Source organism: Myotis lucifugus, unplaced genomic scaffold (assembly GCF_000147115.1).
Source record: "Myotis lucifugus unplaced genomic scaffold, Myoluc2.0 scaffold_68, whole genome shotgun sequence".
In the NCBI taxonomy this organism is placed as follows: domain Eukaryota; kingdom Metazoa; phylum Chordata; class Mammalia; order Chiroptera; family Vespertilionidae; genus Myotis; species Myotis lucifugus.
In genome coordinates this window covers 706669-777554 of record NW_005871116.1, presented here as the reverse complement: position 1 = coordinate 777554, position 70886 = coordinate 706669, and the positions used below count along the sequence as shown (strand labels likewise).

Here is a 70886-nt window from a genome sequence, read left to right as displayed (position 1 = left end):
CCCGGGAGCAGCAGGCTGGGAGGCGGGCCCTGAGACATGTGGCTGCCGCAGGTGCTGGGGGGAATGGAGGGCACCTGGGGACAGACACCTGAGAAACGCCTTCAAACAAACGGCGGTTTCCCCCCAGGACTTGGGTGTATAGCTCTCCCCTAACATCCAGCTCTCAAGGCCAACGCTGCCTGTTTTCCTCAAAGGGACCAACAGAGGGCGCTGTCACCCAACAAAAACTACATTCAAGTGCTTCTATATAAATGGTTTTCCAATTGCTTAAGGCGCCCCTCCGCCCCCATTCAGTCTATGAAAATTCATCTTTTTGAACAATCCACGTCTGATTTTATTTTTTAGCTTCATGCTCAGCTGCGATGGAGATGTGTGTTTGTTTTTTACAGCAGGATCTGTGCTGAACACGTGCGGTGTGGATGAGGTAAGTGGAAAGCATACGATGACAGTGGGGCAGCGTGGTTTGACTGCACACAGAATGCACGTGGCTCTGGTGTTGGGGAGGTGACAGAGGCAACATTTCAAGGGTGCAAGGGAATCGGAGCAATGGAGGGAGCAGAGCAGTGAGGGCTGTCCGTCCTACGAAACAGAGGGAGTATACACACACACGCACACACACGCACGCACACACAGACATGCACACACGCATACTAGTACATACACGCACACACGCACGCACATACCCCCCCCACACACGTGCACACACATACACACACCCAAACACACGCGCGTGTGTGTGCGTGCACACTCATACACACCTGCACACACACCCGCGCACACATACACATGCACACACATACACACACGCGCGCACACACTCACGTGTGATTTTTCATTTGGACAAAATGGGCGGGGACTTTGGCTCACCACTGCTTTCCCGGGGTTTGCCACGAAGTAGGCACCTATAAATATCTCCAAATCGTAACGGACACATTTAATATCAAACTTTGTAGAGGCGTTCATTCCACGAGAGGTTCCGTTTATGCAGCACTAAATAATATTTAACTGTTTTAATTGCGTTTTTAAAATAAACAGCTCCCTGAGTTGGCGCTCTGTTTGAGGATCACATAAATGCAGGGGTAAGTCAATAATTCATCGGCCCAGCACTGCCACTTCCCTCAGCTCTCCTGAAAGGCCCATTCATTCTCCGGACCCGCTTCCTTCCTCCTGGGTGTCTGGGAGACTGGTTAGCAGGAGACCGAGAGGGCCAGCATTTCCCTCCTCCGATGGGGTGGGGCCATGCAGGGCAAGGGTCCCGCCTTCTGGGGAAGGGGGTGAGGCTGGCTCAGTCCCCTCCTCTGATTAGTCCTTGCCCTCCCGGGCCCTCTCCTTCCAGGGCAGGCCCACGGAGGTGGCCGGGTGACCTCCTCTGCCGGGAGCCCATCGCCCCCTTTGGTTCCAAGCTCAGAACTCCAGAAGTGACCTTGGCCACCCTGCGTAGCCGCCTGGACTTGGTTTCCCCATCGGGGACCTGAGATCCAGTTCTGGGAACTCTGCCCCCTCCCATCGCCAGCTTGCTCTGCTCCTGAGACCCACACGCCAGGGGGGCAGGGCCAGGGGACAGCCGTCCTGAGGGGGGGCAGTGGCGCTCAGCACAGGGCCTCACCCGCAGGGGCATCACCCAGGCACTGGGCAGAAGTACAGATCCTCGGACCCTGCCTAGGCTTTGGGAGCCCCAAGTGGTGGGGCAGGGGGCCTGCAGGCTGCGATGTTGGAGCCCAGGTCTGCCGCCTGCTATGCTGAACCCAGCATCATGCCCTGTGTAGGGGGAAGGCAGAGCCCAGAGAAGGGAGCTCTTAGAGCTTGGGGCACCGGAGGCCAGAGGAGTGTGGTCAGGGCAGGGTGGGAGGGCGGGAGAGAAAAGCCTGCGGGATTCCCGGGCAGGGATGAAGCCGGGACGATGGGGCAGGTGACAGGGTGGGACGGCAGCTGGTGGCAGCAAGTGCAAGCTCTCACCAGGCTTTTATACCCAGCTCTGTTGTTTGTGACCCTGGGCACGTGGTTAAAACTCGTAGCAGTTTAGTGGCAGGCACTGCCGGCCTCGGCCGCATGCCCTCCCGCTCCTCCCCCCACCAATGGCTGCTCTTGCCCCTTGGTGAATAAACCTGCTGTGGGTTCTACACGGTTCTAGACTGTCCTCGCAGGAATAGACTGTACTTATCCCACGGTGAGCAGCACCGCTGATCAGCACCCTCTCCTGGTCTCCTGTCCCTAACGCCCCTCGTCCGCTTTCTGAGGTCACCTTCCAGCTACACAACTCGCCTCGAGCCCTCAGCTGAGGGTCTTCCTTCAAGCTTTTCCAAGACTGTACCTTCTAGGGTTGACATGAGGGTGAAGGAGTCAGTGCCGAGAGCTGGGCTGGGCCCACAGTAAGAGTGCCACGGATTGACGCTGCTACTGGCGCCCGAGCACCGAGTGTGGAGGCAGGACCCTGGATTCCAGCCTCGTTTGTAGCCAACCAGTGGCGGTGGAGCCTCTGACTCACACCTCCGAGGGGACCCGAAGGACTCAATCCAAAGTTCCCGTTTCCAAATCTAAGCTCTTTGGATTCTTGTATGGCCCTTGGAAGGGGGAGAGAGCTGTCCTTAACAGATGAAGGAACATGATGTTGAATTTCACTTTGGTGTCCTGGGACTAAATTCATACCCGAAATATTAACAACGCGCATGGAGTCTGAAGCTGGTGAAACTTACAAAACCCTCTCTAAGAAGAAGAATACTGGCTATGAATGCACAATTAAGTATGGAAGTAATTATTTATTCAGATGAGAGCAGAACTAACAAATTACAACATTTAAAAAACTGACCATATTGGATTCCTGTGGCTGCCACAAACTTAGTGACTGAAAGCAGCAGAAATGTATGTTCTCACAGTTCTGGAGGCCAGAAGTCTGAAATCAGGTGTCAGCAGGGCCGCACCCCGCCAGGGGCCTCGGGAAAATCCTTTCCTGTGGCTTCCCAGCATGCCTTGGTGCTCCTTGGCCTGTGGCCGCATCACTCCAGTCTCTGCCTCGTGGTCACATTGCCTCCTCCTGTTCTGTTTGTCTCCCCGTGTGTCTCTTATACGGATATTTGTCATTGATTAACTCAGGAGAACCTCATCCCCAAATCCTTAACTTTTTCCTACCATGTATGTAAGTATGACCTCATTTTAACTGACATCTTAATGATGTCTGCCAAGACCCTATTTCTACATAAGGTCACATTTGTCTGTCTTTTTCAGGGACACAATTCAGGTGCAGTTATAATTGTTCATGACACATGATTCAGTATACACCAGGAGAGCCTTCGTTTTGAACTATGAGTCAATGAGAATTGAATCCTCCACTTACCGTGTTACCCATCGGGTGACTGCAACCATTCTCTGCGGTCTGACTTCCGGCTCTGGGTATATATTAGGATTGTGATGATTTTCAGGAAGGACGGGCATGTAAAATAAAATTTAGAAACCCCAAATAAACCCCGCCCCTCTGAGAAGGACCAAAGAAGAAGGCTGTGATGTCGAAATGAATGTCTCAGGTGGACTCATGCTGCCTCTGGATGGAGGACAAAGAGTGGGTCCTTTATTCTTTTTTTAAAAAAACATATTTTTTATTGATTTCAGAGAGAAAGGGAGAGGGAGAGAGAGACAGAAACATCAATGATGAGAGAGTATCATTGATCGATTGGCTGCCTCCTGCACACCCCACCCTGGGGATCAAGCCCACAACCCCGGGCATGTGCCCTGATCAGGAATCAAACCTTGACCTCCTGGTTCATAGGTGGATGCTCAACCACAGCTATGCCGGCTGGGCCTTGAAGATGTGAACCAGGGTCAGGATCTATCATCTTCCTGACTTGCCGTCCGGGTCTCAGTCTAGGAGTCCTCAGACCCCCCATCGCTCCTGCTTTACTTTCACTCCCTTTTCTGTGTTTAGGGTCCGGGAACAGACAGGGACTGTTCCACGCTCTGCCCTGCACCCTCCCAGCTGCCAGGATGGGACCTGGCAGAGGCCTGGCCTCGGATCCCAGATGCCTCCTGGCCGCGGGCACTCCAGCTGCCTGGTGATTTCATCTGCATGGCTATTCAGGAGCAAATGGCCCCGCTCCACGGAAAGTCTTTCCTTTCTGACAAGCGCCAGGATGGGCCTTTTTCTCTTCCGTACTCGGCGGGGAGAAATGAACCTTGCAGATGTTCCTGAAATTCCGGGAGAGTTAGATTCGCAGAGGAGATGAGCGCGAGCGCCTTGGCTTCCCTGCTGGGTGAGCCGTTGCCATGTGGCCTGTGGTCCCGGCGGAGGGAGCAGCTGGGAAACGCATTTGGGAACTGACTTCACGGCTGTGGTCAGAGTTAGAAAGTCCATTTCTACAGCGCCTTCCCTCCCAACTGCGAGGGGGGCTCCCCCACACAAGGGCCCGAGGTAAGAGCATCTCAGTGTCCTAATAAAGTCTGGGGGCTTGGCCTCCAGCTCTGGTGGGGGTGGTGGGCAGTGGCAGTTCATGGGTGCTCCCTGGACAAAGAAATCTGTGGAAGTCACTGAGGGACGAAGAAGGCAGGACACTAGCCCTTAAGGACTCGACTAGGGGGATCGAGACAAATAAAAGTTAGACACAATGGGTCCATGATGACTCTGGGGCTAGCCATCGCCTCGATAGCAGAGGCGATAGAGGCTGGGATTGTGCATTTTGTGGCCGACCTGTTTTACCAAACTGGGGTCAAAGGAACTGTCAGACCAGCCAATCAGCAGCCACCTGTACCCAGGGCAGCGAGGACACGTCAGCCCCGGCTCCAGCTCCCGCCTGTGAGTCCCTGGACAATAAGAGTCCAGAGTGCTCTCTGGTGACGCAGGTGATTCTGCCCTTCCAGGTACGAGCCAGGGGAGGGCGCACCTCCTCAGAGGGAGACTCTGGCCTGCTTGTCTTGTCTGTTCTCATGAAAGAAAAATCAGAGCTGGACAGTAAAGTGGCCAGAAGAGATTATATTCAGGAAAACTGCCACAGGGGAGAGAGTCCTCAGGATAGAGTAGAGCTCAATTCTGAAAAGAAGTGGACTTCATGGCCAGGAAGCAGGGTGGGGGCACTGGATGGGAGATTCCGAACAAGGAAACTCAGGGGTCAGGGGGTCCTCACTGCACTGACCTGAGGCTTCTTGCTGAAGGTGATCAGACCTCCCCTGATTGGGTACGAGGGGGACCGGACAGGGGAGGTGCGGACTCTGAGGAAACGGACTTCGCAGCATTCTAGCCAAAGTTGGACAACGTTGGGACAAACATGGAAGTAGGCCGACGCGAGCAGAGGGCTCAGGTTTGCTAACTAACCTTGGGTCAAGGAGAGCCTCTTTGTCAGTCTGCTGTTTCAATTGCCTTCAGCCCAAAATAAGCCTTATGCCCCGGGGCGCACTGGGGGTGGCATATTCAGATCCCTTCATGCTGTCCTCGCAGCCGGCCTCACAGGGGGGGTCACAGGAAGGCTAGCGCTCGAGCTGGGCAACAGACACACTTTAAATAATGTCACGGCCACAGAGGCGTTCGATTGTCATCCTCGCCAGCACTCCTACTTATACAGACAAAAGTCCACCACGATTTAAAGAATTCAATAAAAAGATGTATAGGAAGTGACTAAGACATGGCCCCATTTATCTTTAAAATGTACATGCATATGCACATATAAAGATACTTGCAACAAATTACACATTTGAAAATGATTAATACCTCTCTCCCCACCCAAGTGTAAACTGTTTGAGTTCAAGGGATAGTGTCAGCTGCAGCCTGGAGAAGGGAATGGTGAACAAAAGTGAACAAAAGAAGAATTTCCAGCAACCAAAGGTATTATATTCCGTCTCGGCTGTACGTGGCTTTCTCAAAAAAACTGACCTCTCTTTCAATCTGGATAATGTAATGCTTTGGAAATGTTTTTAATCTTGTTATTTATAAGTGACCAACGCCGCAGCTGCTGTGCTGGGAAATCCATCGCTGGGTTCCCATGGAGACCAGTCTTTCTTCGGACGGCTCCCAGCTGATGAGTGAGTGTGGCAGGGACACAGGCAGGCCAGATGCTGGGATGGGGGACTTTGGTTTGAGGACTCCCCATCGGCCTTGCCAAATTTCCCTAGAACTAAACAGCAGTTTCGAACTCTCCCACCCAACCTTCCTTTCCCCCTGCGCTCCTTTTGAAAGCAGAGAGGTCCTCTGTCGGCTTCCAGGGTGAACTAAAAGAGAAGAATCAGTGGGTAGAAATGGAAACAACTGCCAGGCATGTGCACGCAGCAGAGCCTGGGGAGTCCCCTGAGCCTCCTTGGCCCCAGAGCAGCACAGAACCCCCAAGTGCTTTCTATGTCCCTAAGGGTGCTCGCCAGCTACAGCCTCCAGGGTGGACTTTCTCCCAAGAACTTAGTTGCCATCCACCTTGGAAAAAGGATGGGGAAAGACAGCCACCTGAAACTGAAATTTTTCCGGCATGAAAGATGCAATTATTAAGAAAACTAGAAGCCCAGCACACGAAATTGCACAGCCCCGCCCACCCGTGCTGGTCTTTGGTTGTTACGGCATCACGGCGTTACGGTCACGGGCCTTTTATTAATATAGATAACCAAATATGTCTTGTACTGGCAATACTGCGTCCAGTTCCAAGGGGAATGGCAGCTCAAGGTACAGATTTAGTTTAGGTTTGGAACAGCTTTAAAAAGGGAGGTTTCACAGATTCGTGTTGTGACTTTAATGTGATACTGCAGACACACGTATGCTTATCGTATAAGTCCTTTTTTCACTGAACATGTAACACGAAATATTATGAGCATTTTTCTGTGTCAGTAAAAATGCATCCCATTTTTAATGGTCATGTAGTAGTCTGGTGAATGGCTGCACCATCATTTACTCAACACTCCTGCTCCTTACTGGCTGTCAGCCGGGACCTCTCTTAGCTGGGGGCCGCCTCAGCCCCGCAGGTCTGCCTGCGTGCCTTGGTACATGGCCCCCTCCAGCTTCAGACCAGCCACAGCTTGTTAGTACTGCTCACATTTGGAATGTTTCCTACGTCCCCTCCTGCTGCCAGGTGACAGAAAAGTTAATTTTAGGTCAAGTGTCTTAAACAGGATTGCAGTTTGCTTGTTTTCTATAAATGAAGTTCAGAATTAAACAAGAGCTGGTACATTAGCTCCACCATAGTCACGGACCCAGCTTCTTCTTATTTAAGTGCTTCATTTTCCTTCATCTCCTGGGACAAAGTAACTGCTTGAGCTCCAGCGGTGACATCCACATTCTAATCAGCCAGGAAGAGAAAATGAAGACCTCAAACATAAGACTCCCTCTTACATCCCATGGGCCAAACGTTGGTCATAAGGCTACCCCTAGCTACAAGGGAACCTGGGAATGTAATCTATATCTAAGTAGGGGTTATGACCTGTACGTGTTCTTATGACTAAGGAAGTAGAAGTAGGGGAGAATGGGTACTGGGGGGAGGGGACTAGCAGGCAGCCATAGATCTCAGCCTAAACCTATTTTCTGGTTCCCGTCTGAGTCTGCATGGCAAGGACTTTGGTGATTCCAACAGGGGGCTTTGGAAGTCTACTTTCTGGAACTTAGTCCATTGCCTAAGGCTAAGCCTTTGAACTGGGCCACGTCCTAGAGAAAGGGAAAAGCAGAGCCAGCTTGCCGGTGACATTTCCATCTCCTCCTTGCTCCAGCATGCGCTGCGAGCCTGCCCAGCCTCTCTTACCAACCCACCATTTGTCTTCCTTAGGCTTTTGTGTGGGTTGAAAGCTAGCGTATTCTGATGAGGGTGACATTTCTCTGAGCCCCTGGGGTGTGTGAAGGTGTGCAGAATATCTGCCCAATGACCCATGGAAACAAGGTGTGGCTAAGTACAGAGACTTCGGTAGGAAAGCAGTTAAGCAGGTCTTCACCTTGCTCCTTGCCCCTTCCTTTCTCTCTCTCTCTCTCTCTCTCTCTCTCTTTCTCTCTCCCCACCCCAAATCAGCACCTTTCACCTGTTGGTGACAGAACCAGAATTCAGGAAGGACTCATGGATGGCCCTTACATCACTTCAGGGAAAGCGGGAAAAGGTAAAGGGGTACTAACAACCCTCTGCCCTCTGCCCAGAGCCCACAGCAGCCGCCACACGCCTCTGTCTCATCCTCCTCTTCTCAGACAGCCCAGCCCTCAGGGCTCTAATGAGGACAGAGAGGAGTCCCTGGGCTCTAGGAAGAAAAATCTGCCTCACCTCTCAGGTCCCATCCGCCCTTGACCTGAGCCAACACTCACCCACATTCCAGTGCCCGGGTGGAGGCGACCTCGAGCCTCCCTCCACACACTCCAGCCTTCCTGGGCCCTGGTGTTTTCAATGATTCCCCATGACCTGCTCCTCATCTAACTCAAAACCACCTGGGTAGGTGTTTAAAATGCACTTTCCAGGGCACCACCCCATATCTTCCTGAAGTCAGCATGAAGCCACCCACCATGTGGGGACCAGATCCCCCAGGCCAGGCTCAGCTGACCCCAGTCTTGTGTCCCCTCAAAACAGTTACAGCCTTCACCCTCGTCAATAGCACTCCCCATGGTGGGCCATCTCAGAGCTCCTTGTACCTTAAACATACACCTAATCCTAACCCTAACCCTAGAACTAACCCTACCCTAGCCCTAAACCTAGCCCTAGCCATAATGCTAACCCTAACCCTTATGCTAGCCTTAAACCTAACCCTAAACCTATAATAATGCTAACCCTAACCCTTATGCTAGCCTTAACCCTAACCCTAAACCTATAATAATGCTAACCCTAACCCTTATGCTAGCCTTAACCCTAACCCTAACCCTAGCCCTAACTCTAACCCTAGCCCTAGCCCTAACCCTAACCCTAACCCTAGCCCTAACCATAGCCCTAACACTAGCCCTAACCCTAACCCTAACCCTAGCCCTAACCCTAACCCTAACCCTAACCCTAACCCTAACCCTAGCCCTAGCCCTAACCTTGTGCCTAACCTTAGACCTAACCCTAACCCTAACCCTGTGCCCTAACCCTAACCCTGTGCCAAAGGAATCTCATGTGATCTCCAGTGTTCTCATGCTGTGAGAGTGTCTGGAAACTCACAGACATGCTCTGGAGCAGACTGAACCCTCTGAGAGGCCAGGTCAGGGTGATCCTCTTCATTCTCATTAAAAACTCTCATTATTGCATGTTCTCAGTCACCTTTCTCTTCTGCTTGACTCAGGTTCACACATTCATCCTTAGTCATTGAATTAGGGTCCTCTAGAGAAACAGAACTGATATGGGGTGGGGGAGAGAGATATCAAGAAATTGGCTCATGTAATTATGGTTGTCAGTCTAGAGACTCAGGGAAGACTCAATGTTGAGGTTCAAGTCCAAAGGCTGTCTGCTGGTAGAATTGGGGGAGGTCAGACTTTGTTTCACTAAGGCCTTCAACGGACTGGGTGAGGCCATAACCCTAGCCCTAACTCTAACCCTAACCCTAGCCCTAGCCCTAACCCTAACCCTAACCCTAACCCTAACCACGACCCTAACCCTAGCCACCCACATTATTGAGAGCAACCTGCTTTACTCAAAGTCCATTGATGTTAATGTTAATCTGATTTTTTTAAAAAACAAAACCCACACAGATACATCCAGAATGTTTGACCTTGTATCTGGGCACCATGTCCCAGGCAAACTGATACATAAATTAACCATTCACATGGCCCAGATGTTTGAAAATTATTGTAGATGATTCCTAGAGTTTCTTTTAAGCAAAAAGTCAGTGATTCTAGGGCTCTTGACATGAAGGCTGACTGCTTTTCAAAGTGTGGTCTTTGGACCACTGCTTGTCACAGGTCAACCAAGTGGTCAGGAGATGGTGTGGCAGTTTCAGAAAAAAATAAGTTGATGTACATAAATGTAACAAATTTTGATATGCGAGATAAAATATTATTCCAGGAACACCACAGCATTTTAATAAGTGTTATACTTTTTAAGGGATCCCAAGGCTTATATTGGTCAGTTGGGCTCATATTCAGTTAAGGATATGGTTGAAGTCAGCTGATGGGCATTAATAAGTTATTTCTTGTGCTTGTTAAACTTGCATTTTTTTGTTGTTACTTTTTTGTATGCCATACATCCCAGTTCATAAAATGCATTTAACTCTACGGACTGGTTCATTAGAACATAAAAGTCATGATAAAAATTAATAAGTAAAGTTCTACAACCCAGAATGATGTAAAAAATAACAAAAGGTGAACTCCAGTGCAACTATTGGATTTAATGTGTGTGTTTTGGGACAGGTAAAACCGGTGAAAAATATGTACAAGCAACTGTAAGAGAAAGTGCAAAGAGGATGTACCATGATCAATACCTGAAATTACACTTTACCGATTCTGTATTAGTTCAGTCTGCTCTTTCCCATGAGTTGTCTGCTGTGAAACCATCAAATAATGGTTTGGAACTCATCAAAGCCTTGCATAACCTTCAATCAATGCAGAGGACCCTTCCTGGGAGACTAATTAAACTTTCTAGAACAAGTGTGAAATCATGCATTTCCGGGGAAAATGGATGGGCGGTGCTCCTAAATTGAAGAGCGGTCCCTGAAATTCTAGTGACAATGGCCAGGTTAAGTGATACACCCAGAACTGTAAGCACTTGAACAGAATGGCCAGGGTGGATGCCAGGAAGCAATGGACTCCATTACCCCAGGCCCGAGCAGCTGTCCCCCAGCTGCTGCTGTTTCAAACTGAAGGCAGATGTGTGCAGAGTTCCCTGTGTATGTTGGAAAACATGAGAATTTTGTGGGTACAGCTGCCAGAACATCGCAACTCTCCCCGGAGCTCCGGCCTACTGGTAAAGCCCCCATGGACTTAGAAAACAGATTGCAGACTGCCCAGCAGCAGCAGGAGTGGAAATCCATGTCAGTGATTGGTCTGAAGGCTTCTGCTCCCTTCTGTGAATTGAAATATCCTATGCTTTTATCAGGTGAGTCTGATTATGCTGACAATCTACACCTCCCTTCAGGAAGACTGCTGACCCCAGAATAGACACCTGGATGGCTAAGAACTGAGATGCAGAAATACATTTTCCTTATTTTTCACTCCTCTACTAGGGGCCCTGCCTTTCCCAGCTACACTGTCTCTGCATTGAGGGGAATACATGAGGTTTGCATCCATTTGCACCTATTTCAGAGGGCACTTCCCCAGGGAATAGGAACAAGCCAGGGAGAGAGGATGGGAGCCGCTCACCATGGCTCCTCGCTCCCTGGAGGGCCTGCTCAGAGGGCCGTGTGGGGAAGCCAGGTGCTCACGGCCACGCACAGTGAAGGCGAGCTGAGACTCAAAGCCAGGTCCTCCCTGACGGGGCCTGGTGCTCTCTCCGCTGTCACTCTACCTGGTCAGGGAGGTCCTAACGGAGGTGGTGGGTTGGAGTTTGCTTGGAAGCCTGAGTGAGATCTAGCCAAGCAAAGACCATTAATGGATTTTCCTTCAGTGCCCGAGCACTGAGGAGCGGCATTCGCTGCAGTAGATACATAATGAATCATTCATTGCGAAGCATGCAGATCACTGGTCGGGAAGTCAGCAGAGCTACTGGTGTGTTTTAGCTCTGGCGCCGCCACCAGCTAGCTGTGTTCCCTTGGGCGGGCTCCTTCTCCTTCCTGGGCCATTCTTTGCCCAAACCTAACAGGGCAAAGGACGAGGTTAAATGGACTGCAGCAGGCTCTGCTTTTCTTAAAATCCTGGGGTGCTCTTGTTGCTCATGGGACCTCTGACACGCATCCCAGCCAGGTGCCTGAAATCTGGCTGATGTTGCACCCAAATCAATCCCAAATGGGGCCGGCCAAGGATGCGGCCACGGAGCAGGAGCCTCTGGCTGGATTAGTGGGAAGGCGCGAAAATGCGGCAAAGGGCCCTGAAAGACAGCAGCGTGTCACACCAACTGCCGGGAGCCAACGGGCCGAGTGAAGTCATGAGGCGACGCGGCTGGCGGGACTGCAGGTTTGGAATTCAATGCCGTTCGGGCCCGGCCCAGTTTAAGTCTGGGAATCAAGAAATGCATTCGGGACGCCAAGCCCCGCTCTGCTCCCTCTGTGGTTCGGGTGGAGTGTCTGGGATGGGCATGACTCATGTGGAAACATTCTGCTCTCTCATGCCTCCAGGAGCTCCTGGCTCAGCCTGTGGCAACCACGAAAGCAGGCGGGACAGGGCTGCCCTCTTCTTTGCTGAAACAAATGATTAATTTTCAAGGTGGATGAAAAGTTTCATCGGCGTTATTCATAAATCTGCAGAGCTGTATTCCTTCAGGAATTTCTTCTGTTTCTGCAATCTAGCCTTATTTTCTCAAATGCATCTCCGGGAAGTAAAAGAAATTAATGAAATATTTTTTTAAAAATCACCCAAGGCTCCTAGACTACTCACTGAACACCAACCCGTTGTAGTACCTGCAGCTGAATTCAATGGAGGGAATAGTTTTCCCAGCACTTAAAGAGAGAAACTGATTGTTTTCACTGAGCTGAAACCTCTTAATGGGTTTAATGATTCAAATGCTATTTTAATTGCTTAATCGCTAGCAGGAAGCATAATAAAGTTTATAGTGACCTGATGTTTTTTTTTCCTAAGGATTTTCTCCAGTTCCACTATGGTTTGTTTTTTTTTTTTTTTTCTATCCCTGCACTACAGTAGGTAGTGAGTGCCATATGCTGTGCTGGGAAGAGTAAACCATCTCTTTTCATTTTCTCAACCACCATGTGAAACAGGTATCATTAGTTTCATTGCCCTCTGTCTGAAGAAAGAAATTATTAGGAAAAACGGAGATGAACTGCATAAAGTTTATAAAAGGAGGATTCAGACAGACTCACCTGGATGATGTAACTCTGGTGCTTCCCCAGGAACTTGAGTACCTGCTCCCAGTGGCAGGAACACGCCCAGGGAGCAGTTGGTGCATCACGTTGGAAAGCCATGCAGTCGTCCCTCAGCCCCGCCCCAGCCTTTAAAGCTCTGCCTGGTGATGCTGGGACTGGGACTCTGCAAACTGCTGTTCTCCTTTGTCAACCAGGTGGGGGTGCTGGGAGGCGGGAGGATCCTGGAAGACACTGGTCATTCCTTCTGCTTGCTGTGTTTGTGTCAGCTGAGCAATGGCCTTTAACTAGTTGGTTCCAGGCCAGCATCTTTCTATCAGCCTCAATGCACCCTGGCCAAGGTGCCAGCATCAGTTGGGCAGTGACCTGTCCTTGGTCATCTGAATCCCAGCTCTGCAGGGTCCCTCCTTCCAGCTTCTAAACTCTAATAACACCGGCCTCTCCCCTTCCAACTCCCAGCTCGCTTCCTGCAGTTACTATCTCTGTGCTCAACCCATTCCTTAGATTAAATTCTCTCAGCTGAAACCACCTGGCGTGGTTTCTGTTTCTACTCTGACTACTGACACAAAGGCTTAATGATACCAGCCATTAATCCTCTATTACCCAACAAATTCTGTTACACACACACACACACACACACACACACACACACACACTTTCCTGTTTATCACACATCTCTCTGGTTAGAATTGTCTTCTCAAGTAGAGCTACAGGGAGAACTTGCTGTTCAGTAAACATACACTTACAGTTTTCATTTCGATGCTGTGTTCATTCCTCAGTCCCTGACGGCCTTCTTTGGGCCATGGAGACAGATGGACCCCTTCCAGGGACACTGGCACCTGTTTCCTGCTCTTGCCCAATGAGGGTCAGACCCGAAACTGTGTCATTCCACCACATCCATGGCGCCCTCATTCTCCGACCATCCTCCTCTGGTGTTCTGCGTCCAGTTCTGCCTCATATTGGTGCCCAGCATGAAAACAATTTTCTTTAAATGGCAACAGCTAATACTGAACGACAAGGTCCCCTTTCTGAAAACACGTGTTCCTTTCTTTTCTTTCTTCTCCAAATAAAACTCACCCAGAAGGATCTGAGAAAGCCTTCGACATCAGGACATAAATGCCCAATACGGCTACCCTACCTCACCTCAGGGAGCATTTTTATTTTATTTGCATTTTAAGAAACCTCTAACTTGTTTAGATCAAGGGGATCGAGCCTTGATTTTAGAATCTCACCGCGCTGAGCACAGGGAGGACTTTTCAGTGGGGAGGGGCGGAGAGAGGTGGGTCTCACACCCCACTACCGAGCCTCCTGCTCCGCTCCCTTTACGTTGGCGCTGAGATAAAGACACGTTCAGCCTCACACAGTCCTTCACTGTCCCCTGCCAGACCACAGCTGATCTCTTCTCTGCCAAAGCCCAGCGAGCGCCCCGGGGAGACCACAGGGCACCTCCACACCTCAGAACAGCTGTCTTTGTAAGGAGGGCCAAGCAAACATTTGCCTCCGGCTGGCAGCCGGTTCCCAGAGCTGACTGCACACGTATTCACGCGCCCTGCTGCGCGTGGAGCTGGCAGGGCCAACATCCTGCTGGACTTTGGGGGCCGCTGAACAAGCAAGAGTCCCCCCACATCTTAGCAGACGGGTGTCCCCGGGCATCCTCTGTGAGCTTTCACAGACAGGCCGTGTGCTAGTGAGACTCCGATCCTAGATGTCTTCCATACTCAGCCCACAGGCGAGAAGTTATGCCCAATCCTAACTCACTCCTTTGAACGAGGGGCATTGCCAGCGCGGGTACAGGATGACAACCCCAAGGAGGATTTAACCAGGAGCCGCGGTTAAAATGCAGGCAATGGGGAGGCGCTGAGGGGATGGAAAGGGCCTGTGCCAGAGGCTGGGGTCTTGCCTGGGGCCATGCTACAAGCCATTCCTGAACGTGAACAACTGGCTAAATCTTCTCGGACTGCTGTCCCCTTGGCTGGAGTTTTTCAGGTTTCCCTACATGCTCTGTACGGTCTGCTGGGGCTGCCCTACCAGCGGCACAAATCAGGTGGCTTAACTACAGGAATGTATCGTCTCACAGCTCTGGAGGCTGGACGTCTGAGGTCTGGGTGTCTGCAGAGCTGGCTCCTTCTGAAGATTTGGGGGGTGGGGGGAAGGTGAGAAGGGAGAGGGGGGAGAGGGGAGACTGTACCATGTCTGTTCATGGCTTCTGGTGGTTTGCTGACAGCTTTGGTGATCCTTGACTGGTGCACGCATCACCCCGATCTCTGCCTTCGTCTTCACATGGCGTTCTCCCCGTGTGCGTGTCTCTCTCTGTGTTTAAATGTTTCCTCTTTGTAACAACACAGTTGTATCTGGTTAGGGACCATCCTAATGATCTCATCTTAACATGCTCATCTGCAAGGACTTTATTTCCAAATAAAGTCATCCTCATGGGGGCTGGGGGTTAGGCCTTCAACATCTCTTTGGGGGTGATACATTTCAACTCGTAACTCTCTGACCTCAGATTCCTGCGGGCAGGCCCCGTGAGCCATGAGCTGGCCTCCTGTCTGCGGGCAGCCTGCCGTGGGTCTCCCCCTGCTTCTCTGGAGGGAGGCAGGGGAGCAGATGGAGCAAATCCTGATGACCCCTTCCAGCTGTGTGACGCCAGGCAAGTCACGTTCCCTCTCTGAGCCTCTGTTTCCGCATCTGGGGGTGAGAGGTTTACTGAGAAAAGTAATGAGCTGAATGAAGCAAAGAAGTACTGGGCTGGCACATGGTAAGTGCTGAAAAAATTATAGCTGTTATGTATTCTCCTTGAGTCAAAGAGAGAACGGGCCAGTGTCTTCTGACCCTGGCTGCACATTCGAGTCTTCTCGGTGAGTTTTGTAAACGCTCTTGGTGCCCAGGCCCCACGAGATTTTCTGACTCAATTGGTCTGGGACGGGGCCCAGGCACGGATATATTTAGAAGTTCCCTGGTTGATTTTATTATGCGGCCAAGATTGAGAACCACTAGAATAGATGAAAGGATTGAAAACACCCATGGAAAGTCTCAATGCAGTTGAAAGTCAGAAGAGGTTGACTTGTAGCCACTTGGCCAGAGGGTTGATCCAGGCTGGGGAGCTGCCAGGGACGCTTAGAAAACTGGCGAGTGGGTGACCTGGATTCAGAGCCATTCCTCGCCTCGTGGTCTCCCTGGTGAGGAGCGTCCCCCTGGGACATGCTCAGGACCTTTCCTCCCACCGCTACCTTCCACCACCCGTCTGTCCGCAGGGCCCCGGGACTAGCCTTCCTGCCTCAGCTCCAGGTCTGTCAAACAGTCCCCAGTTAGAGTTAGTGTCAGATCACAGCCTGATGTGCTGCCCTCCCAGGGGCATTTGCCTGGCGCTCAGCACAGAAGCAGAGATCCTCCGGGGCAGAGATTGTGGACAACACGGGGTAGACTTGTAGAATGGGGCTGGCTGAGCGTCTCACACCCCACCACATGGGAACTGCCTGCTTTGGATGAGCATGGCTCCCAAGCCCTGCAGTTGTCAACTGGAGAGCTTCTATGTTACAGCATAACTCTCACTCCTCCCATCCCCAGCACCAGGTCCTTCCCATGCCTGGACGTGGGCATGGGGGCAGCTGTCTGGCAGGTGCAGGGGGATAAAGCTCTCAGGCCCCTCTGCTAAGTGAGGAGGCAGCTGGAGAGGAGGGCAGCCCCCCCCCCGCCTCGCTCTCTCCAGCTGCTCCGTTACTTCAGCTTCATGGTCAGGCCCGGCCTCGCTGAGCTGTGGCCTTCTAACGGGGCCCCTTGTCCGCTTGGCATCAGACACTTGCACTCATCCACCTCCTGCCGGTCCCGGCGTCTCTCACTCCTGCTGGACTCCAGTCCTCCAGTGACTTCTTACTATGTGAGCGAATGAGGAATAGTAAGTGACATATGTAAATAGAAGCCACCTTAAATGCAAAATCTATATAACTTAATTTATTATCGCAAAGAGGTGAGGCATGTCCATTGGCTCTTCAGCAGAATTAATAAAAGCGTAGCGAGCAGAACAAAGGACACGAGGACCCCCTCCATCCTGATCTGCTCCGAGTCCTGCGTTTGGCTCAGCGCCGTCCATGTGTTTGATTTCAACCAACAACAGGTCAGAAGGAAGAGTAGCCAGAGACGCTATTCTCTTAGTGCAAAGGAGAATGTTCTGGTTCCATCCGACCATAGCAACTTGGTGACCTTGGACTTAACTCTGGCTTTTGGAGACTCGGGAAATGTGTTTGCCGGATGCTTGTAATTCAGGGAAAGAGCATTTGCTGGACGGGGGAGCGCAGTTGCTCACCCCAGAGACTCCGTCTGAGTCCAGCCTGGTGTTGAGGACCCCGCGGCCTTCTGCTCCTGGTGTCGGGGAGGGGAAATGAGTTCCTCTAAGCCGACCACTGGGGTGCAGGTGGCGGGGGGAATGGTGACTTTTCCGAGCGAGGGCAGGAGCTTTCTGGATCGCCCAGGCGGGTTCCCACTGCCTCTCAGACAGACTGGATGCCGTTAAGCCCGGATTTCCTGGCAGGCCCGCCGGAGGCTTTTCCAAAAGGCATCTCAGCCCGCGGGGCACAGCCTTTCCCTGTCTCATCTCGACAGGGAGCCCCTGGACACACGCCCCCTGTTTCCAGCTGGTCGCACATGCTTTTTTTTCACGCTGCAACCAGAAAGCCGGGCCAAGGTGTGACATTTACGAACCCCAGCAACTGGGAGCTGTGCGCGCACGCCGTGCTGCCTGTGATGTGGGGAGTGATGAATGGGCCGTTCTGCTTCCCCTCTGGCATGCCTGCAGCCTATTTACTACCCGGCCAAGTATAAAACCGCGGGCCGGCTGTGCTCGGTCTCCAGCCCGGCGTCCCCCGAGGAGACCACGCGCCGGAGCCCGGCCATCCGTCTTCCCCAGGAGGCTCCCGGCTTGCTGAGAACCATGGTCCGTGGGCACCTGCTGGCTCTGTTTGTCCTCCCTTTTTGCCTGTGTCAAGATGAATACATGGAGGTGAGCGGCAGAGCTAATAACGTGGTGGCCAGAATAGTGCAGAGCCACCAGCAGACCGTCCGTGGTGGCTCCAGGAGGGAGACAGTGAGAGAGCGGAGCCACCCGAGAGCGGGGACGGTGGCTAATAACGCGTCTGCAGACCTAAAGCCCCCGAGGCCAGATGAGCTCCCGCACCCCGAGGTAGATGGCCTAGCCCCGATCACCCCGTTCTGGGGCCAGGTACTCAGCATTCTCTTCTAAGGCTTTCCTGGGAGGGGCTGTCCTGGCTGTGGCTTCAGCTGCGATTCTGAAGGGGGGTGCTTCTGAGACATCTGCTGAGCTGCTGGTGGGTGTCTTTCTGGGGTGCTCTGTGCTCGAGGGGGGCTGTGGGTCTCTTAGAAAGCCAGCAGGAGTGGGTGTGCTGGGACAGAGAGACTGCTTGGTGCCCCGCCAAATAGGACACTGGGGGCCGCCAGCTCCCTGCTCTGCTGTGACTTGGTGTCCCCCTTCCCTGGGTGTGGAAAGAGGAGGCTGACCATGCGGTAGCCACATGGCTGTCCCCGCTCATTCGCCGATCATAAGGGAGTTGGGCTTTCTGAATCCGTGCCCAGCAGGGAGAAGCTGCCTGGCGGTTTTCCCTTTGCTTTGAGAGTTTACTGCGGCCTTTTATGCCGGGCGTGTGGTCTGCTTGCTAGCTTTCTAGGTCGCTAAGTTTCTATGTTCAGTCTGTTTCAAAAAGGACCAAAGAGTTAAAATAAACCAAGAGTTAAATCAACAAAAAGGCTATATATTTAAAATGTAAACCTCATTGTATGAGTGAATGCCTGATAATCACAGAGGATGGGGTTAATTTCTCAGAGTAAGAGCTCGGCAATAAGGGAACGTCTTTAACTCTTTTTTTATTGAATCTTTATTGCTGAGTATTACAGGCAACCCCCTTTTCTCCCTCCAATGGCCCCCTCCACCGGGTTCTCGTCCCACCCCAGGCCTTCACCACTCTATTGTCTGTGTCCATAGGTAATGAATGCATCTGTGCATAAAAATTCTTTGGTTAATCTCGTCCCATCCCTCCTCTCCCCCTTCCCTCTGAGATTCGTCAGTCTGTTCCATGTTTCCATACCTCTGGTTCTATTTTATTCATCAGTTTATTTTGTTCATTAGATTCATCTTTAACCCTTTTAGGGTAGTATGGGAGTGAGCTAAATTTGCAGTGTAGTGAATGGCAAATTGGTGGGACTCAATTTATTTTAAACATTAAGGACAGCAAGATTTTAACATTAAGGACAACAGACTTTAAAATGTCTATTTAAAACTATTTAACATATTTTTAACTGAAGTATAATCTATAAAAATAAAAGCATAATATGATAATTAGACCGGACATCCTTCCAGACGAAGCCAGGGCTGCGAGGAAAGCCCAGGTCCCAGGTGCCAGAGGGAAGCCGGTGCCAGCAGTCGGGGGAAGGAAAGCCTACTCTTGCACGAATTTTGTGCATCGGGCCTCTAGTGGATATATAACATTGTATTTGTTTTAGGTGAACAGCATAGGGAGATTTTTATTTACTTTCTAAGCACCAAGCTTGCTGAAATCAGATGAGGGGGCAAGGAGAGTTACTTTGAATTCTGTGATCTTTGAACAAATAGGTTTCACTACAAGAATTGACTGCTTTGATGCATTTAAATGGACCCCGAAAAGGGACATGCAGTTGCAATCTGACCCCCTCCTACCACAGGTGGAGAAGTTTGGGTTGAGACTCCTTATCTGATCAGGGACCAAGTTCACACACAGAACCACCCGTAGATCTAGGACTAACCTGGGACCTCTAACCACACGATTCCGTGGGGCCGTTTCAAGGAAAAATTGCGTCTTTAAGGAGCCGCAGAAGAAATGATGACCTTTAAATACAACCTCTTTTTAAAGGCGTTTTAGAGGTTGTCTCTTGTCTGACAGTCTTTTGGCTGCAGGGTGAGCGATGCTCAGCTGTGTTTTCCATTGCGGGGAAGATATTTTCCCTTTGTCCAAGCCTTGACCTGGACTTTCTATTTCAGTCGATGGGATCTTTGCTGGATCCTTCCTGGCTCTGGCAGGGTGAGCCCCGGCAGCAGTAGAAAGCAGATGTAGACTGTCATCCATCATTATTTCTTGGTAACCGATACCCAGCAGGCCACTGAAGTCCAAATTAATTTCTACCCAGCCCACCTTCTATCCCCCTGGGCATGTAGCAGGCTGAAATCACATCAGTCACTTTCTGCCTGTTTTTGAAATCAGGGGCTTTCACACTCCCCTGCCTCTCCAATAGATTTCCAAACAAACCACTAACAGGAGATACTGAGGTGATCTAGTCATTGATATTCTAGACGTTTTCAAAGCAACTCTTCTGCCCATGGATATGGAGACCCACCTGAATTTAGGATTGTCCTGTGTTCTTCTTTTAATTTTTCTGTCTCCTCATTCATTCTTTCACCAGTCATTTCCCGTGCCTCTACTGTGTGCCAAGCTTTAGAATGTGCATAAACATGTCTGAGGTCCCACTTCTGATCACTTCTGAAGCATCCTAGTGGCGATAAATGAATAGATAATTAAATACCATGTGGCCAACTCAATGCACAAGAGACAGTTGGGGGAAAAGTGTCAGAGTGGTGGGCACTGAGCTGGATCTCAGAGATGAAACAAAAGGATGGCTGTCCACGGGCAAAGCGGGAGGAAGACCTGGGACGGTTTCAGAGCCAGGCTGGAGGATGCTGTTGGCCAGTTGAGGAGCTTAGATCATACTTTGCCAGAAAAGTTTGTTTTTGTGTTCATAGCAGGGCAGTAAGGGGTCAGGTTTGGGCTCTAGGAAATGACTGTGCCCAAAGGGTCCATGGATGGGAGTGTGCAGAGATGAGGGTGAGCAGACCTGGACTCTTTCCCTGGCATTTTCTTCTCTGCAGCTCTTCCCCATTCACCTGTATCAGTCTCCCCTTCTCATTCTAGACATCGCTCCCTCTCCCTCTCTCTCTTCCTACTTCCCCTCTCCTTCTTTCTCGCTCCTCTTACTTGGGTTAAAGAGGAAGCTATGGACTCCCTTTCCTAGAAGTTACTTACTGTTGGTTGAGTTGACTTCTGAAGAGCTGCTCTGGGGCCTCCATCTTCAAAATGGACAGAACTTGTCTTAGGGACACCTTCCTCCCCTACTGCCCATTTGCATGTCCTTGGTGTTCACATTGGACCTAATTTTGGGGAAAGGATTGATAAACTTAAGAGGGTGATAGACAGTAACTACCTAATTCGCCCTTACCTATGAGGAAACATCTTAATTAACATGTTCTGTCCACCTTATTCTACAAGTCCATCAAAAGACTCATGATCATTGTTCCATTTGACTGAGCTTTGAAAGCCAGCCAGAGGGAGGGACATGTGAAATGTTGCAGGAGGGCTCTTCGAATGGTGCCCAAGAGGTAGTGACCGGAAGTCCCTCCCTGTTTTGGTGGCGGCTCTTTGCTCTCAAAGCACCCCAAGCAGCGTAGGCATGCACCCCAGTTTAGTTAGCTCTGGTACTGAACAACCCCATCTCCTGGACTTAACTTCTCTTGCCTAGATACTAGACTTTAAAAACAAAATCTTTCTAAGTCATTATTTCAGGTTTTGAAAAATACTTTAGTATCTTTGTTTGCATCTTAGAGCTGGAAAAAAAACCCTCATGACCATCTTACTCAATCTTCTAATGTAGCAGAGAGGAAAAATGATGTCTGGGGGATAGTGACTCCCCGGAAGTCACACAGAACTGAGATGGGGCTTCCAGGCTCCAGTCCACTCGCCTTTCCGACCTTCCCTTTCTGACATTCTCAGTATTTCAATTCTATTCATAAACAAATTGTTCCACTTCAGGATTTTACCTCCTTCCACTCCCTTCTTCTCCAAAATCCATTATTGGCACTGGATTTCTTGGAGCTCAAAGAGCCGTATTTTCCCATTAGCAAGATCATACCAGGAAATGAAGGAATACTTTCTCCTCAGAGTGCATCTCTGGGTTGGAAGGTGGGCGGTGCTCTGGTGTCTGACTTTCCAAGTGTCTGACAGCCCTGGTCTCAGACCAATTACTTTTGCTGATTCTCTTTTTCGCCACCAGTTTTACAACAGGTTTTCATGGATTCTCATACCTGTCCATAGTTGGGTCTGGTCGACTGAAAAGTAGACTGAGAGTTAGTTCCAAATGGTAGCGCCTGGTCACTCAAGACTTGGGCTCTGAGCTGTTGTGGGGAATGCCTGGGCTACACACACTGTTCTGCATCGGCCAGGAGTAGCTTGGTGGAAACCTTTAGGAAAAGGAATGAGAGAGTAAGAGAAAAGTCCAAGCCCATTTTTTAAAAAATATTTTTTATTGATTTCAGACAAGAAGGGAAAGGGAGAGAGAGACAGAAACATCAGTGATGAGAGGGAATCATCGATTGGCTGCCTCCTGCATGCCCCACACTGGGGATGGAGCCTGCAATCCAGCATGTGCCCTGACCGTGACCTCCTGGTTCATAGGTCAATGCTCAACCACCTTGCCACACCGGGCTGGCATCCAAGCCCATTTTTTATTAAAAAAAAAAAAGTGAAGTCTAAATGTACAGCATTGTGAAGACTTTATCCACTTTTCTGCTTGAATTTCTAATTATAAAATGTGAATTTTACATTTTTTCCCTCCTCCTGTCTCCCCCTCTTTATCTCCCTCTCTCTTCTTTTGAAATTCCTCTTTTTTTTTTATATAATGAATCCCTTAGCAACAATATGCTGTTTTCAAGAAACCACCGAATTACAATTGGTGTCTAGGAAAGTTTCCACAAGTATTTGTATGACATAATTAAAAGGCAAGTTTCCAGTTTAGATGAGACTCCAGTTTTATAAGCAACTCAAACTCTTTTGCCGATCAACTTCCCCTAGATCTCTAGCTCCTTGCAGTGAAAACACACATTTTAGAATTTTATCTTTAAATAAATAGGCATTTAACTCAGTGTCACATTTGAACACATTTAGTATTCATTAAGAACTCATTAAATATTTGTTCAAGCAATGTGATAATCATTTTAAAGTTCGAAGTGGAATACAAAACAGAACATCATGTTAAATACTTACTAAGAGGAAGTTAAAGTTGTTTCAACAAGACTCAATCTAGCTGCATCCGAGGCTCCTGGGAAAAAGGGGCGTTTCTGGAGTTTCCTCGTTTGCTGTCATGAGTAGCAGCGAAAAAGTACTTCTAGGGATACTGCCCAACACCCCACCCTCAACCGCCCTCACACTCCTTTCCAAAGAGTGTGTTCCTCTATTGATTCTCTTGGTTCCTTTACCCTTTGATCTTTGGTTCATCTTAGCTACCCCTGACTCCTTTGCCATTGACATCCCCTCCCCACCCTGTCTTTTCTGATGTTGTTGTGTGTTGTTTGGGGTTAAACTTGCCTAGGGAGCAAGGCCAGAGGAAATTCAAAAGTCCTATTACCTTGCTCTGAAGTTTCTCTTTGTCTCTTTTTAAAGTCTCCATCGCCGGGAGGACTGCCCCCAGACTGCAGCAAGTGTTGCCATGGAGATTACAGCTTCCGGGGCTACCAAGGGCCGCCTGGACCTCCTGGCCCCCCTGGCATTCCAGGTGAGGATGGGAGAGATGCACCGTGCAGGCCTAATTGCTGACTGTGCCAAAATGGGAGCCAGGGGGTGAACCTAAATAATCTGAGATGCTTGGGTGTGATCCAAAGTGTGTGCATGGAAAATCCAAAAGAGAGTGGGTAGACTGGGCTTATAGAGACCGTTTAGCTGGAGCAGCATAACCTCTATCCTACTTATGATTCCATTTGAAGCATGGCATAGGGAACTACCTGATCTTAATGGGGACATGCCCTGGCTTCAGGTCGCTGCCACAGTGCGGTTCATGTGATGCACTGCATCTAACTTTCGGGGACTTATGAAGTGAGAGTATGAAGGAGAGGAGATTTCCTGGTCTAGGCTACAGGTGTCTCCATGAGGCCATTCACTGAGCTACCCATCCTTCTGTCAGATTCTTAATTCAGTTCAATTTCTCTTCCCCTGGCCTTCAGCCGCCCTCAGTTGCCTTTTATGGCTCTCTTGGTCTCATGGGAACATTTTTGCACTATGTGGAGGCACAGGGAATGCTGTAGAGCTCCACCGTGCCTCTCTAGACCCACCATTCATCCACCCCGACTCTACTGAGTGGTGTCCCAGGCATGTGGGGTTTGGATAACTTGCTGGTGTCCTCGGCAAGACAGGGAAAGCCCAGGTCCTCTCCATCCTAGAACTTCCAACCCTCTCTGGGGGTTTAGTTGTCTTCCTTCTCTCCAGGTTAATTCCTGGGGTTGGACCTTTTCTCAGGGTTTGGAAAACGTCTTCTTGCTCTTCCCTGATTTATCCCATTGATGCTATCTCTATGAAATTAGGGTTATTTTTTTAAAGACGATTGAGTGGATTCTTGAATGTAACCAAAATTAAAATGAGAAAATATCTGCCTGGCCAGCGTGGCTCAGTTGTTGAGCATCGACCTATGAACCAAAAGGTCACGTTTGGATTCCCAGTCAGGGCACATGCCCAGGTTGTGGGCTCGACCCCCCAGTGTGGGGCATCCAGGAGGCAGCCGATTGATTATCCTCTCTCATCATTGATGTTTCTATCTCTCTCTTCCTCTCCCTTCCTCTCTGAAATCAATAAAAATATATTTAAAAAATAAAATGAAATGAGAAAGTGCCCCGTTAGAATTTAAACTGTGATTCCTGGCATTGAATCACCGTCATTGACCATCAACGACATCAGGCAGCAGGTACAGCGGTTCAAGGTGAGATATTCTGACTCTTCTAAAATCTTCTCAGGCAAACTCTTCTCAGGTGACAGGACAGGCTGGCCTTGGCTAAATGCTCCCCATCAGGAGCAGTTTAGTCATTAACTCACTAACCTATAAACACACTCAAAGTTCATCCATCTGGGAGAATTGCAAGCCTGCTGTGATACCCGGCCAAAGGTCGCAGGCAGAGTCAACAGCAAAAGGGCCCGAAATTCAACAAATGTAAAAAGAAAAGAGCTCCAGACATTGTCCCATGGTGGCAAAATAACGTGAAGAGCTGAAGTTGTTAGCCAAGTCTTGCTTTCAAAATTATTCTAATTTTTTATCCAAGATTTTATTTTTTCCCAGTTGTAAAAGGGGTATGTGTCCTTTGAAGAAAACTTTTAAAAACACACAGAAAGAAAACAGAAAAGTATGTAGAATGACACAAAAATCACTCATGTTCTGTCCATTTAGAAAAAAATCACTATAAATATTTTTATGTAATTTGTTCTAGTCTTTTCCCCCTTCAGGTATAACACACACACACATATGTGATATATATTCATACACACACATAGTATCATGCTATCTCTATTGATGGATAACCTTTCTATCTAAAAATATAATGAATATTATTAATGTTATTACTTCTGTTCATGTTCAGCATTCTTTTTATGACTATAAAACATCATCTCCCAGTTGTATTTTTTTTTTATTTTTTTATTTTTTTTTTTTAGTTTAGCCCTTCCAGTATTGGGGGACATTTAGGTGGTTTCTAATCTTTGCTACCATAAATGATGCTTTGGTAATCAGTCTTCTAGACATTTTTTTTTTCATCTAAGTCCTGTTTTATAAGAAAAACAGGCTTTGGAGCCTTAAGAGTGTCCTGTTTAAAGGAGACCCCATTTGATGGTGCCTCTATGGCTGTGTCTGGGATTGTTTCAAATGGTTCCCCTTTACAACTGAGTTTGTACATTTGGGGGCTGTGTGTGTATGAGAATAGATGGTGAGTATGAGTGATGGGGCTTTCTCCTGTGACGATGTCTTATTGTTTAAGGAAACCATGGAAACAATGGCAATAACGGAGCCACTGGCCATGAAGGGGCCAAAGGTGAGAAAGGTGACAAAGGAGACCTGGGGCCACGAGGGGAGCGAGGGCAGCACGGCCCCAAAGGAGAAAAGGGCTACCCGGGGGTTCCACCGGAACTGCAGGTATGTGCCCGGTGCGCCTCCAGGTAACTTCTGCATTGTCTTGGGCTTCCTGGTCCTGGGCAGAAGGCTCAGGTACCAGCGTGGAGGAAATCCAAGTCTCAGTTCGCTCATCTCTAGCGTCGGAGGTTTGTGCTGTTCAGAGCGCTTTGCAGCCATTCTTACGGAGCAGGAAATGTTTGAAGGGTGAAACCCAACTCCCTCAATAGACCAAATTCAAGGCAACCCTGAATGTCAGCTCATCTCCCACTTTCCAAATTTGAAGCTATCCTATCTAATAATAGACAAACATGGTAATTAACCATACCTCCACTACACTTCCCATTGGCTAATCAGCAGGATATACAAATTAACTGCCAACCAAGATGGCGGCCGGCAGCCACGCAGCTGAAGCAAACATGAGGTTTCCTTGCTCCAGTGATGGAGGAAGCTAAGGTTCCCCGCCTGCCTCAGCCTGCTCTAAGCTACACTCTAAGCAACAAAGTTGCAATTATAGAAGCTAAACAAGCTCCAGATACCTGCTTTCAGCCAGCTTCGGCCTCAGAGCTTAGAGCAGCAGTGATGGCAACAATGTTTCAATTATAGAAGCTAAACAAACCCAGATACCTGCTTTCAGCCAGCCATGCCTCAGAGCTGGAGCCGGGCCTCAGAGCTGGAGCTGGCTCTCAGCTCCAGTGACAGCTATAGAAGGTAAATAAATCCCAGAATTAAAAAAAAAAATAGAAAAAAGGGAGAGGCTGGGAGCTTCAGTCGCCCGCCAGCCTGAAAACGGCCCTCAGCCCCTCACCCAGACTGGCCAGGCACCCCAGTGGGGACCCCCACCCTGAAGGGGGTGTGGCCAGCTGCAAACAGCCATCAGCCCCTCATCCAGGCTGGCCAGGCACCCAAGCAAGACCCCCACCCTGATCCGGGACACCCTTCAGGGCAAACCAGCCAGCCCCACCCATGCACCAGGCCTCTATCCTATATAATAAAAGGGTAATATGCAAACTGACCCTAACAGCAGAAAGACTGGGAATGACTGGTCACTATGACACACACTGACCACCAGGGGGCAGACACTCAATGCAGGAGCTGCCCTCTGGTGGTCAGTGAGCTCCCACATGGAGGAGCTCTGCTCAGCCACAAACCAGGCTGATGGCTGCCAGTACAGCAGTGGTGGTGGGAGCCTCTCCTGCCTCCTCAGCAGTGCTAAGGATGTCCGACTGCAGCTTAGGTCTGCTCCCCACTGGCAAGTGGGCATCCCCTGAGGGCTGCCGGGCTGCCAGAGGGATGTCTGATTGCCATCTTAGGCCCAATCCCCCAGGAGCAGGCCTAAGCCAGCAAGTGGTCATCCCCCAAGGGGTCCCAGACTGCGAGAGGGCACAGGCCTGGCTGAGGGACCCCTCGCCCCGAGTGCACAAATTTTTCTGCACCGGGCCTCTAGTCCTATATAATAAAAGGCTAATATGCAAATTGACCAAACGGCAGAATGACTGGTCACTATGATGCGCACTGACCACCAGGGGGCAGACGCTCAACGCAGGAGCTGCCCCCTGGTGGTCAGTGCACTCCCACAGGGGGAGCGCCACTCAGCCAGAAGCCGGGCTCATGGCTGGTGAGCGCAGCGGCGGTGGCAGGAACCTCTCCCACCTCCGTGGCAGCACTAAGGAATGTCCAACTGACGGCGGGGAGCAGGCCTAAGCCATCAGTCGGACATCCCCCAAGGGCTCCTAGACTGCGAGAGGGCGCAGGCCAGGGTGAGGGACCCCACCCCCAAATGCACGAATTTTGTGCACTGGGCCTCTAGTGCTAAATAAAAAGGGTTTTGACAACTCGAGTATATAAACTGTCTGAAAGATCAATGGGGGGAAACTTTGCCTTTTATTTGGGCATAGATAGTGGTTGTTTGACTGTGGATAAATTCCATCATTTTTCTGGGCCTTGTAAACTAAGAGGTCCTGTGTGTTACTCTGACTGCTTTTGTGGTTTTGTAACGTTTTAATGAATGTTGCTGAATAATTTTAGCAACCTGGGAGCCACGTGCCAGAATACATTTACCAATAAAAGGAGTCAGATGCCACTTGGCAAGATTAAAGTTAACTAATAATATGGATGTTCTCAAAGCCAACTCTAACCCCAAAGCTGTGAGTGTTTATACCCTGGCTAAGGGCTTCTCAAATCTTTAATATACTGAGGTGCGCCTAATAGGTATAAGTAGAAGATTTCATCCAAATTTTCTCAATATGATTTGATAATAGAATTTTAACATTTCAAACAGCATTTTGAAGTCTAACATTCCTTGAAATGCATGATCAGACTGTTGATATTTACCATCATTTTAGTGGCTACATAGCATGAAAATGTTAGAAATGACCATGATTTATTGAATTCATTTGCCACAGATTAATGTTCGAGTGATTTCCCATCTTGCTGTTACAGATACTGCTGAACTAAACTGACATGTATAAAAACCTACTTCTTTAAAATAAACTGTCTGTTAAGTAACCACCAACCCTCTCCTTAGATCGCCTTCATGGCTTCCCTGGCCACTCACTTCAGCAACCAGAACAGTGGCATCATCTTCAGCAGCGTTGAGACCAACATTGGAAACTTCTTTGATGTCATGACTGGTAGATTTGGGGCCCCAGTGTCAGGTGAGATGTAAAAGTAAATGAATGACTGAATTAATCCCTCCACCAATCAAAAAAGAAGGAAGGGAGAGAGGGAGGAAGGGAGGCAGGGAGGCTGGGAGGGAGGGTTACATTTTAGATTAGTGCCGCTCAATCCGAGGTTATTGGTTTAGATTGATCATGTAATTGATTATATTCAATGTTCACTATCAGTTATTTCACCAGAGTTTCCCAGGCATCTCTTTACCAGCTAAACTTTAGCCTCTAATTATTTTCTTAAGGCTTATGGCATCAGTAGTCCCGGGACTTCACATGTTCTGTACTCCGTGGTAACTTGAGCTGCATGTAAAAACCTTGGCTTCCAGCTCTTTTCCCCCTGTCTCCTGGCCTTTGGCCCAAAGAACTCTGTAATAAGTCTGAATTTTTTTCTCTTATAAGTAACTTAATCATTTTGTTTGACTTACCAAAGAATTCTTGCTTTAACTTCAAAGTCCAATATTTTTCTAGAATAAATGTTGCTAATTCTGAGTTAACTTTTCCTACTCTGCATTATGCCCCTTTGATATGTGGATTTAAACCTTCTTTTTGTCCAGAAAAGTTTCTTTGAATTACTTTTTAAAACATAAATACTGGTTTTTCTTCTCACTGTTGTAGTAAGGCGGGGTGGCAGTAGGAGCAGTCAGACTTGTGTTAAGAAACCTGGTAATAAGAGGTAGATGGTCTAGAGAATATTTTAAAACTATAATGAAACCAATAAAAAGTCGGTTAGAGTTTATTATCATCACGGGCCAGCCATTCTAAACAATGACAGTGATAAAATACTCCCTTGTAGGAGTATTTTACAAGCATTCCCCTCCCTGACCCCTCGCAGTGCACCTTAGCACACCACTGGTTGACTTCTTTAAAGGACTCCAATTACGCCTTGCTTGCTTTGTTTTTAACTTTTCTTTGTCTTCTGTGTCTGTTATTTTCTGTAATCTTTCAGTGCTCTTCATTTCCATTTCATGTTGTTTGCTTCTTCTCTTTCTATCCTGCATGTTCTTAATTGTATTTTCTTTTTACTTCCAATTTCTTCTGTCTTGTTTCTATGATTTTTTAAAAAATGTCTTCATGTTAGTCATGATGTTGTGATTTTTAGTTCCCCCTTTTTCTGGCCATTTCTACCATGAATTCCTGCATTGCTTCATAATCCTTTCATATTTACTTCATTGCTATATTTTACACTCATGATGGAATACTTGGTTACATTTTTCATCGACTGCATAACAACATCTCCCCTTGGTGAGTATTCTTCACCTGTTGGTAATTGTTGCTGCACTTTTCTAGTTTTTAAAGTGAACTGATGGTTGAATGAGTTGGGTTTTCCTAGACCCACTCGCTACATGCAAGTCATTTCTGGGTGAGGATGGGCCCGGCAGCCTTCCGGGCTTGGTCACTCAGTGGCTCCCTGCCCTGCTGTCAGGGGACCCACTGCTTTTCTTGTTTCAGTCCCTCTGTGTCTCCCCTGTGTGGTCACACTTCCTCTGCCTCCCCAGTCTGCTCTGGGGCCAGCGAGACTTGGGGGCCCAGCCTGGCACTTGCCACTTCTCTTGTGTGTGGACATCTTCTGTTTGCTGGCGGGTTCTAGGAACCGCCACTGCAGGGCTGCTTTCCACACCTTCTGTGCCTTATTTAGCAACCTTCCCCCCAAACAGAACTTTTGCTTCATCTCAGCTCTGCTCACAGGAGGAGCTTCTTGTCAACCTCTGTCCTTCAGAGCAGCCTTTCTCCACCAGGGAGTGTGTTTTTCTTGGCACTGATTGAGATCTGCTGCTATATGGCCTCCTCAAACCCCCTGGCCTCACCCCCTTGACACCTCCATGGGACTTTTAAAGTTTATTGTTTTGTTGTTTTTATTTATTTGTGTTTGTCTCTTGGCTTTGTGGGAAATGGATACTTCTGGGTGTTTCTTTTCAATCCCTTTTGTTTCTCTATGTGGTATCCAGAAGGAAAAGACGAAAATTCTGATGGATGCAGTGACCATGTTAGACTTGTTGCAAATGCTTTTAATGTGAGCCTCGATTTATTTTTCTACCCAGCTAAAGTCAGATGTGAATGTCATAGGAAGTGATAGAAGCAATCTTTCATCACGCTCCCATCGGCTTTAAAACATCTTTTGTGATGTTTCTTCTCTGAAAGTTCAGTTTATAATTTTCCTAGAACTATTTTGTTAAGCACTATCCGTGCCACGGTTTATATAAATACCCAGATAAGCCCAGTCAATGGTTGCATTGTTTTCAATTGCTTTGTAATGGAAGATCAAGGGTTTAGTAGTTCTTCAGAACTCTAGTTATCAGATATGATTCTGATAGTAGCAGCTGTCATTTGACTCCCACATTACTGTTTAAGCCTCATTCAATAGATTGCAAAGTGACTGTTTTATGATTTTCGTCTTTGGGAGTGATGAGACAAAGAAGGTTGATTTCTGCAGTTACAGTAACATCTGAAAACCAGAGTACAAGTGCGTTCTCAGAGGAAACACCATGTGTGGATATAATATATATATATTCATTTTTGTATTTTCAACTCTGGGGATTTTATTATTCACCATCCGGTTCCTCAGTCTGCTCTCTCTGAAATGCTTCTGCCATTTATTTATTATAGTAGTCATCATTTTTTTCATGAAAACAAAGATCTTTTCCTGTCCTTTGATTCCAGCTTTATCTTCTTAAGGCATTGAAAATTGGTGTGTGTGTGTGTAATAAGTTTTGTAAAATGTAAAAAACTGAACACATATACACTACTTTCTTTGAGTTCTCTGCTTTTCACCTGTGGACCACCTGGGAGTACGAATGGACATGGCTGATGTGTATGCCATTTCCGTTAATCCCAGCGCATTGAGTATGCGAGCCTGCACTAAGTGAAGCATAATCAGACGTCTTTATTTGGTTCCACTTGACTCAGAAGCAGGTGCACCAGCATGGACCCTTCCAGCTTCCAGCTTCTAGCTTACTTGATTGCCCCTTTGGAAAAGAGCCTAAATGATGCAGGGTAGATGTCTCTGGGGTTTTCTCTTCCAGAACCTGCTGTGGGCTGAATGCTGCATCCCTTCAAAATCCCTCCATTGAACATCCAATGCCCAAAGGGATCACTTTCAGAGGTAGGGCCTTTGGGGTGTGATTAGATCCTGAGGGTGAAGCCCTCATGAACGGGATTAGTGCCTTCCTGAAAGAGGCCCCTCTGCCGAAAGACGATACAAGCAGAAGTCCACGACTTGGAAGAGGGCTCTCATCCGACCAGGCGGGCACTGTGGTTGCAGACTTCCGACCTCTGGAACTATGGGGAATAGATGTCTATGGTTTATAAGCTACTCAGTCTGTGGTATTTTATCACAGCAGTTCGAATAAACTAACATGCGGCCATGAGTTTAAAAATGTAGCATGGACATCAGAGAGAGCGCGGTGCTTGACCTTCAGTCATCTTTCCAGAATGCACTCTCAAACCTAGGGCGCTTTGGGGTTGAGGTTTTCCTTTTCTCCCCTCGCCCTATGATTGGATTCTTCTTAATCACCCAGTAAAGGTACTGTGTGTCTACACTGGCATTTCAGATGTATCAGGTTAAATTAAGGTGCGTTCGGTGAGGAGCCCTGAAATCTTACAAAGACATTCATATCTTTTAAAATATGTTTGCCTTTTCCAGATGAGAAGGATTCATATTGATAGGAGCACGGTTATGCTGCTGAGTCCACGTTGCCTCTTTCTGTTTATTGTGCATAATTTCACCTACTGACAATGTCTATTGCGAGAAGTTGTTGGGACTATTTCTTTCGTGCTAATCCACATTGATCTGTGTTACAGCATTTCTTATCCTTGGCTAAATCTGTGGTGAGTGTGCTCATTCGCTGTGCTGTTTATTACACGGGTTTATTTTCCTGGGCCACGGAGGCCACGTGTCTGTTGTTCAGGGCTCTGTGCCTTGGCCATGTGAGTCCTGAGGAGGGTGTCAAGATGGTTAACCTGTGCCTGGGAACTTTGTACTCTGTACTCTGTAACCTTGCCTTAAGCACTTGGTCAGGGGTAAGAGAAGGCAGTGACATAACAGCCAAAATGAGGTCGACTCTTTCCTTGAACACACACTATACACATTGGGAAAGTCTGAAAAAAAAATTAAAGCAGTTTGAAGGTGAGAGCAGATAAAGAAGCCCGCATGCAAATAAGGGCCCAGAGGAACCTACAGACCACATAGAATATCCACAAAAAAAGTGGGAAGTCATGGGGCATATCTCCCTGCTGTCTCGTGGTCATCCATGTACCATACATTAACATAAATGTGATTGAACACCTGCCTTTTTCAGGTGTGTATTTCTTCACCTTCAGCATGATGAAGCACGAGGACGTTGAGGAGGTGTATGTGTACCTCATGCACAACGGCAACACGGTCTTCAGCATGTACAGGTGGGTGGCCTTCTCGATCGGAGGTAATGTCCACGCCATCACTGTTTGCTCAAAGGATGGCCAAGGCCAGGGACTAGATAGGAATCAATAGACGCCGATGTGGACGCTGCCATCACTGAGCGCTCCCACACACCAGTGTACGGCCAGATTATAACTACTAATTGGAATAAACAAACCTGATGAACTTGGGCATAAACAGGTTAAGAGGCCATGAATTAATTACTAGCAACGCTCCCCATAACCAGTCATTGGTATTCTTTTTTTAACGCATCATCTCTTTCCTTCCCTCTCATTCTTTCCTTCTGCTTTCCCACTCTCCCACCCCTTTTGCTTAGAGTTTAGCCCCATGGATGGCCTTGTCTACCATCCCTGTGGGCTGATGGATTGAGAGCTTGGAGTAGGTTCTTCTCTCCTGGCCGTGCTATTGCTCTGATATTTATCTTAGCAATCTGGCACTAGGGCTCCTTGAGGAGGAAATTATTTTTAGAAGAAATATTTCAACTTGCTGTGGTGTAAGCATAGGATGTGGGAAAGAGGCAAAGAGCTAACATCTTCCCCACAATTAAATTGTTGGTTAGTTATCTACGGAAAACTTTGGGGCTGTTATCATTTCTCTCTTATTTTTTTAAAAATATTTTTATTGATTTCAGAGAGGAAGGGAGAGGGAGAGAGAGCTGGAAACATCAACGATGAGAGAGAATCATTGATCGGCTGCCTCCTGCACGCTCCACACTGGGGATCGAGCCCACAACCTGTGCATGTGCCCCGACTGGGAATTGAACTGTAACCTCCTGGTTCATAGGTTGATGCTCAACCACTGAGCCACGCCAGCTGCGCTTCCCTGTTATTTTTGATGACTTGTGAGGATTGCACATTTTCTTTTGGAGCCTGGCCACCAATGGGTGGAGATATCTGAAATGCCAAAAGAGAAAAAGATGAGTCATTTAGGTGAAGGTACTGTAACAAAGAGATACAGCATATAGTGGCTCGAACACCTTAGGACTCTATTCTTCTTGACCAGGTCCAGAAAGGGAGAAGGAGGGAGTGTGTGGAGGTTGGGAGGAGGGTGTGGGCTCTGCCTGGTTTTTGAAAACATAGTCTGGTGAAAGCAGTTCTGCCTTCCATAAAACTGACTTCCAAATTCTCTCGGGTCATTGTCTTTGTCACAGTCAGAAGGAGGAAGGCGCAGCAAGCTTGTGGAAATGTTTAGGCATCAGGCATTCTATTCAGAGACCTGTGCCACATGGTTCCCCGTCTAACTTTACCCAACCAGAGACAGCAAGGATGTCAGCAGCTCCGATGGAGGAGGGGACGTGAAGCCTGGTGAACAGCCAGGCTTCTCTGCCTCTCTGGCTACGAAAGATCTGTTGAACCCTTCTTCCCTCCCACAATACAAGTCTCCCCCACTCTGCCCCCATGGGAAGTGCCCTAAACTGCAGTTAATATATCCAGCTAAGAGCCCACAATCTTAGAGGATGAAGAGTCCTTTTGTTCAAGTTAGTCTCTGGGCTGTTTGTCCCTTTGGCCCCTGATGCTGTCCTCTGGGAGGGTCTTCCTTGTTTGTGTGTCTCCAGGGCCATATCTAAAAGGTGAGTAGGTTCTCCGTGGGGGTCTTTCACAGCCCGTTTTCTGCTCGTGCCAATTTGAAGGCTAAGAGGACTTAGTTGAAAATCCCAAAGTCCTTTAGGCCAGTGTGTGTGTGTGTGTGTGTGTGTGTGTGTGTGTGAGTGTGTGTGTGTGTGTGTGTGTGTGTGTGTTCGGTAATACCATTTTCTCAGAAATGTAGGCTTCTGATCTATTTGCTACCAGTCAGTTATCTGTGTTAATAAACCACATCCAATGTTATTTTCTTGACAGTTTTTCAGCCTGTTATTTCCTTGATTTCTTGTTCTCATACCCTTATCTCTCAACTTAATGGTGGCTACCAGAAGACCTTCAAAAACAATCCATTTAGGTAGAACAGCTAATTTTTTAAGACTTTTTCTATTAAGGTATAATTGGCATACAAATTATATTCATTGCAGATGCACAACATAATGATTCGACTTACGGTATTTCAACTTACGATGGGTTTATTTGGACATAATCTCATCGTGAATCAAGGAGCATCTGTATTTTAGTTTGGCAGCCCTCCCTCTAATACCAAATTCTAAATTAGCCAGGGTGGACTACACTACTGCAACACTGGCCCAATGTAAAGGCTTGGCCACCGCAGAAACCCCTTTTTTCCTCATGGGACAGTCCAGAGTGGTTGCTCCAGGTGTGGCAGACAATAGAGAGCTTTCCTCTACACAGTCTTCCAGCACTCAGGCCTCAACACACAACTTCCAAGGCCATTCTGGTCATTGTCCTTAGCATCCCACACAATCACAATGAGGAAGGATCAAGCAGGGGTGTTCCTGAGAGTTGCACTGGCCAATTCCAGCGGCGGCACCTGCCATTTCTGTTCACATGTCCTTGAAAGAACTTAATCCCAGGACTATCCCTAAATGCACGAGAGCTGAGAGAGAAGGGGAGGGCAGATTTTGGTAAAGAGCAGGCTGCCCACTGCAAAGCCTAAGTAGATGGTGCCTTTTTTTTCTTTCCAGCTACGAGACCAAGGGGAAATCGGACACGTCCAGCAACCACGCAGTGCTGAAGCTGGCCAAAGGAGATGAGGTTTGGCTGAGGATGGGCAACGGCGCTCTGCACGGGGACCACCAACGCTTCTCCACCTTCGCAGGCTTCCTGCTCTTTGAAACTAAGTGAATAGAGGACTAGACCAGCTCCACTTTGGGGAAAACTTGTAGCTGAGCTGGTATTGTTATGATGTGAGGAACATTAGAGTTAAGGGTTCTACATGTTGTATTTTTTTTAAAAAAAGTTATTGGTTACATTGTTAATCATGCTACAGATACAGCAATAATGTGGGGTGACTCAGGGGTTCAGAAGAATCAAACACAAAACAGTTTTCCCAAGTGACCTTGTCTAAAACACTCACCACCTTTATCACTCCTCCCCAGGCACCTAAAAGAGAGTTCCCCTCTTGGTACAGGTTGGAAACACTGGTTCCCATCAGAGAGGTCATGTGCAAAGAGTTTTGGCAGCTCTGTTTTTAATTTAATAGCAGCTCTCAGGAACCCCTGAAGCTTTGAGTTCATCATTATAACTCTTCAGCAAATAGGATGCAGTGATTAAGATGGGGCTGAGGCAAGAGTAGGGGCACTTGCCAGGATCGAGGTACCAGAAACATGTGTAAAACCTAGACTGGGAAGTAGCACTTTGATCCAGTGGGTCAACACTCATGAATAAAGTACAGATCTTTTTTAGTCATTCCTGATAGCTTTTCGATAGCAAAAGTATTCACAATGCCCACACATTATTGACTCATCCTTTTTTTAAAAAAACAAAACAAGGATGTTACTGTAATTAAACCCTAACTTCTAATAGTTTGTATTTTTCAAAATAGAATTTTTTCATGATCCAGAGTTGGGTTGACAAGATCTGGTTTATCAGGTTGCCTCTTTTCCACTGTGTTGCTTAGATTACAATAAATCTTTGTTGGCGCTGATCTGCAGGTGAGTGTAGGTCCTCACTGTACCCATATAATCACCTTTTCTCTAGAAATTACCCTCATGAACTTTACACACACTGACAAGTCATGCTGAAGGAGCTGTAGACTTAGTTATATATAGTAAAATGGATTCAAGATAGGAGACATACAATAAAATCTCTTAGCCTTTTTAAAATAAAAACGCGATGACTTTTTTGATTGCCACGTTTAGCCAATATTCACAGAGCAGCTGTGCCACTTGACTTTTGCCTACCCCTTCCCTAAAAATCTATTCTCCGAGGATTAAATGAGTCACCAAACCAACATTCATGAGGATGCACCATAGACACATCTGAATATAATACCCAAAGATAAAACCTAAAATTGGTCTATTTTAAGCAAAGATATTATCACTGGAATATGCGTTTACCCTGATGTCGAATCACACTTAAAGTGCACTAGAGAGATGCTATCTGACAGATATCATACAATGAATTCCCTTATAAGTAACGGGCCCTTAATTTATTTTCTGTTACAAATTGGGTTTCCACAGAGGCTTAAACTATGGGTTTGCTTTCTATTGATTACCCGTCTACAGCTGGAGGCGGAGAAAATTAATTAGGGCCGCTCTATTAGCTGACAGTGTATTTCATGCTCAGTTCAGCCTTTGACCCTTGTCTTCCCATTTGCAAATATTTTAAAACTCTTCCTGAATCCTCATGTAATGCTACTTAAAATGGAATGGATAGTAGCTAACATGTGCTTGACTGGAAATGTCTTTGTGATTTTGTATACGTCCCCAATACCTCACCCTTTCCCATGGAATGAGGTTGAAGTTTACTATGACCGAATGTCATAAATATCATGTAACAGTGCATTGGCAACAGATATTCGGATGTTGCCGGTTAAGGGAAGTCCATATCTAAAGAACATACAGTACAAGTCAAGCGCCTGTAGGAAGATACTGGCCTGGCTTTCAGTCAAATCGAGGCAAGAAAAATGTAATACGCATTATGTGAATGATAAACACACCTTTGTTAAATGTACTGTTTTATAATGTTCTTAATAAAGTTGAATAGTCATACAGTTGTAAGTCACCATGATTTGTTAACACAAAGTTAAAATATTTTCATGCAGATGATGTGAAGGGTCCTACAATCACTTCTGTGGGCACGGACCTGGGTCACTTGTCTACTCCACACTCCACTTTTCAGTTAGTCCGTTGTTACAACTTCAACCTTTTTAAGACATTGCTGTTTAGAGGACCCTTTACTGAGATCTGAGTATCTTAAAGGGGAAGGGCTCTTCATCACAACCCAAAGTCTGTCTATGTTGATCCCAAAATTCCAGTCTTCACCTCAGTAGAGACAGACACCTCAGGTTTGGATGTGGCCCGGCAGAAAGCACTTGGGACTTTCACATAAGTCCCGGGAGTGAAGAAGAGTGATTAGTAAGGAAGGTAGGAGAAAGTGAGGATAATTATCAATGTTTCCCAATTTCACCAACTTCCAGAATTTGAAAGACTGATTTTTACAAATCTTCCTAAAACTGAGGCTCTGTAGAGGAGATAGTAGGCAGGTGCCATGGGGAAGGTAAAGGTATCACCTAAACAACCAACTTTTAAATATATATATTTTATTGATTTCAAGAGGAAGGGAGAGGGAGAGAGAGATAGAAACATCGATGAGGGAGAATCATTGATTGGCTGCCTCCAATACACCCCATTCTGGGGATTAAGGGAATGGAACCATGACCTCCTGGTTCATAGGTCGACGCTCAATCACTGAGCCACGCTGGCTGGGCTAAGCAACCAACTTTTAAATTCTAAAACCTAAGTGAAGGTAAAGTCCATACATGAAGCATGTGGGTTTCTGCTTGCTGCAGAAATGCAGTCGGTTCAGTGTAGCTGCTCCACAAAGTGGCCAGACTGGGTGATTTCCAGTGTCGAAAGGGCTGCATTTGAACTTTAAACAAGTAGATTATATTGAAGGAATATTATTGAGCAAATTGCAAACAAAAGCTGAAGTAAAAAAATATTCAAGCAAAGAATACAATAATTTTATATAATAAAAGTCTAATATGCTAAGTGTCTAGTTGTCTGATCATCCATTCAACCAATCAAAGCATAAAATGCTAATGATATGCTAAGGTCGCTCAACCAGTTGCTATGACCTACACTGACCACCAGGAGGCAGACGCTCTGACAGGTAGGTTAGCTTGCTGCTGGGGTCCGGCTGATCAGGACTGAGGGAGATGGGCTGGACACACCCTGGAGTCCTCCCTCGGTCCCTCCCCAGCTGGCCAACCTCCCGCGTCCCTCCCCAGCCTCGATTGTGCACTGTTGGGGTCCCTTGGCCTGGCCTGTGCCCTCTTGCAATCCGGGACCCCTGCGGGATGTCAGAGAGCCGGTTTCAGCCCAATCCTGCAGGCCAAGGCCAAGGGACCCCACTGGTGCACGAATTCATGCACCGGGCCCCTAGTCAAATATAAACTGCAAAGGGCATGGCTGGAATTGATAAACATCTACTTTGTGCAAAGATAATGGGCTATTCCAGGAGCTACTCAGCATTTTTTCACCTCCTGTGAGTTTTTAACCTGAGAAGAGAAACATTCTGAGATGCCCTAACTGAAATGACAGCGGGCTGGAGGGTGGGAGGAAGAGGCAAGGGAGGTTCACCAGTGAACAGTCGGGGCTGAAACCAACAGAAGACCACCAGCCTTCCTGAATGCATTGAAACCTTGAATGGACTTCAAGCAGCTATCTGGAAAGAACAGCTGCCCCCAGATACCACAGCATCCTGCTTACACACAAACTTTCTGGCCTGTTTCCCACAACCGACACAGAAGCATCAAATACTTCCTCCTTACAAATGACTCCCCTATCCCAGAACTTTCTAGAACTTTCTTTGATTTACCTCTTCCCTGCCACCCCCTTACCTAGAGACAATGTAAATCCTTTCAAAGCAACTTACATCTTTCTTCCTCAAACGCGTTGTATAACAGAGCCCTGGCGACCCCAGGACGATGGGCACGTCTGGCTTCTCCATCCAGCCCAGCTGCTGGTCTAGACTGTGTGACTCAGAACCTGGCCCTTTTCTGGCTGGTAAGTAGCTCAATAAATCCGCTCTTTCAGGAAAACTTTCTGTCTCAAAGTTTTTTGTTAAACAAACCTAATGGAGGAAGATCGGCAAAGGAGAGTAAGTGCGTGGATGACATCATGTAAAGCGTGTTTTAGGAGCCACAGAAGGCAACGGGCTAGGGATTGACAGGAGAGAGAAACAATACCCCGCTCACAGCATGACACAGCTGTGGAAAAGGTAGTGTTTTATGGCCAGAGACAAGTTCATTATGTTTGGAGTGTTACTTTTAAAATATCTTTTTGTTCTTTCCTGACTATAAAGCATACTGCAGAAATTTTATAAAATACATAAAAGCATTTAGTATAAAAATCATCGCACCAAACATAATATTAGTATTTTAAAGTATTTATGTCAGTCTTTTCCTGCACATCTTTATGTTTTTTATTTTTAGGAACATAGTAATAAAACAAATCATTTGACATTATACTTTTTATATATTTTTGTATCTTGCTATGGTTTGCCCTAACATAGTAAGAGCACTCTCAAATGCTATTAAGAAACATTGGATAGAGAGGGACAAGGAAGTGTTAAGTTAGTTAAACAAGGAGGCCATGAGACCATGAGACCGAGGTGGCTCTAATCCTGTGGCATCCTAGGAAGCAAACCAAAATCTCAGCCTGAAATGCCTTTAAGATTACGAAATCCAAACCTGAGAACAGCCAATCACAAACAGCCAATTATGCTTTAAGCCACAACCCATCAATAATTTCCTTGTTTTGCTTCCACCTTTTTTTCTATGAAAGTCTCTCCCCATTTCATGTTGGTAGAGCACGCCTAACCACTTTCAGTTTGACACTCAGGTTGGAATAGACTTTTGCTCTTCCAAATTCTTAAAGCTTTTCCTATGCCTCAGTACGTCTTTTAAAGAGGCTGTTCAGAGATGAAGGCAAAGAGAAGGTGTCTGGGTTAAGGAGGAGGCAACAAAGAGAAAGCCACAAGAACCCCAAATCATTCTAAAGCTGATGAAGACGATTTCAAGCTGGCCTAAAAGATCTTGATGACCATTGTGCCGAATCTGGCCTCCACTTCAATCACCTGCCTCAGCATATCTGAGCCCGTACTTCGGAAAGGACCAGGGCAGGTTGGTTGTGCTGGCACCCACTTCTGGTTCTATTAAAATTCCAGAACAGTCCAATGACCAAGCCAGCTATACACAGGCCATACAGCAGTGGTTCTCAACCTCGGCTGCACATTAGAATCACCTGGGAATCTTTTTAAAATCCTGACTTCTGGGCCTCATCCTCCGGAAATTCTGTTTCTTTCTGATGGGGTGGGGCCACAACATTAGTAACAAAGAAACAGAATTTCCAGAGGATGAGGCCCAGAAATCAGGATTTTAAAAACATTCCCAGGTGATTCTAATGTGCAGCCAAGGTTGAGAACCACTGCCATGCAGAGATGAGAGAAGACCATCTGTAAATGCAGTAGGGCTATTTGCGATGACTTATTTTATCGTACTTTAAAAAGAAAAAAAGGTTGTGCATTAAAATGAAAAACTCGGATCTGTCATTATCCATAAAAATGGCAGGTGACAAATCCAAAATATTTTTAGACCTCTCTCATTTGGCCCCGATGAGCACCCTCTTCTGATGTTCTTCTGATATTACACTTTATACATATTCCGTAGTGTAGTTTGAACTTTTTTTTTTTTGAAAGGCATGTAATCCACAGTTTATAACTCAAAATCGAGCGCATCTAGAAGGGATCTCAAGCCCTTTGTGGATTCAGTCATTCGTGGCTAAGAATCACAGACAGTGAAGGAGACAATCTGCAGGCCACAGGTGGAAATAGCATCCCTTTTGTTGTTGTTGGTCCTCACCCAAGGATATTTTCCCATTGATTTTTAGCGAGGGGGAGAGACAGAGAGGAGCATGGTGTGAGAGAGACGCATGGATTGCTTGCCTCCTGCACACGCTGACCAGGACGGGGGATTGAGCCTGCAAACTAGGTCTGCGCCCTTGATCAGAATTGAACCTAGTCCGCGGGCCGAGCTACAGCCACTGGGCAAAACCTGCTAAGGCTTTTTTCTTTTTAATTTATAGCATCGTTCTTAGATAGTTATTCACTTTTTATTGCTCCAGGAACGGGCAGATATAGGGGCTCGAGTCACACAACGGCTGGGTCAGAAAGATGAGCGTAAAAGCGTCCTAAGAGGACAGTGACAGGCCAGAGACCTGAAGGTCAAGCCTGGGGGTCATTTTGGAGGTGGCTGCAGGACAAAAAGGACAGAGGCTCAGTGGACGCCACGCCCATCTCTCCGGGAGGCGGGGCCGGGGCGCGCCCACTGCGCAGACTCCGGGCCGCGCGCATGCGCAGGGGGCGGCGGCGCACTCGGGGCGGTGTACTCGGGGCGGCGCACTCGGGGCGGCGCGCCCGGGCCTGGAGGTAGGGCCCCCCAGGGCCTGTGTTCTCCACCTTCCGAGAGAAACGCGGGTTGCCATGGCGCTGCGGGGCGTCTCGGTGGTGGAGCTGGCGGGCCTGGCCCCCGGCCCGTTCTGCGGGATGGTCCTGGCGGACTTCGGGGCGCAGGTGGTGCGCGTGGACCGGCCGGCGCCGGGCGACGTGAGCCGCCTGTCGCGGGGCAAGCGCTCGCTGGCCGTGGACCTGAAGCGCGGCGCGGAGCGGCCGTGGTGCGGCGCTTGTGCGCCCGCGCGGACGTGGTGCTGGAGCTCTTCCGCACGGTGAGCGCCGAGGCTCCGTCGGCCGGTCCGAGCTGATGGAGGCTGCGCCCCGCGCCCCGCGCCCTCGCGCCGTGGCCGCAGGAACCCTCCGCCCAGCCTCCTGGACCTTCCTGGGGACCGGATGCCCTTGATCCCGGGCCCCTTGAGAACCTCTTCCCGACTTGAACCCGAGGGCCTGCCGGCGCCCGCGTCCCCTTACTCCCCTCCCCGACTTCCTCCCGTGTCTCTTCCCGGTCACCCATGTCTGCCGGCCCCCTAGGTCCTGGAGGGTCGGGAGCCCTCTGGGCATCTAACGGAAGTCCTAGGCCCTCCACCAGGACAGCGGCATAACGGGACATGGTCGTCGCGCTGCATTTCGGGGAGGCGGGGTGGGGTTGTGCCCCCCACAGCCCTACCCTGGCCCGGGCTGGCCCCCCTGCCTCAGTGCAGGGGCTCCCAGGGCCAGCGTCAGCTCCAGTTCATGCACATGCTCCCCGGAGCCGCCTTCTCCATCCCCATCGGTCTCCCGTTCCACCGGGAGGGGGCGCCCCAGTCTCTCACTGCGCAACCCTCTTTCAGAGCCGGGACTGAGGGAAGACAGGTGGTGTGGAGAGGCACTGCCGCCCCACAGATCCCAGACCCAGCCCAGCCCCCTCCCTGCCACCATGGCATCTCCTTCTGTATTATTTTTAAAAAATATATTTTATTGATTTTTTACAGAGAGGAAAGGAGAGGGATAGAGTCAGAAACATCGATGAGAGAGAAACATTGATCAGCTGCCTCCTGCACACCCTCCACTGGGGATGTGCCCGCAACCAAGGTGCATGCCCTTGACCGGAATCGAACCTGGGATCCTTCAGTCCGCAGGCCGACGCTCTATCCACTGAGCCAAACCGGTCAGGGCTCCTTCTGCATTATTTATTCCAGTGCATGGGACCGATGTCCACCCACCCAGCTGCCTTCATCAGAAGCCTGTGCTTCACCCGGGACCCCCCATCTCCCTTCCACTGCCCCCATTTTCAGTGAGAGGAGCCCGGCCGTTGTCCCTCTGGGATGCGTACTCCCTCCGGGATGCGTTCTGTCCGCACCTGCTGCAGCCCCCGTGGCGCTGCTGTAACCACCTGCGGAAGGTGCTTCTTGGGTCAGCACCGCTGGGGCCCGTTCCAAGTCAGCAATCAGAGTGGTCTTGCTCGAGGACAAACCCGGAGCTGTGCCTGGTGTAGAGCAGGAAGTCGGTGAATGGATGGAATGTCTGTGAGGTGCCAGGCACACCAGCTTTGAGGATAGTGTCCTTAGGATTATATCACAATTTACAACGCCCTGTCTGAAGATGACGGGAGCTCAAATTGCTTAAATAATTTGTCCAGGGCCTGGCAACTAGGGGGAAAATTGAGCCTCAGCACAGACGTAGCTACCAGGTGAGGGATTGTACCAGGTGAGGGACTGTGCAGGTGAGGTGTTTGTTTAGGTCACCGTGGTCGGCAAACCGCGGCTTGCGAGCCACATGCGGCTCTTTGGCTCCTTCAGTGTGGCTCTTCCACAAAATACCACGTGCGGGTGCGCACGTACAGTGTGATTGAAACTTCGTGGCCCATGTGCAGAAGTCGGTATTTTGTGGAAGAGCCACACTGAAGGGGCCAAAGAGCCATATGTGGCTCGCGAGCCCCGGTTTGCCGAGTCGCAGTTTGCCGACCACTGGTAGGAGGAGGGCCAGAGTTCATTTGTGATTTATCACAGCCTTAGGGAAACCATGACAGGAGTGTATGATGCCATTTTTATTACTTTTAATTCCAGGAGACTTTAGGTGCCAGTTACCTGCATTTTGTGCAGCAGATGTTGTACTTGCTCATTACAGAAGAGCTTGGGTGCTCGTGTAGCTAGCCTTCCTTTCCGCGGGCATTCACTGAGCCTTTTTGTGAAGGCACTGATGCTGGGAGCTTTAGAGGCCCGGCGTGGAATCAGGCAGGAATCCTGCCCCCGAGCCTCTGAGCTGACAGGGAAGATGGCATATGTACATGCCCAAGGACACCCCGAGGCCGCAGGTGGCAGCACCGATGCTGGCATTGAAAAAGAAAAGGTCTCCTTAACCGGTTTGGCTCAGTGGATAGAGCGTCGGCCTGCGGACTCAAGGGTCCCAGGTTCGATTGAGGTCAAGGGCATGTACCTTGGTTGTGGGCACATCCCCAGTGGGGAGTGTGCAGGAGGCAGCTGATCGATGTTTCTCATCAATGTTTCTGACTCTCTCTATCCCTTTCCCTTCCTGTCTAAAAAAAATCAATAAAATATATTTTAAAAAAAAAAAAGAAAAAGAAAAGGTCCTGAAAGGAATAGCAGTGCCCAAAAGGAAGTTTGGGCCCAAACAAAGACCCAGGGTAACCGATCCGAGAGAACAAACCACTTCTCATCAATTGCCAAAGAGAGGATTTGAAATGCTCTCTGGAGAGACTGAAGATCCGGGATAGGCCTGGAAGGAAATAAGGAAGGAGACAGCATTCCAGGGCAGAAGCCACACATCCCAGAAGTGCTGGCTTCACTCTGGGTTCCAAACTCCTGGTTGCTGTGTAGTTTGGAGATGCTCATGGGGTTTGATTCTGACACCCCTCTTCCTCCACCTTCATTGAGAATCATTGCCTGAGTCACCACTTTAGACTTCTATGGACACTTGCAAGTGATGCTAATAACATTTGTTGTTAAACCCACAACAGATGTTATTCGTACTACTTGCAAGCGTGCTGTCTTATGTTTGCCACAGAAAAGGGAGTCCACCCGTCCTCAATCCATGCGCCCTTAAAAAAAAGTTGCTTTTCTCCCAAGGTGTCATGGAGAAGCTCCAGCTGGGCCCCGAGATCCTGCGGAAGGAGAACCCCAGGCTCATCTATGCCAGGCTGAGCGGGTTTGGCCAGTCAGGAAGATTCGCCAAGGCTGCAGGCCATGACATCAACTACTTGGCTCTGTCAGGTATGCTGGGAAACAGGATTGCTCTACACTTTCCGTTTTGTTTCCAGGCAAGTTCTAAAGTCACACTGATTAGTGAAAAGGAATCTCTAAAGGTGAACATTTAAATCAGTAAGGACAATATGGTGGTTTCCAAAGCGCTGGCTTGTCTTGGAACAGTCACCCTCAGCCCTTTCCTCTGTCTTCACACATCTGATGGATAATATTCTCTCACTCTTACTGCGTATGTGGAGTCACTTCTCAGGCAAGCCCCTGCCAGGGAGTCAGGGACTGGGTGGTGATAGGGATGGCTGCTCTGTCGTTAGAAAATGCTGCTGTGGTTTGATTCTGACACCCCTCTTCCTCCGCCTTCATGGAGAATCATTGCCTGAGTCACCATTTTAGATTTTTGTAGATACTGCTCAACTGTTGTTTTCAGGTCATCATACCCCTTTATTAGAAATTTTACCTGTGAGAGCATGTCTTAGAATGGCCTGATTCTAGAATGTAAGGATGGTGGGTTGTTGAGTAAATCGTCTCAGAATCTGTGAGTACACATTTAAAGGTTGAGGAGAGAGTGAGTACAGAATTGGTTTTTCAAGTCTAGTTAAGCCCTTTCTTTTTCTTGTGTTTGATTATTGCATCTTTTTCTAATAAGAATGGAAGTGCGCTATACTTTTGTGAAATCATAAACTAAATTGATAACAATCTTTTTTTTCTTCTGGAATCATTTTTCTCATTTTACTCAATAAGTAAAAAACTTACAAATAAAATTTTGAAAATGTTCGGTGGAATAAAGTTTTGGAGAAGAAAAAAAAACACAAAAGGAGGAACCGGCTGGAGGGAAAGCCTGTTAACTAGTAGGCTGAATACGTTTAGAATTGGAAAAGCATCATGTCCTAGTTTCCACTTACGTCAGCGACTGGAGAGACTGTTACTCCTCCGTGTTCATGTATTTATTTAAAAGGGACATTAACTTTATGGTTAATGCTCTCCGATTTTTTGGTAGGTGTCCTGTCCAGACTTGGCAGCAGCGGTGAGAACCCCTCTGCTCCCCTGAACCTGCTGGCTGACTTTGCTGGTGGCGGCCTCATGTGCGCCCTGGGCATCGTGATGGCTCTCTTTGAACGCACGCGCTCCGGCAAAGGTCAGGTCATCGACGCCAGCATGGTGAGTGTTCCCTGGGGAAATGATAGCCCTGCCAGTTGCTCCTAAGTATGAAATATGGCTGCCTCACGTGTTTTTCTGAACAAGACAAGAGATCAGTGAGATCTGAAGATTGAATCCAAGTTACCAAGGACATCTTTTTTTTAAAAAAATAGCCTCCTATCCTTTACATGAGTCAGAAGGTCGGATCTTGATCATGTGTCTGTGGAGTCCAAGTCCATTTTATACAGTTTTCACGACTCACCTGATTCTTGTGTTTTATTAATTTTCCCCGAGCTGTTTCTTGTGATTAGAATATAGTTTTCAAGAAACCCTCATTCAAAACGGGGCTCAGGAAGTCTTCCCTAGCAGAGAAGATTCTTAAGGATGCTAAGGTCAAATGGAGCAGACTGGGTCTTCTTGCGGCCTTTGTCGGGGAGACGTGGGCATCATAATGCTTCGGTTTATACCGTCCTACCTTGGTCATGTGCCTTGTGCGCTGGTAAGCAAGGCTCTGTCCCGTGTGATTTCTTCTAATGCATTTGCATTTGGAACACGTTGTTATTTTAAAGAGCAGAAAACTGAAGCATGGAAGTGTGCCCCAGGTCTCACAGCTGGTTGGTAAGAGCCCAATCAGTGCCTGCATCTGGACCAATCTTTAGAGGGAGGATGGGGGTGGACTTGGGGGAGATAAGGCTGGAGGCAGAGAGATGGTTCCTGGGTTATTGCCAAGAGATGAGAGCAAGTACTAAGTAGTTAGTGGTAGAATGGGTCTGGATTGAAGGGATATCTGAGATGTGAAATAGCTGGGATTTGGCAGTGCATTGGCAGTGAGGGGAGCGGGAGGAATCGAGGATGCCCCTTATTTCTGGCATGGGTGACCTGGTGGATGGTGTCACTGGAACCCCGGGGGAGGATTACTGAAGGAAGAGGCAGTGTGGCGTAGTGGTCAGGAGCACAGACTCTGATGGCTGACTTCCTCCATCCTGGTGCTGCCATTCCCTAGCTCTGTGATCTTGGGTGAGTGACTTAAGCTCCCAGTGCCTCAGCTCTTTGTAATAATGGTATCTACCACAGAGCAGTGAGAGAATTGAATGAGTAGCATGTGCAATGAGTGAACAGTGGCTGGCACTCTGTATGAATTTTTTGTTGTTATTAAAAAAAGGAAGGGAATTTGTTTTTGGTGACTTCAGGTTTGAAGTGCCTTGAGATATCCAGATGGCATATTGAAGTTAGAGACTAGAAACAGGTTTCAGTCATTCGGGAGCACGTGAGACTGGTCTGCTAGGGAAGGGGGCAGAGCAACAGCCAGTGCTAAGTGGGGGGACGGGAGGGAGTGTTGTCATGGAAACAAAGGAAAGAGAAAACTCCAAGAAAAAGGAATGGTCAGGGGCCATATTTGGTGGTAATCGCACGCGTTAAAACAGAAGAATCTTATAAATTGGATTTGTCATCGGGGACCTTGTGAAAGCTGTTTCCTACCAGGGACCCCATCTCTGGAGCCTTTGCTGCACTTTCTTCTCCTCTCAGGCTCATCACTGGCAGCTCTGTAACGGCTTCTGTGCCTTCTGATGCTGCCCTCGGGGTGCAGCTCACATTGCCTTTGTGCCCATTGGTCTTGTCTCAGTTCCTCGCCCAGTCCCAGCAGCACCAGGCGCAGCAGCAGTGCCAGGCTCACTTTCTACGAGGAAGCGCAAGGCTGGGCGCTTTCTGGGTGTCTGCCCTCCTCAGATGCCCACAGCCCCCGGAGGAGGTGTGCTCATCTCATCTGGCATTGGAAGAGCTTCAGACTTGGAGAGGATGACTGGGAAGAAGCAAAGGGTCAGAAGCAGCGGGCAGTTTGACGCAGAAGCCCCTGCTTTCAGGTATTGCCCTCTGCTGCCCTCTGCTGGTCCGTGTGGCCCAAAAGGACTGAACTACGGGTAAACATGGGCCTTGGGAGTTTTAAGGAGAATTTTAGGCCAAGTACTTATTTCGTAATAATTTAAATAACTTATTAATGACATTTAATTGCTTATTTACTAGTATGTAAATGTGTGTGTGTATATATTTATATAAAATTGTGTATATCATTATATGTGTGATATCTAAGATATGTGTAACACAGATTCAAAAAATTGCACTGCCATAGGCTCCTTATACAAACTCCACTATTTGGTGATGTCAGATATCAGAGCCATAAATTCAGGTGTTCATGAGGTGTCAGGTTAAAAAGGAAAACTGAGATGCATCCAAAGTGATAATTGGCATTTGTTTCACAGCTAGTAACTGTGAGAAATTCCATGCTAACAGCTGGAATTGGCCCTTCTGTGGGTAGCTCAGCTCTCAGCTGGAATTGGCCCCTCTGTTGGTACTCTCAGCTCACAGCTGGAATTGGCCCCCTGTTTGTACCCTCAGCTCACAGCTGGAATTGGCCCCCCTGTTTGTACCCTCAGCTCTCAGCTGGAATTGGCCCCCTGTTTGTACCCTGAGCTCACAGCTGGAATTGGCCCCCCTGTTGGTACCCTGAGCTCACAGCTGGAATTGGCCCCCCGTTGGTACCCTGAGCTCACAGCTGGAATTGGCCCCCTGTTGGTACCCTGAGCTCACAGCTGGAATTGGCCCCCTGTTTGTACCCCAACCTCACAGCTGGAATTGGCCCCCCTGTTTGTACCCTCAACTCACAGCTGGAATTGGTCCCTCTGTTGGTACCCTCAGCTCACAGCTGGAATTGGCCTCCCTGTTGGTACCCTGAGCTCACAGCTGGAATTGGCCCCCTATTGGTACCCTCAGCTCACAGCTGGAATTGGCCCCCTGTTTGTACCCCAACCTCACAGCTGGAATTGGCCCCCTGTTGGTACCCTGAGCTCACAGCTGGAATTGGCCCCCCTGTTTGTACCCTGAGCTCACAGCTGGAATTGGCCCCCCTGTTGGTACCCTGAGCTCACAGCTGGAATTGGCCCCCTATTGGTACCCTCAGCTCTCAGCTGGAATTGGTCCCTCTGTTGGTACCCTCAGCTCACAGCTGGAATTGGCCTCCCTGTTGGTACCCTGAGCTCACAGCTGGAATTGGCCCCCTATTGGTACCCTCAGCTCACAGCTGGAATTGGCCCCCTGTTTGTACCCCAACCTCACAGCTGGAATTGGCCCCCTGTTGGTACCCTGAGCTCACAGCTGGAATTGGCCCCCCTGTTTGTACCCTGAGCTCACAGCTGGAATTGGCCCCCCTGTTGGTACCCTGAGCTCACAGCTGGAATTGGCCCCCTATTGGTACCCTCAGCTCTCAGCTGGAATTGGTCCCTCTGTTGGTACCCTGAGCTCACAGCTGGAATTGGCCCCTCTACTGGCAACCTGAGAGGAGGACTCTTTGATGACTTTCTTCTGGGCAGCTGGAAGCATCAGGGCTGTAAAAGCCACAGGCTAGGGAAGTATCTTCTCTAAATAGTGCCGAGCATGAAGCCTGTGGTGGTCATAACTGAGCACGAGAACCCATCTCTTCTCCTCCAGGACTCGGTGGGAAGCGGCATTCCTAAACTAGTTTGCCTGGACTCAGAAAACCCATATATGCGCCACCCACATTATTCTTAACAGGCACACCTTGGAGATATTGCGGGTTTAGTTCCAGACCACTGCAATAAAGTGAATATTAAAATTGAGTCACACGAATTTTTGGTTTCCCAGTGCATATAAAAGATGTTTACACAATACTGTAATCTATTAAGTGTGCAATAGCATTATGTCTAAAAAACAATGTACATACCTTAACTTTTTTTAAAATATATTTTTATTGATTTCAGAGAGGAAGGGAGAGGGAGAGAGAGATAGAAACATCAATGATGAGAGAATCATTGATTGGCTGCCTCCTGCACGCCCCCCACTGGGGATCGAGCCCACAACCCAGGCATGTGCCCTTCACCGGAATCGAACTCAGGACCCTTCAGTCTGCAGGTCAATGCTCTATCCACTGACCCAAACCAGCTAGGGCGATACCTTAACTTTTTAATTAAAAAATACTTTATTGCTAAAAATGCTAACAATCATCTGAGCTTGTTGGGAAAATGGTAACAGTATATTTGCCTGACTCTGGGTTGCCACAAATCTTCAATTTATAAAAACTGCAATACCTAGAACATACAATGGAGTCAAGACAGTCTCTTCAATAAATGGTGTTGGGAAAATTGGACAGAAAATTGCAAAAAAAAAAAAATGAAACTAGACCACCAACTTACACCATACACAAAAATAAACCCAAAATGGATAAAGGACTTAAACGTAAGATGGGAAACCATAAAAATAATAGAGGAATCCACAGGCAGCAAAATCTCAGACATATGCTGAAGCAATTTCTTCACTGATACTGCTCCTAGGGCAATGAAAACTAAAGAGAAAATAAACAAATGGGACTACATCAAAATAAACAGCAAATGAAACCATCAACAAAACAACAAGAAAGCCCACTGCATGGGAGAACATATTTGCCAATGTTATCTCTGATAAGTGTTTAATCTCCAACATTTACAGGGAACTTATACAGCTTAACAAAAGGAAGATAAACAACCCAATCAAAAAATGGACAATGGACCTAAATAGATACTTTTAGAAAGAGGACATAAGGAAAGCCAAGAGACACATGAAAACATGCTCAAAGTCACTAATCATCTGAGAGATGCAAACCAAAATGACAATGAAGTACCATCTTACACCTGTCAGAATGGCTATCATCAACAAATGACAAATGCTGGCGAGGATGCAGAGAAAAAGGAACCCTCCTGCACTGCTGGTGGGAATGCAGACTGGTGCAGCCACTGTGGAGAACAGAATGGAGTTTCCTCAAAAAACTAAAAATAGAACTCCTATTTGACCCAGTGATCCCACTTCTAGGACTATATCCCGAGAAACTAGAAACACAATTCAGAAAGGATATATGCACCCCTATGTTCATAGCGGCACAATTCACCATAACTAAGATTTGGAAACAGCCTAAGTGCCCACCAGCAGATGAGTGGATTAAAAAACTGTGCTACATCTACACAATGGAATACTACGCTGCAGTAAAAAAGAAGGAATTCTTACTGTTTGCAACAGCATGGCTGGAACTGGAGAGCATTATGCTAAGTGAAATAAGCCAGTCAGAGAAAGATAAATATCACATGATCTCACTCATTTATGGAAAATAATGAACAACATAAACTGATGAACAAAAACAGATCCAGAGACAGAGAAGCATTGATCAGACCGTCAAACCTCAGAGGGAAGGCAGGGTAGGGTGGGGGTAAGAGGGAGAGATCAACCAAAGGACTTGTATGCATGCATATAAGCCTAACCAATGGACACAGACACCAGGGGGGTGAGGGAATGAGTGGGGGGGGGATCGGGGGGAGCAATGGGTGGGGGATAAGGACACACATGTAATACCTTAATCAATAAAGAAATAAAAATAAAATAAATAAAAAAATAAAAACTGCAATACCTGTGGGGTGCAATACAGTGAGGTGTGCCTGTACTTTGAGACTTTCTAGTGATCATTAAAGGTGAGATAGTAAATACATAAGTACAGTTCTCTTGGGCTTGGAGTCAAACTAGAATAAGCTAAATTTTACTTAATGTGATTTACCTTTAGAATGTGATATGTGTTATATATCTGTGTGTATGTGTTTATAGATACTGAGATCAGAAAATGGACTTTAAAAAGCCTTTGTGCTTTCTTTTAGCTTTCTATCCTGATGGTTTTAACATATACCAAAAAGTAGAGAGAATATTCTGTAAATGAACTTCTATGTACCCTCCCCTAACTTCAAAAATTATCCATATTCTGCCAGGCTTATAGGAAAGGGAGAACAAAGTAATACCGTCTAGTTTTCTGAACAGTATTTTCTGAGGTGAATAGTGTAGAAACCCACTCCACCATAACTTAGAGACCAAGGAAGTTGTATAATTAGGTATAACCTTGTTAGACTCTTCAGATAAACATTTTTTGCACAACAATGAAAGGACAACCTAAGTAGAATGTAGTTGTGCTTTGCAGTTAATTTACCTGGGTTGGTCTTGTGTTCTGTTTCTTTCAAGGTGGAAGGCACAGCATACCTAAGCTCTTTTCTGTGGAAAACTAAAAACCTCGGCCTGTGGGAACAGCCTCGAGGGGAGAACCTGCTGGACGGTGGGGCCCCTTTCTACACAACGTACAGGACGGCCGACGGGGAGTTCATGGCTGTTGGCGCGCTAGAACCGCAGTTCTACCAGCTGCTGGTCAAGGGTGGGTAACTGTCCTGTGCCTCCGCCCCTTTCCTGTGGCTGCGCTTCAGCCGCGCTCTCAGGGCCTTTTGAAGTTCATGTCTTTTACTACATACTCACTTTATGATTAACCCAATCACAGCCATCATTCTACTGTGGGGTATTTCCCCCATCTTTTAAATTGGCAGGTAATTTTACAATTCTATAAAATAGCTCAGATTTAAAAAAATAATGCCCTCTTTTGTGGGAGTTCGGTGTGTTTCATACATTTTGTGCTCTGTAGCGTTAGATATTTATCTATTCTTCCCTAGAAATGACCTGCTAGCCATCCTGTCCAGGGATAGATGTCCCTCATGACACCTCAGTGGAGGGTCACCAGAGCATGGAGAGACTGGTGACTGAGATTTGTTGGAATACGTTACTATCACTTGATGCTTCTGCAGTTTAACTGTCATGCAGATTCTTGTCTTGTTGGCATGCTACCACAAGTTAGCAAGAAAATTTGTGATCTCTTCTTTCCTGGTTAAATAATTGAACTGAAGTGTTGTGTTTTTTTTTGTTCCTGTGCAATGTTTGAATTTAAAGTTTACAGATAATTTAGGATCTAAGAAGTTTTAGAATATACTCTGAAGTGATGTGACAAGCTGGTCATAGTGCATTTCTCTCAACTTTAGAGTTTCACTGTTATGTATAGTAGCTTTTCAGATGCAATGTCCTACTCAAAATTACTTGTATATAGCTGCAATGACTGTTTTTGCCAGCATTAGAGAGCAATTTATGATCAACTACATTAACTTCACCAACTTAAATATAGTTGAAAAAAACTGTAGAACCGTTTTTAAGCATTACAGAATTTATAAAGTAAGAAATAAAAAAATTCTTTATTGTCTTTCCACTTGGGGTTAGTTTGGGATGTGGCCTTCTAGTCCTTTTTTTGTGTACATACAAACAAAACTATTTTCTTTTCAATTTATAATTTACATATAATATATGCAATTATATAAAATTATAATTAACAGCCATCTCTTTTTATTCAACAACTAGAGGCCCAATGCACAAAATTCATGCAAGAGTAGGCCTTCCTTTCCCCAGGTGCCAGCACCAGCTTCCCTCTGGCACCTGGGACCTGGGCTGCCCTCGCAGCCCTGGCTCTGTCCGGAAGGTCATCTGGAAGGACATCTGGTCTAATTAGAATATTACGCTTTTATTATTATAGACATAACAAAGGCATCATTTCTTGTCAATATGAAAGTTCTTCATCCTACATTTTCAGAGCAGCTTACAGTTAGTTGTTCTTCAACATGGTAGAGAAGGAAAGGGTTATGAAAATGAGAATTATTTGATTAATGTGGCTAAATTTACACAAAATATGCAGAAGAAGAAGAAGGGGCTTTTATTATTATTTCACCCTTAAACTTCCACACTAAAAAACCCTCTTTTGTGAGGGAATAAATGACATTTACACCAAACCCTAGTCAAGTGGCGATTTGGGTATAATTTAATCAATACTGGAGTCCTGCGGGGGTAGGAGCTTGTCAATGAAGGAAGCATGAGCCAGAGGAGCCATCTTCCTGTACCTCCCCAGCAGGTGCCTTCATCCTTTCTGCCTGCGCGGGGGTGGGCCCTCCACGGCCCTTTTGCTCAAGAGCAAAGTCTGCGTGCCCCACCGGTGACTGGACGGCCGGTAACCTCTGTCCTGTTTGCTGTAGGAACAGGGCAGTGAGTCTTGGATACTTTACAACTTTTTGGTTCCTTGTTCACAGTGTTTTTAAGGGGATAATGAATCAACTATCACTGTCCTCCCAGAACTCTTTCATTTGATTAAATACAGAGAAATGAATACTATTCATAAAATTGCGATCTTGAATTTGATCATTTATTGTTAGGCCTCTTCCTTGAAAACTGAGGCAGACAGGTGTAAATTGTTTAAATTTTATCTTCTGTAGGGTTGGGAGCATTATGTACATTACGAGGTTACTTTAGTTCAATCTGACAGATAATAACATCATGAGGAAGTTTCTTCTTGAAATCCCATTCAGAGAGAAAAACAGATTTTTGAAATTAGACTTTTTTTTAAAATATATTTTTTATTGTTGATATGTGACCACCCCCCACCCCCACCCTTACCTCCCTAGGCTACTTTTGATGAAGTGTAAATAATAAAACCCTGGCATGGAAAGTCTGTTTTGAATCCTGCCACTCCTACTACTTCTGTCCTCTCCAGCCTTAAGCTCCAACTGCAGGCGGAGTTTGAATTTCCTCTCTTGGCCCATTTGAGAAACCTTTATAGAACATCCTATTTGGGACAGTAAGCTTAGAGCTCTTTTTTGTTTTTTTATAATCGTTCCACCCAAAACATAATAATTTATGAAATTGTGTTTTTCCTCTCAGGACTTGGGCTAAAATCCGATGAACTTCCCAATCAGATGAGCATGGCTGACTGGCCAGAGATGAAGAAGAAATTTGCAGCTGTGTTTGCCAAGAAGACAAAGGCGGAGTGGTGCCGGGTCTTTGATGGCACAGATGCGTGCGTGACTCCGGTTCTGACTTTCGAAGAGGTTGCCCATCATGCTCACAACAAGGAGCGGGGCTCATTCATCACTGATGGGGAGCAGGGTGTGAGTCCCCGCCCGGCGCCTCTGCTGTCAAACACCCCAGCTACCCCTTCTTTGGAAAGGGATCCATTGATAGGAGAACACACTGAAGAGATACTTAAAGAGTTTGGGTTCAGCCAGGAAGAGATCGATCAGCTTTACTCAGATAAAGTTATTGAAGGTAATAAGCTGAGAGCTAGTCTCTAAAGTCCCTCAGCGCAAGTGAGTCTGAATACTGCATATATAGAATGATACATACAGATGTGTGCATGGGAACATGAGCGGACAGGACCGCAGCGTTCCAGCTTTTCTGATTAAGAAACAGTAATGATCCGTCCTAAAAATGGTTAACACCAAGTGGCTTTTGATTTAGGAATGTTTTTAATTTACCCATACTAAATTATGGCACTCTTTGTACCTTGATAGATTATATTTGTTGATATTAAAACACTTAAATATTTATAATATACTTGAATTAATATAATTTTTTACTAAATAAAGCTTTTTTGCCCTAAACTTTACTTGTGAACTTTTAAGTCTGAAAAACTTTCAAGAAAGTCCGATGAAGTAGCACTTAAATAGCATATTGTGACCCACTGAAATGTTTTTGGTTCTACTGTTTACCACAACGAATGTCTTTAGATAGAAAAGTCTGATACTTTTAATTTGATAAGGAAGCTCTTCAGCCAGTCTTGAAACTTCCTTCGGATCACCCACCCCTGCCTCTAGACCACCCTCCTGAGAGCCCGCTTCCCCGTGCGGCTGCCTGTTAGCGTCAGCCACCCGGCTCTGACTCGGTCAACTGCACTGTCATGCACTTGCCAGGCCTCGCAGACTTCTTCCTGTCACCAGTTTCTGGTTTCCAGTCCCATCGCGTCTCCCTCTGCCCCTGTAGGTCCTGGCTTACCCCTCACTTCACTTAGGCCACTGCCCAGATGCCACTCTACAGGAGTCCTTTCCTGACCCCTGTCTAAAGTCACAGTCACGTTATCCCTCGCTGCCCCTCCCCCCCAACCCCAGTTTTACTTTTCTTCACAGCACACATCACTGCTAACCCAGCCCTCACTCCCTCTGAAGCACTGCATGCTAGACGGGAAGCTTTATACAGGATCTGTAGGGTTTATTCATGCTAAACCCCCGCTCCTAGGACGGTGCCCAGCCCGTGGTGAACACAGGGAATATGTATTAAAGGAATGCAAGTCAGTAGCGATGTGCAGCCAGTCCCACCTCCGCAGCCCTGGTGCCCGGCCCCCTGCCCATTGCTCACTCATTCCCGCCCTGTCACCGCTTCCCTGGACCGCGGCGCAGCTTCCTATTCACTTTGACTTCCAATGTCATTGCCTTCGTTTATTTCCAACGTGGTTTTGACGCCAGGCTGGTCCTCTCAGGCCTGGAAAAGTCTTCAGTGATCCTCTTTTTTCTTATGGGATAACATACGAACTCATTCATATAGCACATCAACCCTTTATTTGTCATAAGACTTCTACCTAGTTGTCCGGTCCCATCCATGCCCCTCCCCTCCCCAGCACTTTATATTGGACTGCCCACGTTTCTAAATGTGCTTCCTTCCTTTCCATCGCTGCACCATTTTCTAGGACTCACAATGCTCCCGCTTCCTTTTGCTCCAACACGATGACCTAGCAAACTCAGACGTGGCTCAGACACAGTCTTCCTAGTGCAACTTCCTTCATTTCTCAACCCTACGGTGGTTTTGTACAGTGATTATGAACTTTGGAGCAGAAAGGCCTTGGGTTCGAATCTCACTCTATCATTGTGATGTCTGAGACGATGACTTTGCCATGCCTGGAACACCCTAGGTGCTAGGTGTTAGCTCCTAGTCTTAGGAACTCTGGCTACGTTCCCATTACACTTTGTACATATCTCCAAAGACAGTAATTGTTTTTAGTGTAGTTTACATAACTCTTCACTAGGCCACGAACTCCTAGCACACCAAGGAATCATACGGAGATACTGTTAAAACACAGATATCTGGATCCCAACCCTAGAGATTTGAATGCAGTGGGTCCAGGGCGGGACCCAAGAATTTGCATTTTTACCGAACTTTCTTATATTGCTTCCAAGTCAAAGGCCACACTTTGAGTAGCACCGTTCTAATGGATATGAACCAAGTAATTTTACCTTTTTACTGTCATAAGGTGCTAAAAAATCTGTTGAATAGATTAGTGAGGAAAAGTATAAAAATAAGTTGGCAAAAACTTGTAAATAAACAGATGGGCTGGCTTAGAGTATTGATTTCGGTGATTGATTAACTTTGTATAAAATGTTGAATGAAAAGTTTTTTGTAGGGTGTGAACTTTTAGTGAACAAATGTATATAAATAAAGTCACTAGCTTTTGTTAGTGACCCATACTTTGCTTCTGAAGAGTATAAGACCTTGTGCAGAAAATGCTATACTTTCTCTTTTTTCTAGTTATTTTTTGGCAAACTGTAGATTTAGAAATAGGCAAGGGGGCAGGTAAGAGGATGGAAATTCTAGTGAAAGAGGGATTATATTTGTTTTGTTTTACTTAATTTTAAAAATTTAATTTATTGGGTACATTGGTTAATATTATATAAATTCAGGTGTACAAGATCATAATTTGACATCTGTGTACTCTATTGTGTGCTCCCCACCCCAAGTCTAGTTTCCTTCCATTACCATACACTTCACCTTCCCCCTCCCCCTCCCCCCTGGGATAACCGGCATTCTGTTGTCTGAATCCGAGTTTGTTTTTGTTTTATTAGTTGGTTACTCTTTGTTTTATATGTCACATATGAGTGAATCATAAAGCTTTTGTCCTTTTTCATCTGACGTATTTTACTTAGCATAATCGTCTCAAGATCCATCCATGTTGTTGCAAATGGCAATATTTTGTCTTTTTATGGCTGAGTAGTATTCCATTGTGTATATGTACCACATCTTCTTTATCCAATCATCCCTCAGTTGACACTTAGGTTGTTTCCCTGTCTTGGCTATTGTCAATAATGCTGCAGTGAACACAAATGAGTGTTTTTACAAATAAGTGTTTTCACATTTTGGGGCAAATACTAGAAGAGGAATTACTGGGTCATATGATAGTTCTATTACTAATTTTTGAGAGGCCTTTATACTGTTTTCTATAGCGGCTGTACTAATTTGCATTCCCATAAGGCAGTGGTTCTCAACCTTCCTAATGCCACAACCCTTTAGTACAGTTCCTCATGTTGTGGTGACCCCCAATTTCATTTTTACAAATTGAACATAATTAAAGCATAGTGATTAATCACAAAAACAATATGTAATTATATGTGTTTTCCGATGGTCTTAGACGACCCCTGTGAAAGGGTCGTTCGACCCCCAAAGGGGTCGCAACCCACAGGTTGAGAACCGCTGTTTAAACCATTTTTAGAGCCCTTCCTATATGATCATGGTTTACCTGCCACTCAGACTTTTCATTTGAACTCAGGTTCCAGCAAGGAAAATAAGACCTACTCCGGTCTTTAAAACAGAGGAAATTTGAGATAGAGAATTACACTGGTGAATAAAGAGCTGAGAAGCCAAGAGGACAATGAGTCAACCCAGATATGAGCAACACTGGAGGCCAGGACCACGCCTGTGTCTGCAGGGACGAAGGTAGTGTTATCAGGTGGAAACTGGACCGGAGTGGGGATGCAGCCGCTGCCAGAGGCCTCTCAGAAAGGAGAAAGGGCGCAAGGGTGGGATTGCTTCCCTTCTCCCGCCTCTGTCTTTTCAGCAGTGCCTCCATTGGTCAAATCTGCTTCATAGCCAGGGAGCAGTGGGACCTGGGAATGTAGTTTCTTATGGTACAGAGCATGGAGGGAAGGGCAGGCAATGGACCTGAGCAAATAGGCAGTTGACTGGCACTACAAAGCGTAGTGTATACGCTTCATCCATCAGTCCTGTAGCAACTACTTACTGAGAACCCACTATAGGTGTCAGGTATCTTGCTAGCAGCTGGGGATACCACAATGAGCATCATGGTCCTGATCAGAGACTGAGGAAAAATAGAATAAACACAACCATTGAATTATAAAGTGCGTTGAGTGCAATGTGGGAAACCATCGCAGTGCTGACAGCGAGCGATTTAGAGGAAAGGTACAGCCCTCTGCGTTTTAAGTCTGTTAAGTGACTCTTCAGGTGTGCGTGCAGAAAACTTGTGCTCAGGAAAGAGCAGAATATTTATATCTAGAAAAAGATTTAAAAAGATCTTTTGACTTAGCATCTGCATTTAGGTCTTTATTGTCCCAAAGCTGTGTGTGTGAGATTGTAGCAGAATGGGTGTGTGTTGGAGAGAGAGAGAGAAAAAAAGAAAGAGAAAGAGAGAGAGAGAGAAACAGAGAGAGAGAGAGACAGAGACGGTGGGAGAGAGAAACAGACAGAGGGAGAGGGAACAGTGCGAAGGAAGATTCCTTCAGGAAAACATCCTAAGGAGCCAGAGGGCGCAGGGCAGCTAAGCTCCGGCTGGCTTTCTAGGCCCCACCTCCCTTCCCTCTCATCATAACTTGTGATCTGGGAGGCATGAAAGAATCTGAGCCCTTCCCCCAGCCTAACCCTCTCCCTGGGCTGCTCAGCCAGGCTCCAAGTCAAAACCAGCTCACAAGTCGGAGGGGCCACGCAGGAGGTGGCGGCCTGGCAGGCAGGTTCCTCACCCAGTGGCCATGGGCGGCAACAGTGGACAGCCGGGCACGCACACCTACACATCCCTCGAGGAGGACGGCCCCCTGGCCGCTGGGGAGCAGCCCAGGAGACCCACAGGCCGGCTCATCATGCACAGCATGGCCATGTTCGGCCGGGAGTTCTGCTACGCGGTGGAGGCGGCCTACGTGACCCCCGTGCTGCTCAGCGTGGGCCTGCCCAAGAGCCTGTACAGCGTGGTGTGGCTCCTCAGCCCCGTCCTGGGCTTCCTGCTGCAGCCCGTGGTGGGGTCGGCCAGTGACTACTGCCGGGCCGGGTGGGGCCGCCGCAGGCCCTACATCCTCGCCCTGGGCATCATGATGCTCCTGGGCATGGCTCTGTACCTCAACGGGGACACCGTGGTATCAGGTCAGTGCATTGATCCAGGCGGGCAGGCCGGGAAAGGGTCCTATGTGCAACTCAGTGGGAGTATTTGGGTTTCTCTATGGGACACTTAACAATTGCTTAGAACTGTTCATCTCTCCTAGGTTTCCATGAACTTCCAACCTGGAATGACCCAAGTTCTGTGGTTGAGATTTTACTTTTGGAAACATGAGAATGCATTGTTGTTGGTTTGGTGGTTGTGTGTGTGTGTGTTTTAAGATAGGATTAAATTTTTATCTACTTTATCAAACTTAATATTTTCACATATTTATCAATTGCCACGTTTTTTGAGCCCAACACACGTTATTTAGTACTTTGTCAAATTAACCAGTTATAAATATTTGCAATAAATTACTTGTGTGTCCAAATAAGGGTTAATCCTGTTCAGAGCTTTATGCGGAGCTGCTTAGTGGGTGCAGGGCTTCTGTCTGCAGCTCCAGGGGACCTTTTGGCAAATTCTGGACAAAACAGACGTGATGGTGAACACTTTTTCTAGCCATTAATCAACCACCAATTAATCAGTAATTAATCAGTAATTGGTGGTAGTGGATAAAAAGTTGCACTGAAAAAAGGATCATAAATGTAAAAATAGCACACATGTTTAGGCCTTTAACTCCCAGGCTAGCAGAATGTATGATAATGAGGCAGGATAATTAGTTATCTTTCATACATATTTAAAAGAGGGCATAAGTACATAAAGGTAGAATACTTCTGGAAGAATCACAAGAAAACCCGATAAGACTGTTGCCTCCAGGGAGGGGCACTAAAGGACTGGCGGTGAGAAGTGGAGGATAGGCTTACTTTCTGCTATCATTTAAAAAACGTGCATATATTACATATTATTCCTAAAAAATTAACTGAAAGCAAGAACAATTGTTAAGATTGGATGAATAAAGTGTGACATATCCATAGAATAAATATTATTTAGCTGTTAAAAATTGTGAAATTGATCTTCATTAATTGGAATGTGAAGACAGGGAGAGAGTTGGTTATAAATGAGCATGTGCACATGGTCCCGTGAGTCAGGGCTTCTCAAAGCCTGATCCTCCAACTGCAGCATCACTGGGGCTCTTGAGATGCAAATCCTCAGGCTCTACCTCACACCTACTGAGGAATCATGGGAGAACCATGGAGACTCATGGGAGATGGAGTCCGACCATCCAATCTATTAACAAGTCATCCAAGCTCTGATTAAGTGTGTTAAAGTTTGAAAAGCACTGCATTAAGGCACAAGTGTACACTTTTCTCTGTATGTGTGTAAGTGCATAAAGGGATGTGTGGAGGAGGGCCACCACTGGCGCTAGGATCTGAAGCATTTCCCCAGATTTTCTATTTCGTTGAAATGGTTTACAATAAGCATGCACAATTTTTAAAACCGCTCTAAAGAGACATGATTCACATACCATTTTAAAGTGTACAATGAAGTACTTTTTAGTATATTGGCAAGGTTGTGCAACCATCACCCTATCTAATCCCACAACATTTTCATCATCCCACAATGAAACCCAGTAAGCATTAGCAGTCACACCCCATTCTCTCCTCCCCACCAGTAAAGGCAACCACTCAATCAGCTTTCTGTCTCTATCGATTTGCTTTTTCTGGCCCTTTATTGGAATAATTCTTAAAACCCAAACAAAATAGTAAAGTTTTTATTTGGAAAACACAACAAAATGAAAGCAAAGGGAGATCATTTGGTGCCAGGAAGTTTGGGAGGGAATAAAAATGCGAGTCATTTCAAACCAAGCTTTAGGTGCCCACTGTTTATTTCTCTTCTAGCGCTGATCGCTGACCCACGGAGGAAGCTGATCTGGGCCATAACCATCACCATGATGGGTGTGGTTCTCTTTGACTTTGCTGCGGACTTCATTGACGGGCCCATCAAAGCCTACTTGTTTGATGTCTGCTCTCACCAGGACAAGGAGAGGGGCCTCCACTACCACGCTCTCTTCACAGGTAGGGAATATTCCAGAAAGTCTCTTCTCCGGCTCCCAGGCAGACAGGCCCTTCCACTAAAGCCATCCCGTTTCTCTGCACGTTGAGTTTTTTTGAATGAATGGATCACTTGATGGAATGCTCCCATCACGCGGGGCTCTGCTCCCAGTGTATTTCTCTAAACAAAGTCAGCTTGTGACCAGGCTGCGGAGTTTTGCAAAGGAAGTTTACATAAGAGCTTTCTGAAGAGCCATCTGTGGAGACATTTACAACCGAAATGAAAAGCGGCCTTGTGCACTTTACTTTTTGGTTGCTTAAAAAAAAATCAGTAATTTAGCATCAGCATTACTTCAGAGCTTGTTAAAAATGCAGTTTCCTGCCCCCTGCCCCCTCCAGTTATTTTGATTCAGTGGGTTTGGGGTAGGGGCCCAGAAATGTGCATTTTTAATAAGTACCCCAGATGATTCTGTGGCAAATATTCCAAGAACCACGTTTAAAAAACAGAAATAGAAACAAACCAAGCAAATGAAAAACCCCTGGGAGATTTCTTAGTTCCATAAAGAATTGGCATTTCCTCGACCTCCCGGTTTGAAAGAAGCCATGGCAGGAGGACAGTGGGGCTGTTCCCGGGGCTGTTGCTGGCCTCCTGTGGTTGCTGTTGGTCATTCACTTAGAGCTGTGCTACTAATATTCAGCATGCATTTGTAGAACTGTTCTAGGGTTAGGGTTCTACCTGAGGCTGCAGCACCATTCCCGGCCCAGGAGGATTTTTATATCTAACAGTCTACCTTATTTGATCGACTTCCTAGCCCAGCCAATCTATTTATTTCTTATTTTGATATATCCTCTCTCCTCTCATGGCCAGTAGGTCCCAGTGAGAAGCAGGATCTCGTGTTCTGTTGTTTATGTCTCCATAGCTAAGAGCAGTGCCCACACAGGGAAGCCATTGGGTCAATATTTGTTGTCGACCACATGTTTGAATGTTTGAATGTCTGAGCACATGGCTGCCCAAGATAGAGTGCAGTTCCTCTCGCTTCGGGGAAGGTGGGGGAGCAGGAGTCTATTCCTGTCTGTCACTGGCCCTGACCATCCTGTCTACAGCATAGAGCAGTGATGGCGAACCTTTTGAGCTCAGCGTGTCAGCATTTTGAAAAACCCTAACTTAACTCTGGTGCCGTGTCACATATAGAAATTTTTTGATATTTGCAACCATAATAAAACAAAGATTTATATTTTTGATATTTATTTTATATATTTAAATGCCATTTAACAAAGAAAAATCAACCAAAAAAATGAGTTCGCGTGTCACCTCTGACACGCGTGTCATAGGTTCGCCATCCCTGAATAGAGATTCAACTGCATGCTCCTGATTTAAATCCCGTAATTCCTTCTGCTCTATCATAATGCACTGAAATTAATTACAGCAAAGTCATGGGAGACTTGTTGGCTTTTGATCATGACACATTGAGAATTACATTGCTCTAATATTTGGCAATGTGGCTACCACTTCCCAGTTTACGACAGTGTTAGTCTTGGCCAAACAATCTCTGCTTTGCTGCCTCTGATATTCGAAGATTGAACCTTTATATTTTTATTACTTTTTCAAGGCTAACTCATGATAGTGTTTCTATGAGTTTGAGAAAATATTTGGAGGTTTTCTGCTGATATTGACATAAGGTGTAGTCTCAGCAAATATGTATAATTTTGATATATCACCTTGGTTTGGGATCTTACTACATCTTATCTGAGCTTTGTATTTATCCCTTAACTGTTTTTCAGCCTCTCACTTCCTCCTATTTTAATTGAACCACTACACAGCTCCCAGATTCATTTTCCTAAAAGACATATCTGACTGGGGCTTAAGTGATGATCCCAGAGAGTCCACATTATTTGTGAACATCTCTCCTATCACCCATGAACTACAGTATGGCTTGTTCTGTGCATACAGACCTGCATAGTGATGGACACGTTTAAATATATCTGTTAATGTTTCCTCCTGGACATGGGCTCAATGCATGCAACGGCGGATAGGATCACCCAGGTTATATAAAATGCTCCCTCTCTCCCTCTTTGCAAAGTGTGACGAGGTGAATTCTGTTGGGTTAAATGTGGCTGTGACCCCACCACATGGCCTTGCTCTCAGTGGCAGGTCACATTGAAAGATGGAGTGGAAACAACAAGCAGCGCACTGCCACTCTGCCCTGTCTTGCACACATACCGGGCCTCCTAGTTGGCATGAGCTTGGTGGAGAGATGGCTACAGCATTCTGCATGAAACAAGCATTTGTGGGAAAGCCAGGTTCAGTATCAGGGCCCATTTGGACTCCCACCAACACTAAGATATCATTCCTCCAGGGAAGCCAGTCATCTGAGTAAATTGAAATTTATTCAGAGCTATAGTCCAGGCCCAACAATTCCAAGCGCTTTGCAAATAAGTGTCAAAAGGTTCATTGCCAAAATATCTACTAGCATATTTCTGACTTTTTAAAAAATATATATTTTTATTGATTTTTTGAACAGAGAGGAAGCGAGAGGGAAAGAGAGTTAGAAACATCGATCAGCTGCCTCCTGCACACCTCCTACCGGGGATGTGCCCGCAACCAAGGTATATGCCCTTGACTGGAATTGAACCTGGGACCTTTCAGTCCGCAGGCCTACGCTTTATCCACTGAGGTAAACCGGTCAGGGCATGACTTTTTTTTTTTTTTTTTTAAGAAAAGACTCTGTTCCCAGGAGGACATTTTTATCCCCCAGCTTCTTCTGTCTCCTATATTTACAGGTAACGCTACCTGGTCTCCATGCCTGGCCTACTAGTATGTGGCAGCTATGGTGGGCCTGGGAGTTCCACCCTCATCCTCTCACCCCAGCCTTCACCTCTGGGTGCACTTGAGACCTTGAAACCCACACTTACCAATAGGAAATTCCTCCTTTTGTCAAAATGTTTCTAATCAAGGATATTTCTGCTAAATTGAGCCCAAGGCCTTGCCATCCTTGGCAGTGGGCTCCATCCGGTAGTGGGAGGCTGGGATGAAGCATAAAGGAAAAGGCCGTCCAGGTTCAAATCCTGGCTCCTCCTCTTGACTGCTGAGTGGCCTCAGTATTTCCGAGCTTTTGTTTCCTCACAGGGTTGTGAATCTTCACACAATGTGAGTGATTAATATTCTGGCAAAGGATCTCAGGCCTGGAGCAGGGAACCATTTAAAAGGAGTCAATGCCAAATGTTAATATGTATTTCGTTTCCTCCAGGCCCACCAGGCTTGCAGTAGTTTTATTTGTAATGATTCAGTGAGGGACTGGCCCCAGAAACATCTTTGGAAGTAGAATGGGTAATCTGTGAGGCTCAGTCTCTTTAAACTTCTCTGTTTGTCAGTGCTTTAGAGTATGCATGAGGTTGGCCTGGTCTGAGTTTGACAGCGGGACCCCTTGTGGGCCCTTCTTTGTAAGGCTCTTATCTACTGTGGCAGCAGATGTCCTTTGGATGCCCCAGCCAATGGCCCGGTGATCTATTCCAGGGCCCGAGGAGGTTGATGTTGTCAATAGAGATAAACTCTGTCTGGATATAGATGTGAGGGTTGGTGTTAGCCTTTGTTGGGGCTAAAATGACTGGGATTTCTATAAAGACCATCTTTGAAGATAAAATCCTTAGTTTAAGGAGTGGAAGCAAACAGGAAAGCCTCCAATTAATCCCCACAGCCCCCTACTGGCTTTTATCATGTCTGGCAGTGTGAATAAAGCTTAAATATTTGGATAATGTCCCCAGTCGTCCACTAGTCCTTCAGGGTATGTTCTGTCGGAACTTTTAGCTGCACCCCACAGTAGCTTTGGGATAAACAAAACAGATTTGCTTCTTTTGTCTTCCCACCCCATCCCCACTTACCCAATCCGGCCCCCAAGAGAACGGAGGATTGGAAATTCTAAGTTATTTGTAGCATGTGTCAGGTTTTACTTAACTGATTAATGAGTGAACCAACAGGGAAGACATAAAGAACAGTTTTCCTAAGTTCTTGCACTGTGTGTGTGTATGTGTGTGTGTGTTAGGTGATTTTGCCCAATTGTAGGCGAAAGAAAGTGTTCTGAGCACGTGTTAAGTAGGTGAGGTTAAGCTATGATCAATATCATAGCAACTTATTGCATTTTCAATCCACGAGGGTTTATTGGGAGATAACCCCATTGTAAGTCAAGGAGCACCCTCAGTCATTCTCTTTTGCTTCTGGGTGAGGCTTCAGAGTCAGGGTTTCTGTAGGAAGTCAGCTGCTCACTGGGTTTTGATCTTGGTTCTGCCACTATATGTGCTAGTGTTTTACGGTATGATCATGCTAACCCTCAGGAAACTCAGACAAGCAGGATCACCACCCCCTTTCTCCCAGTAGGATGCCATCATCACATGATGAGAAAGCACACAGGTGGGAATGGGAACCGGGCATAATTCCAAACCCCTTCTTTTCACGCTGTCACCCACCACTTAACCACTGTAGCCTGTGGCTTTCTCATCTAATTCAACTTCCCAAGCTCCAGACATTCTTCTACCTCTAGAGCTTTTGGATTCATTGATGTATTAAACTTTTATGAACTTCATTGCTAATTAAGAGGAATCTTGTGATAGTTATTAATAGGCAACATCATCTTGTTACCATGAACTAAGCACCAAAAATAAACTCTTCAGAACTCCTCTATACTATTTCAGTACCCAGATCACAGTTCTAAGTTCTTATTTATTACAGTTTTCTTAAAATAGTTGTTCACTTATCTGCTCCTCCCACTTGGAATTGCCTTCTTATTTATGGTTATATCCCCAGAAATGAGTAGAGTCCTTTACATACTTTTCAGTGCTCGGTCAATGTTTGCTGAAGCATACTCAACCAGTAGACACAAAACTGGACTAGGGAATCCTCCAATTATAGAACTCAACTGATCTAATATACTTCCATCATTATAAATCCATCATTATAAATCCATCATTATATTTATATCTGTCTATTTATATGCATAAACTACTCACCATTCCATTACACAGTGGATGATTTATTTTACATATCAATTCTTTCAAATGGGCAGGTGTCTTCTATTCTATAGTTCCTCTGCCCAGTGGAACAATAAATTTGAAGGAGAGAAGAAGAATAGAAGGATTAAGTGACATTATAACAACCATTGATCTGGTTGCAGATGAGAAATAGTTTGAAAAAAGGAATGTGTAAGTTTTTCATAGTGTTAATTAAGGTCAGAGATTCTCAACTGGGGGTTATTTTGCCCATTAGGACATTAGGTAATGTCTGAAGACATTTTTGATTGTCATAACTGGTGGGGAGGGTTGGAGAGGTGGTGGGGAGAGGCCAGAGAGACTGCTAACACCTTATAATATACACCACAGCCCTGCACAGGAGAATTATCCAGCAGCAAATGTCAGTAGTGCCAAGACTAAAAAACCCTAATTTAGGTAGACCAGGGGTGGGCAACCCCTGGCACACATGCCAAACATGGCACACCAGTAACTTTTGCTGGCACGCGAAACCCTCTCTTATAATCTTCCATTTACAATTATTTTCTTAAAATCGACTTTTTTATTTTTCAGATAAATTCAGTGTAGGTGCATCTCAGATAAATAAATAATTTTACACAACAAGTTATCTTAAAGACCATAGACATGGATTGACGAGAGAGGGGAAGAGCAATTTCTATGCCTCTGCCTTAACTCTCCCTGCCTTCCTAGATCCGACCAGTGTTTTGGTTTCATCCACATACGCTTGTGAATTTTTGTTCTCAGTGATGAATTTTGTTAAGTCTCGTAATAGGAGTAGCCTGACGGATGAAAGTAGTAGCTCATGCATATCTCTGAAGGTCACGAAATATAAACCTGATGTAAAATCTCTGTCATCAGTGATGCAGCAGCAAAAGTCCCACTGATAATATCAAATGGAGTCATAAAGTTTTCTGTTGGACTATCAGTGTGCATGTATACATTAAAAAATAAGTGTATTTTTCATTATCATATACTGTGTTTTTGTCGCTCCAATGAATTTTATTATTTCTTCAAGGTTCTTCACATACGTACACCTTAAGAGATATCAAGTAGGCGTAACATGTTCTCAAAAAATTAGGGTTGGCACGCAGAAGAATTTTGAATCAGAGATTTTGCTGGTTTTGACATGCACTCACAAAAAGGTTGCCCACCCCTGAGATAGACCCTTGAATAATGCTTTACACTTAATGCATTTTTGGTTGACTGCTTGGCTTATCACATGACCTCTAACACCCTGGGCATACCCACAATTGGGTAGAGAGTCATTGTCTCATGGTGACCTAGAGGTGCCACAAATCCCAGAACTGCCCTCTGAATCAGCAACAGATTGTGGCTACCTCAAGGACCTCCCCTTCCTCTCAGATCCTGGGCACCTACCACAACAGGTCACCGTATGTGTCATTTATCTGTTTATGTGTATGCCCATCAGCAATAACTATATCATATGCTCCTGTTAGTAGAGAACGTATGTTTTACTTCATTGCCCACTATTGGCCACAATTCCCATAATTCCACACTAATACACGTTGGTACTCAGGGCATGGCAATGATACTTTATGTCTGTAATTCAGTGGTTAAACAGTTGGTCATCTGTAACTATCCTCTATGGCAAATTGCAACTAACCAGAATGTGAAGTGACCAGGCTTGTCCACTCTGCCACCATTCTTGGATCTTTGCCAACTTTCATCACCTTAGAAAGCTAGTTAATAGGTAAATGATAATAGAAATAATTATTTTTATTGCTGTTAGAAAGCAGTTTTCTTTGGGGATCTTTCAAGTCAGGTATTTCCGTTTGTAAGCGTAAGAGTCTGGTTTGGAAAGGCCACAGGAATTCAGACAGTGGCAATATTTACTATGCACTTGGCTAAGTCTGGCACCGTTTTCTAGTTATGACTCTCCTAGTAGGTTACTCTTTCACTCTCATCCCCATATTCTGAGTGAAGAAGTCCAAGGTCACAGCGCGTACATGCGAGAGCCGAGCCTTGAGCCCACCCACCCTTCATGGTTGCAGGTGTCTTAGCCTCTCCCTGTGGCCTCTGCAGTCATCACCAGGCGCCGTGCTGTCCTCAGGGAGCTTTCCCCCTGAAGGGAAGGGCGGGCACCATGGAAAGGGAAGCCGGTTTGCTAAATATGCTAATACAGCTCTCCTTGCTTTCTAGGTTTTGGAGGTGCCCTAGGCTACCTTTTGGGTGCCATCGACTGGGCCCACCTGAAACTGGGAAGAGTGCTAGGTACAGAGTTCCAGGTCATGTTCTTCTTCTCCGCCTTGGTCCTCACTCTGTGTTTCATCATTCATCTGTGCAGCATCCCTGAAGCCCCACTTAGAGACACTGCAAAGGACAGTCTCCTGCAGCAAGCCCCCCAGGACCCGCCATTGTCATCAGACAAAGCGTACGAGTATGGGTCTATTGAGAAAGTTAAAAACGGTTACGTACACTCAGAGCTGACGGTGCAGGGAGAAAAAACCAAAAATCCTGCTGAACAGGTAATGATGCAAATTTCTTTTTCTTTACTTGAGGAAAAATATTCTCGTTCTTGCCAGTCTCGTGTTTTTGTTTTAATTATGCTTTGTCTTTGTTTTGTTTATTTGATGTGAAAGGTTTTGTGTAGTATAATTGGATCCCCAACCCCCAGTAGCCATTATCCCTTAGACTGAAGCTTCGTACTTCAAAGAAAAGTGTGCGCGTTCTTCTCTTTTCAGAACATCTAACAAGGGGAGATGAAGCCAGGTGCAAAATGCCAGGCTGTACATATCTTAGGCCACAGAAATATCTTCAGTTCTTAGATGAGGTTTGTAGATGTGTTTCTGCAAATGACAGTATCTCAGGGTTGGTGACTGTTGAATTTGTTTTTCATGAGCTGATTAGATATTCCTGTTAGTCCACTCCTAGTGAACTACTCAATGAATTAATTAGCTTAAAATTTTTAAAGAAAACTCTATAAAATGCCAGAGAGGTGGAACCAGGTTAAAACGGAAAAAAAAAATGGTCAAGGGGAAGAGACTAGACCTATGCTGACCAACTAGAGTAGCTAGTGGTCCATGGGGCTATTTTAATTAAAATTCATTAAAATCAAATACAATGAAAGCTTCCGTTCCTTAGTTGCACTAGCCACATTTCGCATGCTCCATGGGCCCACCGGGCTAGCAGCTGCTGTAAGGATGCTGCAGATATACAACATGTCCATCACTGTAGCAAGCTCCGTATGCCCCTTCAAGCTGAGTTTGAATACCAACACCTCAGGGACAGAGAACAAAGGATTCCCTCACTGGCCAAGAGGTTGTGGAAGACCTGGCTGTAAGTCCTGGCTCCTGCAGCTGGCTGACCTGTGCTCTCCATTCAGAAAATGGCCGTCAGCACTTGCTGTGGGCAGCCTAACGCTTAGGAGCATAGGTGTCCAGAGCCGGCCTCTTCCACCTCTGCAATGTATGACCTGGGCATTTACATTCACATAAAATGAGAAAGGAGTTTTTCCTACCTACAAGGGTTTTGTGCAGATAATATGAGATTATTCGTGCAAAGTCACTTAGAATGGTTCCTCCCACATGCAAGGTGTTAGGTGTCGGTGCTGTATAAGCCTGGTGGGGTGCTGAGTGCCCCCAGCACAAGTCGGGAACGGACTAGATCTGCACTCGCACAGATGTCCAAGCGCGCTCAGTGGGTCTCCTCTCCTCCAGGAGCTCCACTTCTCTTGCTGGGGCAGGAGCTTTGGGACAATCAGGTTAGGTTTTCAATTTGGGCTCCTGAGTGAGTCTGTGTATAGAAGACCCTCGTTAAGTTAAACAAAATGTAAGTTCGTTTCTCTCTCTTATGAAGACCCCGGTGGGTGGACTGGGCTATCCTACTG

At 46.7% G+C, this 70886-nt stretch overlaps 3 protein-coding genes and 1 long non-coding RNA gene across 7 annotated transcripts in view; 3 read left to right on the top strand and 1 right to left on the bottom strand.

Moving 5' to 3' along the window:
- Positions 1-10617: 10617 nt before the first annotated feature.
- On the bottom strand, positions 10618-13405 carry LOC111826320. Its single transcript, XR_002829611.1, has 2 exons — positions 12802-13405; positions 10618-12165 (listed from the first exon to the last, which is right to left on the bottom strand). It is a non-coding gene; the product is annotated as an uncharacterized LOC111826320 (long non-coding RNA).
- A 3843-nt stretch (positions 13406-17248) lies between these two features.
- On the top strand, positions 17249-37434 carry C1QTNF3 (C1q and TNF related 3). 3 transcript variants are annotated; one of them, XM_023754966.1, is made up of 6 exons: positions 17249-17974; positions 23268-23379; positions 25619-25773; positions 28277-28406; positions 32717-32816; positions 35405-37434. In XM_023754966.1, the coding sequence occupies exons 1-6, from the start codon at positions 17555-17557 to the stop codon at positions 35562-35564; spliced, it is 1077 nt and encodes a 358-aa protein (XP_023610734.1). In that variant the 5' UTR covers positions 17249-17554; the 3' UTR covers positions 35565-37434. The 3 variants fall into 3 exon arrangements, with proteins under 3 accessions (XP_023610734.1, XP_014312508.1, XP_006090158.2); XM_014457022.2 differs by having other exon boundaries at positions 17249-18013; XM_006090096.3 differs by having other exon boundaries at positions 17258-17794.
- A 4418-nt stretch (positions 37435-41852) lies between these two features.
- On the top strand, positions 41853-55499 carry AMACR (alpha-methylacyl-CoA racemase). The gene is given in 6 exon segments (XM_006109789.3): positions 41853-42099; positions 42102-42169; positions 44947-45106; positions 46092-46252; positions 52274-52460; positions 54830-55499. Coding segments are annotated over 6 exon segments (1158 nt in total). The 5' UTR covers positions 41853-41927; the 3' UTR covers positions 55240-55499.
- Positions 55500-59579: 4080 nt separating this feature from the next.
- The window catches only part of SLC45A2 (solute carrier family 45 member 2), a 25444-nt gene continuing 14137 nt past the window's right edge, over positions 59580-70886 (top strand). Inside the window, exons 1-3 of one of the 2 annotated variants that reach the window (XM_006090094.3) lie at positions 59580-60076; positions 61868-62044; positions 69200-69525. In XM_006090094.3, coding sequence (XP_006090156.1) covers positions 59692-60076; positions 61868-62044; positions 69200-69525 — 888 coding nt within the window. In that variant the 5' untranslated portion in view covers positions 59580-59691. The remainder of the gene's footprint in view (positions 60077-61867; positions 62045-69199; positions 69526-70886) is intronic. The other variant, XM_023755055.1, reaches the window with a different exon arrangement.

Excerpts from the sequence above, each read along its gene's own strand:
- C1QTNF3 (XM_014457022.2), top strand. The coding sequence starts at position 17,555 with ATGGGCCGTTCTGCTTCCCCTCTGGCATGCCTGCAGCCTATTTACTAC. Across the intron at positions 25,774-28,276 it reads GGGTTCCACCGGAACTGCAG|ATCGCCTTCATGGCTTCCCT; the intron begins GTATGTGCCCGG and ends CCCTCTCCTTAG. Across the intron at positions 28,407-32,716 it reads ATTTGGGGCCCCAGTGTCAG|GTGTGTATTTCTTCACCTTC; the intron begins GTGAGATGTAAA and ends TGCCTTTTTCAG.